Consider the following 59,740-nt stretch of genomic DNA (forward strand, 5'->3'; position numbering starts at 1 on the left):
TGTTATTGAATTTGGTATTCCCAAGAAACTAGTTCGATTAATTAAAATGTGTCTCAGTGAAACGTACAGCAGAGTCCGTATAGGCCAGTTTCTGTCAGATGCGTTTCCAATTCACTGTGGGCTAAAGCAAGGAGATGCACTATCACCTTTACTTTTTAACTTTGCTCTAGACTATGCCATTAGGAAAGTCCAGGATAACAGAGAGGGTTTGGAATTAAACGGGTTACATCAGCTGCTTGTCTATGCTTGTATAGGAGAAAATCCACAAACGGTTAGGGAAAATTTGGGAATTTTACTGGAAGCAAGTAAAGAGATAGGTTTGGAAGTAAATCCCGAAAAGACAAAGTATATGATTATGTCTCGTGACGGGAATATTGTACGAAATGGAAATATAAAAATTGGAAATTTATCTTTTCAAGAGGTGGAGAAGTTCAAATATCTGGGAGCAACAGTAACAAATATAAATGATAATCGAGAGGAAATTAAACACAGAATAAATATGGGAAATGCCTGTTATTATTCGGTTGAGAAACTTTTATCATCCAGTCTGCTGTCGGAAAATCTGAAAGTTAAAATTTATAAAACAGTTATGTTACCGGTTGTTCTGTATGGTTGTGATACTTGGACTCTCACTTTGAGAGAGGAACAGAGATTAAGGGTGTTTGAGAATAAGGTTCTTAGGAAAATATTTGGGGCTAAGAGGGATGAAGTTACAGGAGAATGGAGAAAGTTACACAACACAGAACTGCACGCATTGTATTCTTCACCTGACATAATTAGGAACATTAAATCCAGACGTCTGAGATGGGCAGGGCATGTAGCATGCATGGGCGAATCCAGAAATGCATATAGAGTGTTAGTTGGGAGGCCGCAGGGAAAAAGATCTTTAGGGAGGCCAAGACGTAGATGGGAAGATAAATTAAAATGAATGTGAGGGAGGTGGGATATGATGATAGAGAATGGATTAATCTTGCTTAGAATAGGGATCAATGGCTGGCTTATGTGAGGGCGGCAATGCACCTCCGGGGTCCTTATAAGCCAGTAAGTAAGAAAATTATATTTTGTTTCATTTATATTGAGTGTCAGCATGTTAAAATTTAGTCATTTTTAATTGAATTTAAGCCAATATTAGCCTGTAATGTTCATTAAGTACGAGGTTAAAAAACCAATATGTTATTAATGAAAAATAACAAAAACTAACTACAGTCGACATGTAGGTCTGAATAATTACGATGCACATATTTCAAGGAATGGACACGAGATAAGGAAGGCTCCCTACGTTGTTAAGATAACAGAGTGGCTCACCGTGTATTAAGTCAAGGTTTCTGTATATATAGTCTGCACATTTCTTTCATATATAGTATTTACAAAATGGCATCTTGTATCTTAGCAACTATCCTGCAACTGCTCCTTTTTGGACAATCGGAGGCCAAAAAATTTAAATGCAGTTTCCCGCCTGGTTTCATGTTCGGTGCCGCCACTGCAGCCTACCAAGTAGAAGGCGCGTGGGACGTGGACGGTGAGTAAAGATCAAACCACAGTTTAGTATATACAGTTGCGAAGCTTGGGATGATTTTTTGCATTTCTCGTGATAGTTGCTAGCCGCTTGAAGCGCTGTGAGTACTATGAACAATAGACTGTCACTACCATCGTGATCTAATACAGGCCGTAAGGCATCCCATGTGACTCGCATAACCTGATCACGAAGGACGGCGTTTCAACCATATAAATTAGTTGGAATGCATAAAGAGTAACATATATTTCTCTAAAATGTAGTGTAATTGCATTAATAAAATTTAAAACAATGATTATGAGACACTTCAGATATAATTCCTTGCGAGTTAAGATGTAATATTATTTTTGGAGTGAAAATTACGTTGTTCGTATGTGTAATACTTGCCTTTATTTCGATTAAATATTGCAAAATTCTTGTACATTCATTTATGCACGATTCAATAATTTTCAGTTGCACCGCACGGATATTTAGATATGTTGAAATTATAGGTTATGTTTACTGTACCAGTTGCCCCTTTCTGCCTAATTTTAGTGGTCTCCAATTCCCTGTCATTCATATGGAAATATTATAGGTTATGTTTACTATATCTTATATTCCTAAATTCGCAATTATACATTATAATTAAGCATAATGTCATGTGTGATACTCCGCAAATTCAATTTGTCTGTATTTTAATACTACAATTGAGTATTGAATTATTGTATTTATCTACTACCTAAGAGACGAAGTAACAATCGTACGTGCACTAATTTCATAGGAGTGATGTGATAAATTTTCTGTCTTTATTAAGGAAGGTAGATGTGCTATATTAAATCACAATATAAATTCTTTTTTATTAAACCTCAATATAGCTTCCATTCTAAACTTAAAATGTTGATGCGAACAGATTATGTTAACATGTAAAATTCTCTTCACATTAAAATAACACAATTTTGTAATTATTTCTGCAACACAGGCTATTATGCAACAAGAAATAAAAGGAACTTATGGACACATTACACTAAGTAAAACTTAGCTATGATACGCAATAAAGTTATAATATAATATTTCACTGAGCTCCAAACATTGAAATAGAAAACCCGAACATATATTACGGCCTGGTCTAGATCGAAAAGGCATTGACCGTGCCGTATTTCGCATTTTTGTGAAAAGTTGTGTAAACTGTGAAATGTTCGTTATCGGTTGTAATAACTGTAAATGGCTAAAACACAATAATCTGAATAATAATATGGGACAAGGAGACGTTTGTAGCACTATAAATTCTAAGAAAAAGAGGTCAGAGTTATCCTGAGTTTATAGAATATAATATATATACTTTATGAAAATAATATATAAACCTTATGTACTTCGTATTTCAATGGTGGAAGGAAGGTGTTCATTTTTCAAAAGAACACGATATCAAAAGTACAATACATTTTATCGTCTGCTAGGGAAAGAGTCTGTGATGAGGCGATAGTAGCGATGCTGGTGGCTAGCAACTATCTATTGATGCATATTTCAACTGTCTATGGTCTATGTTTGCATATTTAGTAAGTATTGAGCTTCGCAACTACTAAACTGTGATCAAACCGTAACACATCAAGAGAGCAAAATATATTTGTTAATCGCCTAATAAGACATCCGGGATTCTGTAGTCAACTTGCAAAATACTGTAGAAAAGATTGTTAACTTCATTACGTACGGTACTATTTAAGCTTATTGACCTGTGTCGTTTCCATAGCAATTTCAAGTAAGTTGGTCTTCCCAGCGGTTTCTAGAACGTCCGATTCAATATCTTCCTCAAAGCAGCTAATATTGAATTTGAGTCGAATCCATGTTAAATCTGTGGCAATGCCATCTATAGCTATGTTCTATGAAGGTTTTCGTGATATTTTTGGCATGCTTAAATCTTGTCGAATATCTTCCTTTCGCTTGTCGCCTATTAAACTATATCCTACTATTCTTAAAAACCTAATTTCACCTGCTTCCATTCTACTTTTTTTTTAAATTATCATGTTCCATTCAGAACTATAGGTTAGTGCTGGAAATGCCTTTGCCTTCTAGAATTTTAAGGGGATACAAACAATTTCCATCACCAAAAATTTGTTTTACAAATTTTATTCCTCCATATCATTAAGCTCTTTTTTTTATTAAATTTTATAGACTAAATGTCTGAAATTTGCATTTCAATTTAAAGGAAAAAAAATTTGCCTACATAAAAAGTTTTTGCAATTATGTCCAAGAATTTAGTGGTATTTTCTAAATTTTAAGAAATTTTTCATTGACAAGTCTGAATTTTGCTAAGACATAGAAGATGCTCTTCCAGGTGTTTTAGGTTGATAAAATGAGACAACTCATCCAGGAGCAGTAGTATTAGTAGTAGTAGTAGTGGTAGTGGTGGTAGCAGTAGTAGTACTAGTAGTAACAGTAGTAGTTGTAGTAGTAGCAGTAGTAGTAGTGGTAGTGATGGTATCAGTAGTAGTACTAGTTGTAAATAGTAGTTGTAGTAATAGCAGTAGTAGTGGTAGTGGTGGTATCAGTAGTAGTAGTAGTAGTAACAATAGTAGTTGTAGTAGTAGCAGTAGTAGTAGTGGTAGTGGTGGTAGCAGTAGTAGTACTAGTAGTAACAGTAGTAGTTGTAGTAGTAGCAGTAGTAGCAGTAGTAGTAGTGGTAGTGGTGGTATCAGTAGTAGTACTAGTAGTAAGAGTAGTAGTTGTAGTAGTAGCAGTAGTAGTAGTGGTAATGGTGGTATCACTAGTAGTACTAGTAGTAACAGTAGTAGTTGTAGTATTAGCAGTAGTAGTAGTGGTAGCGATGGTATCAGTAGTAGTACTAGTAGTAACAGTAGTAGTTGTAGTAGTAGCAGTAGTAGTAGTGGTAGTGGTAGTAGCAGTAGTAGTACTAGTAGTAACATTAGTAGTTGTAGTAGTGGTAGTGGTGGTAGCAGTAGTAGTACTAGTAGTAACAGTAGTAGTAGCAGTAGTAGTAGTGGTAGTGATGGTATCAGTAGTAGTACTGGTAGTAACAGTAGTAGTTGTAGTAGTAGCAGTAGTAGTAGCAGTAGTAGTAGTGGTAGTGGTGGTAGCAGTAGTAGTACTAGTAGTAACAGTAGTAGTTGTAGTAGTAGCAGTAGTAGTACTGGTAGTGATGGTATCAGTAGTAGTACTAGTAGTAACAGTAGTAGTTGTAGTAGTAGCAGTAGTAATAGTGGTAGTGGTGGTATCAGTAGTAGTACTAGTAGTAACAGTAGTAGCAGTAGTAGTAGCAGTAGTAGTACTGGTAGTGGTGCTATCATAAGTAGTACTAGTAGTAACAGTAGTAGTTGTAGTAGCAGTAGTAGTAGTGGTAGTGATGGTATCAGTAGTAGTACTAGTAGTAACAGTAGTAGCAGTAGTAGTAGCAGTAGTTGTAGTGGTAGTGGTGGTATCAGTAGTAGTAGTAACAGTAGTAGTTGTAGTATTAGCAGTAGTAGTAGCAGTAGTAGTAGTGGTAGTGGTGGTAGCAGTAGTAGTACTAGTAGTAACAGTAGTAGCAGTAGTAGTAGTGGTAGTGGTGCTATCAGTAGTAGTACTAGTAGTAACAGTAGTAGTTGTAGTAGTAGCAGTAGTAGTAGTGGTAGTGGTGGTAGCAGTAGTAGTACTAGTAGTAACAGTAGTAGCAGTAGTAGCAGTAGTAGTAGTGGTAGTGGTGCTATCAGTAGTAGTACTAGTAGTAACAGTAGTAGTTGTAGTAATAGCAGTAGTAGTAGTAGTGGTAGTGGTGGTAGCAGTAGTGGTACTAGTAGTAACAATAGTAGTAGTAGCAGTGGCAGTAGTAGCAGTGTTCAGACCTCAGAAAGTATGTGTTGTAGGACCCATGTTTATTAGACTGTTTTTCTTGTTTTGATAAATAAATAATAATAAATACATTTAGCTTCCCTTATGAAAAGGTTGTCAGATTTGACAAAGCGTATTACATATAATTTGGTAACACACCTAAAAGGTAAAATGATATACATTTGAAACGGTTAGGAATCGAATATACAAAATGTCAGATAAATTTACACCTAATTAGGGTTTGTGCTCATTTACAGTTAAGAATAGGGGGAAAAAATATCATCAGATAGGTTAGAATGATTTGAATGCCATATACCGCGAGAAAAATAATAGTACGGATTTAGCTATTGGCATTGATATCTAAACCAATCAACAGCCATCACTAATCACCTTCTAAAATATCGGATACGGTACTTTTTAACACCCTGTATATTCATCCTCATACTGCAGTTCTGTACCATCGACTTCAATTAGTCCTGGTGGTTTATTTGGTATTAGCATTTGTTGGAATGCGGAGGGAGATTTGGCAAATAACCCTACATTATCTGAGAATCTTGAGTTGGTTACTGACAATCTGTAATGTCTATGACAATAGCAATGACGATGACCTGAACATACCCAGAAACAAAATGTGGGCAACCTGAATTGAAGTAAGTGGAAAAGGGGTAACATTCCAAAAAATGCGAAAATAAACTGACATAGCAAAGTTGTTCATATATTATAGTCCTATCTATTAAGCAGAAAAGGAGTAATATTCACATCATCCTAATGCAAATAGCATGGACCCGTGTTTTGCAGTTGAGTAGAAGAACGGTAACATTCCAGGAAAGTTACTTTTGTGCGAGATCGTGCGTATTTGCTTGGTTTGCCGCACAGAACCAATACGCGGTAAGTGTGAAATACCACATTCAGTATTCCCAACGTAACACACATAACAATTTCCCTCTTCTTACCGCTTAAGCGCGACATTCATTTTACTCCTTTAGGCTTTTAACATATTATTTTTAGAGACATTTAACATAGTAATAATTATAAATTGGAAACTTACCACTGCAATTTCACCTAAATTGCAATGTTAATTATTGTTTTTAAATATTTGCAAAAATTAAGTAAAGTCTACTACTTCACGAAACTTATTGCATTCCTGATACAAGTAACATTAAGGAAGCCGTGAAAAAATCAACAAGATTCCAGATGCCGATGTTATTACTGCAATATGTTATATAAATAATATTGTTAAAATATTAAAATGAAAAATAAATCATTACATAACCTTACCGTTTGTTTTAAGTTCGCATTTATAGACTGGGGGAAAAAAAAGACAGACATATATCACGGCCTGCTGGAGTATAGTAAACACAGAAAACATTTTATAGCAACAATGTTGAAGAAAGATATTTTGGTGATTCGAAGTTGGCGTCATTAAACAGAAACCAAGATGGAGATTTCATTGCAACTAATTAGAAATTCGTCTTTCAGGTATGTAATAAACGATCCTCGCACAAAATAATGTACGATACACGAGCGGTATGTTTGTTTTCATGTTATCGGAAATTAAAAAAGCTCAACTATGTTTCGCTTTTTTAATCTTTTCCTCGAACATGAAAACGTCAACATACCGCTCTTGTAACGTATATTACTATTATTCCAATCTATAGTGGAGCACTATTGTGTTAGTTTTCATACGGTATGCTTGGAGAGCTGACAAGCACTATAAGAATCGTTTAGTTTCTTAACTGTTTTAGTGCTTTGTTATCACAGGTGTTGCAGGTTATGTTTGATCATTCTTTTTTTTAGTAGATTATTTTAGGACGCTTTATCAACATCTAGGTTATTTAGCGTCTGAATGAGATGAAGGTGATAATGCCGGTGAAATGAGTCTGGGATCCAACACCGAAAGTTACCCAGCATTTGCTCATATTGGGTTGAGGGAAAACCCCGGAAGAACCTCAACCAGGTAACTCGTCCCAACCGGGAATCGTACCCGGGGCACCTGGTTTTGCGGCCAGACGCGCTAGCCATTACTCCACAGGTGTGGACTGTTTGATCATCGGTGTTCTGTCTGCAAGATTTGGAAAATACTTTTTGAAGTTAGTGTCTTCGAGTAAAAAACAACAATGTCAGAAGAGGAAGATAATGGGCCAAGAAGAAAGAAAGGCAAGGTGAACAAGAATGCACATACAAAAGAAATGGAGAAAATATCTAGGAGTAGGGGAGAAGAGTTTGTATCCTACAAAGGTGTGTTAGTCGAGACCAAAAAAACAACACTGTAACAACGTTTTTATGATAGTTTCTTTTCCCACATTGGAAAAAAGTATTTGTACACTTTTTTCGACAGTTACGCCAGCGAATACGGATTATAAAGAATGGACACTGAGCGAATTTTCCTGTGTTTTGTTTCTCTGTGCGCCAGCGGATAGTTCCACTTTCAAGCGCTAGAGGTAGTGTAATCGAGCATACGCTAAGATAATAATTGAGAATAGAGTAGAGACACAGGATCCAAACATCGCCTACCTTATTCCATAATCCAGTAACGCTTTGCTTCAAATAAATTCAAGTTAACAGCCTTTCCTTATTTCTCAGTGACAAACTAGTTGTAATAATAATATTTTATATTTCAGATATCATAAATTATATTATAAAAGCCACCGGCGTGGCTCAGTCGGTTAAGGCGCTTGCCTGCCGGTCTGAAGTTACGTTCGGGCGCGGGTTCGATCCCCGCTTGGGCTGATTACCTGGTTGGGTTTTTTCCGAGGTTTTCCCCAACCGTAATGTGAATTCAAGGTAATCTATGGCGAATCCTCGGCCTCATGTCGCCAAATATCATCTCGCTATCACCAATCTCATCGACGCTAAATAACCTAGTAGTTGATACAGCGTCGTTAAATAACCAATTAAAATAAAAAATATATTATAAAATAATACAACACATTATAAAATTAAGTATCAAATTCGTTTAATATTTGTATATAATATAATACAGGTATATGGTTTTACTTCTCGTAAGAGTTTTGTTTTTTCATTTTCAGCGCTATCAAATCATTACATATTTTAATTGTTGTTGGGGTCAACGTCTGAACTCTCATTATAAAGGAACTCTAGAGTCTAGACATTACAGTTAATGAAGGATTTATTATTTTATGGATCCAATTTATTTTATTTGAGTACATAATGTACCTAGATGTATTAATTATGTGTTATATTTCCGCTGTGTCGACTGCTAGCTGGTGTGATGTCAGCGCCAACTCTAGGGAGAAAGCAGAATTTCACGCTCTAGCTGGCTTGAAGGCCATTGAAATCGGTCCGGCTACATCAAAGGTACCGACGCGAAGTGTCCATTCTTTATAATCCCTATTCGCTGGTTACGCTATAAAGAAAACTTACTAATTGTTCAAAATATTTCTGTTCATTTTAACCAATATTTCATTTGACTGGAAAAAGAGTAATATTCCCAAACTTTATACCAGCGATGGGGAAAAGGGGTGGAATGAACATACAGTAATCAGCAACTCACTCACTCCACATCTAGAACAGCAAGGTCAGGCTGTTTCGTCGTTTCCGGGTTTGATTGTTTAAAAGGCGAGTCCAAAGCTGTGCAGTGGCGTAACCCGGCAGAAACGCCATGTAATAGTTGTGTTGTTATACTCCTGACCTAAACTAATAGGGTGCTGATAAATGTTAATACAACGAAACAGGCGTTCACATTTTAGTAATTAAAATGTATTTAAATTACATAAATAGAACGAAAATAATAATTGTGTTTTTTCATTCGGTAAACAGATCGAATGAGTAATAAACAAAGGAAATAGAATGCAAGTAGTTTTCTTGCAACAGTTGAAGTGATAGCACGAATAAATAACAAATATATAAACAATATTACAAAAGAAAGAGCAATATAATACTTACTTACAAATGGCTTTTAAGGAACCCGAAGGTTCATTGCCGCCCTCACATAAGCCCGCCAGCGGTCCCTATCCTGTGCAAGATTAATCCAGTCTCTATCATCATACCCCACCTCCCTCAGATCCATTTTAATATTATCCTCCCATCTACGTCTCGGCCTCCCTAAAGGTCTTTTTCCCTCCGGTCTCCCAACTAACACTCTATATGCATTTCTGGATTCGCCCATACGTGCTACATGCCCTGCCCATCTCAAACGTCTGGATTTAATGTTCCTAATTATGTCAGGTGAAGAATACAATGCGTGCAGTTCTGTGTTGTGTAACTTTCTCCATTCTCCTGTAACTTCATCCCTCTTAGCCCCAAATATTTTCCTTAGCACCTTATTCTCAAACACCCTGAACCTATGTTCCTCTCTCAGAGTGATAGTCCAAGTTTCACAACCATACAGAAGAACCGGTAATATAACTGTTTTATAAATTCTAACTTTCAGATTTTTCGACAGCAGACTGGATGATAAGAGCTTCTCAACCGAATAATAACACGCATTTCCCATATTTATTCTGCGTTTAATTTCCTCCCGAGTGTCATTTATATTTGTTACTGTTGCTCCAAGATATTTGAATTTTTCCACCTCTTCGAAGGATAAATCTCCAATTTTTATATTTCCATTTCGTACAATATTCTGGTCACGAGACATAATCATATACTTTGTCTTTTCGGGATTTACTTCCAAACCGATCGCTCTACTTGCTTCAAGTAAAATTTCCGTGTTTTCCCTAATCGTTTGTGTGAGCAATATAATAATAATAATAATAATAATAATAATAATAATAATAATAATAATAATCTATACTAATAATAAATCTGTAGCCGAAATTTTTCTGGTAATTTTCGATTTTCCAAAAATAATTGGTCCTAACATATATAATTAACCACCCTGAAACCGAAAATCGCTTTTTTCAAATTTTTGATTGTATGTCTGTCTGTATGTTTGTTACCTTTTCACGCGATAATGGCTGAAAGGATTTCGATGAAAATTGGAATATAAATTAAGTTCGTTGTAACTTAGATTTTAGGCTATATGGCATTCAAAATACATTATTTAAAAGTGGGGTTATAAGGGGTCCTGAATTAAATACTATAAATGGAAATATCTCACTTATTATTGATTTTTGTGAAAAAGTTACATAACAAAAGTTTCTTTAAAAATGATTTCCGATAAGTTTTATTCTTTACAAAATTTTGATAGGACTGATATTTAATGAGATAAATAAGTTTTAAAGTTAAAATAACGCCATCTAAGGCGGTTCAATGAAATAAGAACAAATGACTTAGTCTATAAGGGGCCTTGGACAACAACAATCGAAAGCTATTAAACATAGCCTACAAAACAATGATTAAAATTAAGATATTACCATAATTCAATGGAAACATATAGCAAGTAATATAAAGTTTACACATTAAAACTAAATGATATGTCAATCTTCATTAAACTATGGTTGCATGTAATAACAAATAAGAAACATGTTAAGAGGAATTGTCATTGTACCAAATGATTGCTCTCTGGACCAAAATGATCGCATTTTAATTATTTAAATACAATTTAAATTAAGTAACATATTAAACGATTTATCCTTCTATCAAACACGAATGTTCCCTGGATCATATGTCCTATTTTAATTACGTAATTACTTTATATTTATTTCTAACAGGTGCAGCGGAGCGCACGGGTACGGCTAGTAAGATAATAAAAATACTTCATTGCCAAAACAAAGATACATGTTGATATTTTTAATATAAAACACTGTAGCATCCCCAGAAAGAGTAAGTTATGTACTCGTGCTCAGGGAGCATTCCACATAATGTTAAGACATTTTATTAAATAACGGAATAAAAAGTAAAGAAGAAGAAGGAGAAAAGAAGAAGAAGAAAAAAAAGAAGAAGGAGGAGAAGAAGATAAACAGATATCACAATAATTGAACTTTGAATCTTCTCTGTTAACAGTAATTTTAATAACTTTTTTAGTAAGGAGCATTAAATTGAAAGTTTAAGAACTTAGTTATTATGTTACGAAACTTTGAGAAGAAGTTGTTACTCCCTTCCGCGAACACCTAAATTTCTCTGCTATATTTTTTTAGAAAAAGATAACTAACACGAAGTATATTTCTTGCTAAACAAGCTGAAGCTGGCTCGTCTTTGGTTTTTAATGACTGTTTTAATTCTTCCAATTTCTTATTGCGGAATGGCCCTATTTAAAAAGAAGGGCATAAATTAGCGTTTAATCTGTAAAATGACAACACAAAACCGTCACGATACTGTAATATCAGGATTTCTGTTTAACAATGTCACCACGATATAAATACAAATTCAAATATTTATCTGACAAATTCTTCTCACTATAATTCTGTTCATGGGGGATTTAAAATGCCGGAACACACTGAACAAGGAGCAGAATACCTCCTTGTTGCAGAACAAACACAATACTTTGTTATTTCGAGGCACATTCGTCTTTGTAAATGTATCCTTTTACTTTTTTGTGGGACATGATTCCACCACTGATACTCGCAGACTTCTCGAGAGTCGCGATTTGGATGCAAACAGATACCGGAATGAGTAGTCTGCTAGCTAACATTGGGAGGGGTTAAACAATGATTGAGGGGAAGGGAACACGCTGTGCTACATTTCCCCATCGCTGCTTTAAACTATAAAAAAATATATATATATATTAACAAACAAATATAAAGGCTGAGATACTTGCAACTAGTAGTAAATGTGACCCACTATAAGTTTTTTGATTAAATTAAAAATAAAGTCACAAAACAGTTTTCTTTTATTATCTCGAAAGCATGGTTTTGAAATGTTACCACTTTTCCACTCACCGATTCAATATTGTTTGTGGGACTGTACAATCACTTAATGTCCTCCATTTCAGGCAGAGGCCTAAGCATCTGGGATACCTACACACACAACAGTCCTCAGGAGATCAAAGACCACTCCAGCGGGGACGTGGCAGCCCTGTCGTACTTCAAGTATAAAGAAGACAACCGCCTCATCAGACAAATGGGGGTAATGCGTTGCATCTAGGAGTGTTGTATTGTTTTATATTGTGTTTTGGAAGCAATCACTATAAACCAACTTTTTGACCTAGAAATGTATTGCGCTTACCCTCGAGTTAGAATTAAGGCTGGTTCACAATAAACCGGGAATGAGAACCAGAATGAAAACGAGAAGCAGAGGACGTGAATATGAAAAATTTGATTCACAATAAACCGAGAACGTAAACGACTATACATATCGATATATATATATGTCAATAACAATATATAAGTCGATATTACGCATTCTGATGTTATTTATGTATAATTGACCAATGGCGTTCTCTCATGAGTACAAGGCAGCCAACATAAATACAGGTTAACCAACGTCGAAATTTCAACTGAAACATTTCATTAGGTACGGTACTATAAATATGCCCATGCATCTTTATTATCACAACCTATTTTAAGTCTACCATAACGTAAAATAATTAGAGAAAAAAACATTTTCAATAGAATAAAAATGAACACAACAGTAGTTATTGAATTGAAGCATGAATATGTAGGGTGTAATACAACCAATACAGTAATAAAACATGATTCACTTACGATCGGTGTTCAAAGATGCAGCTATTGAAAGCCACGTATTCTCCTTCATTTTCCCATCTTTATACGAGGCGTGCCGCTTATCGTAAACGTGAGGATTTTCCTCAACACTCAATATTAGAATCTGATCAAATAAAACTTGCTCCATGATGCACAGCACAGAACAAAATAATGCATAGGTTATGTCACGGTCTTCTTGCTACAAAATATACGACGACAAAATAGCTTTTAGATGGCAAAAGAATGAATCTAGTGGGCTGTGATCGGAAACGTGAACGCCAAAGTTGAAACTTGGCCAACTCTCCGTTCCCGATCCCGGGCTCCGGCAAGCTTTTCGTTAATTGTGAATGCTCACATTTAAATGTACACATTTTAACAATTTTACCGTTTTCGTTTTCGTTCCGATTCTCGTTTCCAGCTTTTATTGTGAACCAGCTTTTACTCAAAACCCACACGAGCTGACAAACTTCCTCAACCCTAGGCCAGCCCCCTCCGTGCGTCGCCAGCCGGCGTTTGGGAAATGTTATGGAATGATGAAGGAATTGTGCCTAATATGGGGACATCGGAAAACTCCGAGAAAAATCCCAACTGTGGCCTTGTCCTCCACAAGTGTGACTACGAATTTTGTAAATAAAACATCCCAGACCTGAACGGAACTCTGGAATTCGGATTAAAGGGGTATTCATAGAAATATTATTTGCTAAAAAAGGAACATTCCCAAATTAATATTTCGAAATACCCCTTCAGGAGTAGTGGGTGGAGAGGCATTTATTTATTAGGAACTCTTAGACATAAAATTGTCAAAGTGAATTGTAATAGACGAAAAAAAAGTTCCAAAAATAACAAGACTCCACTTGAGCAACTTCACTGTGCGGCTATTGAACCACACGTGCCTGACAAGATGTTCGTTATTCGACACTTTCCTAGTTTGTAGGGTCGTTTTTCAACTTTATATATAATCTATACTAATAATAAATCTGTAGCCGAAAATTTTCTGGTAATTTTCGATTTTCCAAAAATAATTGATCCTAACATAGGCCTATATAATTAACCACCCTGAAACCGAAAATCGCTTTTTTGAAATTTTTGTTTCTATGTCTGTCTGTCTGTCTGTTTGTTTGTTACCTTTTCACGCGATAATGGCTGAACCGATTTCGATGAAAATTGGAATATAAATTAAGTTCGTTGTAACTTAGATTATAGGCTATAAGGCATTCAAAATACGTTATTTAAAAGGGGGGTTATAAGGTGGCCTGAATTAAATAAATCGAAATATCTCGCTTATTATTGATTTTTGTGAAATATGTTACATAACAAAAGTTTCTTTAAAAATTATTTCTGATAAGTTGTAATGTCTGAAAAATTTTTATAGGACTGATATTTAATGAGATAAATGAGTTTTAAAATTTAAATAACTGCCATCTAAGGCGGTGTATTGAAATAAAAAACAAATGACTTCGTCTATAAGGGGCCTTGGACACAATCGAAAGCTATGAAAGATAGCCTACAGACAATGTTTCTGTGTTTGTATGGTAATATCGGAAGCTAAATTAACCGATTTGTATAATTAATTATTATTTCATCATTGGAAAGTGTAGTTTCTCTGTATGGACATAATGCTATAATGTTATTACAGTAACTTGTGAGTGAATTGAAGATAGGTTAGATTAAAATAGCTTCTTATGCACAGAAAACTTGATAGGTTATTCTGTATATTCATTTCATGTATTTCTTATAATAATGTTTATTACATATTCATTTTTATCTCAGAGAATTAACGAACAACGAGAGTGTATTGATTTAGTATGCAGTAATAGTACGTTAGCTTAGCAATCCATTATTTTATAATTCAAATTTTAACTATGCTCAATTGAATCGTGTTAAAATACATAAAATACATATGCAATAAATGCAATGTAAAAAAATTGGGTAATGAGCCAAGCAGATTATGTTGCGCTGTTGTAAAAGTTGTTCCTTCTGAGATTCAAGAGCTCCCACAACAAATTTAAAACTTTCTAATTCGAGTACATCCGTTATCAACATACTTTTCTATAATATAATATAATATAATATAATATAATATAAACATAATAATAAATCTGTAGCCAAAATTTTTCTGTTAATTTTCGCTTTTCCAAAAATAATTGGTAATAACAATTAAGAAACCTGTTAAAGGAATTGTCATTGCACCAAATGAGTGGTCTCTGGATCAAAATGATCGCATTTTAATATTTTAAATACAACTTAAATTAAGTAACATATTAAACGATTTATCCTTCTATCAAACACGAATGTTCCCTGGATCAAACGTCCTATTTTAATTATGTAATTACTTTATATTTATTTCTAACGGGTGCAGCGGAGCGCACGGGTACGGCTAGTATTAAATATTACTGACAGAGAAAGTGGAAAATTCTTCGCAAGGATTCAAACGATAGTAAAACACGCCGTTAAAAATATAAACTGTTTTATTTTAACTTACAAGTTACATTTCCGCAGACGGAAATTGGAGTAACGTCTTTCGTCAGTGAAAAATCATCACACTAACAAGTAAAGGACAACTGACAGAGGCCTACTTGTCGAAGAGAAGATTTCACATGATACTTAAAATCTAATTCTGATGACTTACACCTTTGGCACCTAAACTTTTGTAGGTAATTTTTCTACTAGTGTGTTCATTTCTTTCAAACATTTAAAGGAGGATTTCTAACTTAAGTTTTTAAGGCCCCATTTAATATATTACAAGGGACTCAAAACGTATTTCCGTATTACAGCATGTAGATATATTTCAACAGCTCTGCCTGTGCACTCAGTGACTTCAAGGGGAAGGCAGTTCCCACAATACTATCCACACACTTGTAGCAAGAATATATGACTTGCAAGAACTTCAAATTAAAATTAGTTCAGACGGAAGGAATAGCCACAAAAAAAAAAAAAACATTGAACGCGCAAGAACTTTACCTACAAATATAGAAACTCGAAGAAATTATCAACAGTAATCTCACTAGAGGTTTTGATTTATATAGAGAAAATCAAAACTCGAGTAGAATTTAATTGACTATTACACGATTAGAAGAAAGTATATGAAGATTAGAAGTAACGAAGTACTCCAATTCAATAAAATATTAATTGACTTACGAAAATACAACTGTCTTCAAATGTATTATTGTACGCTAGATGCCAGTAGCTGTTTTCTTATCAGTTGTGCCAACTATGAAATCTTCATTGAACTCTGTAGACGGTTACTAGCCAAGAAGGCTTTGTTGATTCAGTTTCATTTTTATTAAAACATTTGCATTCCACTTCAATCATCCCGATCCCATTAATCAACGTCACTTGACAGATGATTTTCAATAAATCTTAGTATTAAACAATCTCTGATACGTGACTATCCATAATATCATATAGCAGAAGCTATAACATAACCTAAATAATATAAACAAGTGTTAGAAGAGTTTTAATTAGGGATGATGAAATAAACAAGAAAAGTTTTAATTAACGATTATGACATAAAAAATAAACATGAATAATTTTAAAAGAAACGATTATTGAAAGCACAATTTTCAAATTTGAATGTTTTAGTGGTTCGTGGGTCAGTTGATATATTGGCGTGTCCTTAAAAGAAGTGAACTCATTGATGTACATGGTGTATCCCTCAACTTATTCAGAATTTCCGAATGGTGCTCTTCATATATGACCAGTGATCTTTATTAATTCTTGTTCTTGAATGCCAATGCGAGTCATATTTGAAAGTGCTGTGCATCGACTGGAGTGGTTTGTAATATTCTGTTTTTTGACGTCCAGACCAGTGCAGTTTGAAATGTTGGCAAACAAAGAAACAAATGCTAGGGTAGTGATAAAAATAAACAAATGCTAGGGACGCGATAGAATTAAACAAATGGTAGGGACGCGATAGAAGTAAACAAATGCTAGGGACGCGATAAAAATAAAAAAATGCTAGGGACGCGATAAAATTAAACAAATGCTAGGGACGCGATAAAATTAAACAAATGCTAGGGACGCGATAGAATTAAACAAATGGTAGGGACGCGATAGAAGTAAACAAATGGTAGGGACGCGATAGAAGTAAACAAATGGTAGGGACGCGATAAAAATAAACAAATGCTAGGGACGCGATAAAATTAAACAAATGCTAGGGACGCGATAAAATTAAACAAATGCTAGGGACGCGATAAAAATAAACAAATGGTAGGGACGCGATAGAATTAAACAAATGCTAGGGACGCGATAGAATTAAACAAATGGTAGGGACGCGCTAAAATTGTGCGATAAACAGCCATGATTGGTTGAAAGAAGTCCTTTCGTACCGTTTTATTGGTCAAAAGTAGTGTGACGTAGTAAAAGTGTAATAGTCATCATAATACACTGTTCTCTTAAATTGACTGAGCGTATTGAAATTAAATAAATGACTTTCCCAAAACACGCTGTGAAATGTTTCATATGAAACAAATGTTTTCTCGAAAAGTAAGCGAAAACAAGGAAAATTGTTTCAAACTGTTTTTGAAACAGCTCAAAGACTAACTCCCTGAAATTAAAGACACAACTTTCGGTTCAGCCTGTATAACATACGAGTAGTATAGCATCTCACAGTTTTATCACTCGCAATATGAATGTTAACTGTATTACGTTTTCCATATTACAGATGCAGTTTTACAGAGTTTCCATCTCATGGTCCCGCATAATGCCCACCGGGTTGCCTAATAATATCAGCAGAAAGGGTGTGGAGCACTACCACAAGGTGTTCGACGATATGGCGAATTTGGGGATTATACCAGTGGTAACGTTAATGCACATTACCAATTTTCAATAATTTACTCTCTGTTCTATTTTTTACACAGAGAAAAGTAAATTCAATAACCACTCATCAATACCACAGTCTACTATATACAGTCAATAAGCTTGCGATGATTTTTTGCAAATCTCACGATAGTTGTTAGCCACTTGGAGCGCTGTGAGTACTAGGAACAATAGACTGTGCCACTGCCATCGTGATCTAATACAGGCCGTAAGGCCAGACCATGTAACTCGCTTAACCCGATCACGAAGGGCGGCGTTTCAACTATATAAATTAGTTGGAATGCATAAACAGTAACATGTGTTTCTCTAAAATATAGTGTAATTCCATTAATAAAATTTGGAAGAATAATTGACTGACTGTGCCGTATTTCGCATTTTTGTGAAAAGCTATGTAAACTGTGAAATGTTCGTTATCGGTTGTAATAAATATAAATGGCTAAAATACAATAATTTTTAAAATAATATGGGACAAGGAGACGTTTGTAGTACTATAAATTGTAAGAAAAATAGGTTAGAGTTATCCTTCTTCCGAAAGATCCAGGAAGGTGAGTTTATAGAATATAATATATATTTTATGAAAATAATATATAAACTTTATGTATTTCACATTTCAATAGTGGAAAGAAGGTGTTAATTTTTTTCAAAAGAACACGATATCGAAAGTACAATATATTTTATGGTCTGTTAGGGAAAGAGTCTGTGATGAGGCGATAGTAGCGATCCTGGTGATGAGCAACTATCTATGGATGCATATTTCAACTGTCTATGTTTGCATATTTAGTAAGTATTAAGCTTCGTGACTGTATATACTAGACTGTGTTAATACTATAGATATTTATATTATCTCACGATATCTGTAGCTATCATTGTTATACAGGTTTGTATGCAATAGCAACAATTCCTGTGCTCCAACCTTTCCAATCTTACCATTCCTGTTCTTGTAACCTTTTCCAAATATTACTGCTTTGACATCATTCAGCAGCGTATTTTGAGCGTACATTTTAAGTGAATGTAATTTGAACATTTTCACTATAAATGGGCACTGAACAAAACAATTATTTTGTTCATATGTGTAGACAACAAGCAGCTGATGACAGCACTGAAACCCGCAACTCAAAATATCACATAATTTTTTATAGGGTTATTTTACGACGCTGTATCAACACCTAGGTTATTTAGCGTCTGAATGATATGAAGGTAATAATGCCGGTGAAATGAGTCCGAGGTCCAGCACCGAAAGTTACCCAGCAATATCACATAATGGTTCTCCATATACGAGCGAAGAGATTTTGTCCACCACTGTTGCTGACGTCACACTGTCTCGCCCTTGGCTTGCATTGTAATAAGCTTAACTTTTTTTTTTATGGAAAGAAGAACGATATTTTGGCGATATGTAAATGAATTATAGTGATTAACTAAAGCAAGAATAGACTCGTTGCGGTGGGATGCGGCAGTGTGACGTCACACACATCGGTATCTAGTTTAGAGTTAAGTTATGTTATTTAGAAACTATTAATCGTAGAAAGGTCTAGTTTTCGCCATTGTGTGTATAACTAAGAGCATCTTATTTAGAAAATATTATCCCAGTTTTCCTCTAGGTCAATAATTTAAAACTGCCTTTAGAATTTTAAATTATCGACCGAGAGGAAAAAGATCCATTGGCAGACCTCAAAAGAGATGGACAGAAAACCAGGCACAACAGACCACTCGGCTTAATACTTGTCAGCATGGCGATGAAAGTCATCCCAGAATGAGATTTTTAGTTTACTACCCCTTTAAATAAATATTTATAAGTAAATATAACACATTCAAATTCTTAGTCCATCCTAACCTAACCTAGTTCCTTGGTCCAGTAGCACTTCCTAACAATAAATAAACTGCCAAACAACAAATAATGTTAACGTAACTTGATGGTCCAATGAAATGCAGAGTTGACTATTTTCAGTAAGGAAATTACACAGCACTCATGCTAAGCAATCAAAGTTTCAAACATAATGTTTAGTTTAAGTCTTCTAGAAACATTTAACTGTAATTAAAGAAATATATAATATTCAGTGTTAAATCATATGGAAGAGTGAAGACGTAGGAGAAGTGAATCAACTCTATAACTATACCAATTCTTGTGTAGTTAACCAGAATTACACTTTCGTCAAGTACCTATTTCTTTTACATTATCTATGTACTTCACAATGTAGTATTCCTTGTCGCAGGTCACAATGTATCATTGGGACCTCCCACAGTACATGCAAGACTTGGGTGGATGGGCAAATCCAAGTATAATTAAATATTTCAAAGAATACGCCAGGTTTTTATTTCAAGAATATGGGGCGAAAGTAAGTATAATTCACTTTACGTAATAACAATTTAACGGTACTCAGATATATTTAATGTTTTATGGAATAATACCGTTAACTATGGTTGCATTTTTGTAATATATATGCTAAATCCTGCTCAAAACCAACCTTGCAAATTTAAAGTTGTTTGTTTGTTTGTTTGTTTCTTTGTTTGTTTATTTATTTATTTGTTTAATTATTTAATATTTTATTTATTTATTTAATCATTTATTTATTTATTTATTTATTTATTTATTTATCTATTTAATTATTTATTTATTTATTTACTTATTTAATTATTTATTTATTTAATTATTTATTTACTTATTTATTTAATCATTTATTTATTTATTTAATTATTTACTGATTTATTTATTTAATTATTTATTTATTTAATTATTTATTTAATTATTTATTTAATCATTTATTTATTCATTTATTTATTTAATTATTTATTTATTTAATTATTTATTTAATTATTTACTTACTTATTTATTTATTTATTTATTTATTTATTTATTTATATTTATTTATTCTGACAGAGTTAAGGCCATGAGGCCTTCTCTTCCACACTACCAGAAGTGTGATACATAATGAAACAATGACAAAAATAGTAAAGTCATACTTAAATATAAAAATCATTTCCGTGCACATTTACAAGCTTACATGGGCTATAATTAAATATTAACTGAACATGATACATGTGTTCCTAATAGAAACAGTAACGAAATAACTTGACTTACAAATTGACAAATTGAGAAGATTTCTAAATTATTATTTAAATTGGAAAAATCATGTTAAAGAAATTACCCCCAAACTAAATTCAACATGTTTCGCTATTAGATCTATGCAAGAGTTGATAAATATCAATACCTTAAAAACAATATACTTTGCATACTTCCACTCGGTAATGAGTTTTGGAATAATATTCTGGGGAAATTCCACAGATAGTAACAATATATTTCTACTACAAAAAAGAGTAATTAGAATAATAGTGGATACCAAATCTAGGGAATCGTGCAGGATTATTTTCAAAAAACTACAAATAATGCCCATGGCTTGTCAGTATATATTTTTTCTATAATTAACTTCCTGGTATGTAATCGTGACAACTGTGTAACTAATTCAACAGTTCATAGCATACATACTAAGAATTGTATTGTATTTATTTAATTTGCTTCTTTTTTTACAGCCTCTTATCTACATCTTTGAGTTATTCATTAATATTGGACCTGCTACTAAAACATATACTGTCGGTTAACATTGGACGATAAATTAATTAAATAATTAGTTTTTTTTTATTTTAGTAAGTTATTTTACGACGCTTTATCAACATCTTAGGTTATTTAGCGTCTGAATGAGATGAAGGTGATAATGTCGGTGAAATGAGTCCGGAGTCCAGCACCGAAAGTTACCCAGCATTTGCTCATATCGGGTTGAGGGAAAAAACCTCAACCAGGTAACTTGTCTCGACTGGGAATCGAACCCGGGCCACCTGGTTTCGCGGCCAGACACGCTAACCGTTACTCCACAGATTTGGACTTAAATAATTAGTAATAAAATAATAAAATAACCCCAAAATTTATTTCAATTTCTTTGACTAATCATACACACTCATAGTATAGTATAACCCCCGATACCGGCACAAAGTTTTGATTCACGGTAATAGACTAGCGGTAATAATTTGACTTATTAATAAGAAAATAATTATATGTAATGGATAATATTGCAGAACTCGATTCATAGAATGGTTTGTTAGAATTGATAATATTTTTAACCACAGGTAAAATACTGGTTGACCATCAATGAACCCGATCTGGTGGCCTTAGGGTACGAAGGCCCTTACGCCAGTGCACCCCGGGCACCGAGCGTGGACGCTCCCGGGGTGGGCTACTACTTGGCAGGCCACAACCTAGTTCTCTCCCATGCAGCAGTCTATCACCTGTACGACGATGAATTCCGAGACAAGCAGAAAGGTGAAGTGGCCTATATGTTACTGTTCAGCTATTTCTTCTGCATTATTGGACGTAATTTGTTCCTATTCAGCAGCACAGGAAAAATTATTGTGGAAATAATACCCGTGAGAAATGGTAATGAGAATGTAGGTTGAAAAATGTGACTTTCTCAGACAGGATTATCTGCGTAGGGTGGGTTGGGGTAATTTGGATGTAAAAACAACCTTTTTTAAGTTTAGAGTCCTATAGCCTATTACTAAGACTATTACACTCTTACTAAGTCATACTACTTTTGACCAATAAAACGGTACGAAAGGACGTATTTCAACCAATCATGGCTGCTTATCGCACAATTTTATCGCGTCCCTAGCATTTGTTTCTTTGTTTGCCAACATTTGAAACTGCGCTGGTCTGGAAGTCAAAATATATATATATATATATATATATATATATATATATATAATTACAAACCACTCCAGTCGATGCACAGCAGTTTCAAATATGACTCGCATTGGCATTCAAGAACAAGAATTAATAAAAATCACTGATCATACCTATGCATCTTCTGAAATCCGATTTACAAATAAACGAAGAGCACCATTCGGAAATCCTGAATAAATTGAATACACCATGTAGGCCTAAATCAACGAGTTCCACTTCCATTACGCACACGTCCAATATAACATCAATTGAACCACCAACCACATTCAAATTTGAAAATTGTACATTCAATAATTATTCCTTTTAAAATTATTCATTCGGAAATTCTGAGTAACTTGAATACAAAATGTAGGCCTAAATCAACGAGTTCCACTTCTATTACGCACACGTCCAATATAACATCAATTGAACCACCAACCACATTCAAATTTGAAAATTGTACATTCAATAATTATTCCTTTTAAAATTATTCATGTTTATTTTTTATGTCATCGTCGTTAATTAAAACTTTTCTAACACTTGTGTCAGAGACTGTCGGACAATATCAAAATTCAAATTTAAATTAAAAAATCACATTCTAGCTCGTGGAATTGTTTGTTGAACACATGTCAGGTTGCGCAACTTCACCTTAACCCATGACATATAGTAAATATTGTAACTATGCTGTTGTAAAATTGAAAATTAATATGTAATGTATTTATTATTATTATTATTATTATTATTATTATTATTGCTATTATTATTATTATTATTATTATTATTATTATTATTATTATTATTATTGTCAGTTATCAATATCCTCATTGCTATCTCTGTTTTCTTTCTTTTCGTTGTATCAGCTCGATGAGAGCACTATAATGTACTTTTGACTCTGTTGACCCTCTATAGGGCTTTAACTTAATTTGTATCATTTTCATCAGTGTTTGTATTTCTTTTTTGTATTTATATGTGCTATCTGGTAGGATGGAAGAGAAGGCCTTATGGCCTTAATCCTGTCAGATTAAATAAATTATTATTATTATTATTATTATTATTATTATTATTATTATATTAGTTAGGTTATGTTATAGCTTCTGCTATATGATATTATGGATAGTCACGTATCAGAGATTGTTTAATATTACGATTTATTGAAAATCATCTGTCAAGTGACGTTGATTACTGGGATTCGGATAATTGAAGTGGAATGTTGCATTTTAATAAAAATAAAACTGAATCAACAAAGCCTTCTTGACTAGTAACATTGCCATCGTGTACAATAGATCGAGAACTTCTCGACGAGAAGGCATTGCTCACTACTGCCATCTAGCATGCATCTAGCGTAATATTTGTAATGTTGAGATGGTACAATAATACATTTGAAGACAGTTGTATTTTCGTAAGTCAATTAATATTTTATTGTATTGGAGTACTTCGTTACTTCTAATCTTTATATACTTTCTTCTAATCGTGTAATAGTCAATTAAATCCCACTCGAGTTTTGATTTTCTCTAAATAAATCTGCTGGTGTTCCACTCGCAGATTTATCGATAAAATCAAAACGTCTAGTGAGATTACTGTTGATAAAATTTTTCTCTCAGTTTTTTATATGTTAGTACTGTGACCTTCTAGAATGAGTCTATTGAATTTTAAAGTATAATGATGATAATAATAATAATAATAATAATAATAATAATAATAACCATAAGTTTAACAAATTGAAATAGATTGAAACACAAAATAATATACGAAGTAACGTCAAGGAAATGTAAATTAAAGTCATGGTCCATGTAGGCTATATAAGCCTGAAAATAGCTATTGATCCTTTGCGTGATTGTTTTTAAAATAATGTGTTTAATCTTTAACTACAGTCAGTGTATTGTTATTAGTATCTCTTTGCTGTTACCTATTGCTTTAAAAAGAATGTGTTTAACTTGTAATTTTAATTCAATTTTTCTACTATTCCTTTACTGTTTACATTTGTTTTTAAATCTTTTGTATTGCCCCTACTATCATATATTGCCCTTCAAGAATTTCGTTATTCGTTAGTTGTAAGTCATTACTTGTCTTATTATTTTCATTATTGTACTTGTTCCTGAATCACGTATGTAACTTGTAACCGTAAATCATTGCTTGTAATATCCCTTTATTACTCTTAACTGTTCCATTGTTATGAATTAAGCATTAATTTGAAAGTGAAAGTCAAACTTTGTTATATGTACTATTGATTATCTTTTTAAAGTTATGTATTTACTCTGAAACGGTTAGACATTCGTGTATATCTTTTGCATTGATTATTCCTCAAACATCTCATTAATCTTTAACAGGATCCATTTTTTCATTATGGTGCATTCTTCTGCATAATTCATGTGAATTGTAACTGTGACCACTGTTTTATATTATAGCTTTACTATTGTTTATTGGTTATAAAATATGTATTTTGATGCCAACTATAACCCTAATATACCTCAGGGTGAAATAGGGTTTATTAAATTGGATAATAAAAAAACTCTAAGTTTAACTATACTCAATTTGGGTGTAATGTGTATTACTGAAGTACAACATCTTTTAAAGTGTTTATAAAATCAAATTATCACAACCATAGTTTTGTGTATGTAACCTGGAACAGAATATAGAGGTTACTAGGCATTTAAAATTTTTAATTTCATCTAACTAGATAAAAAATTCAGTCAATACTGAAGTCCTTGACAAGGCTTATTTTGTAAATTTTAAATATCTTCAATTAAGTCAGGGACAGAAAACACTTCGGATATTCATTTGTCTTTCACCGATCTATAATTATTTATGTACGTAGCACGATCCGGAACGAAAACTAGGTTAGTTATTTACCAAATAATCTAGAATTATATCCAAATTACCCCACGCTTGTACATTGTAATTTACTAGTAAACTGTGAATGAAATTTAATTTAGTAGTCTGACTCAAAATTTTGAGTTTGCCCTGCGATACAGAATAGCTCACAGGTTTCAGACAAAAGTGAATAAGACATAAGAAAAAAAATAGAACCAAGTGTAATTTAAATTGAATGTACACCATAAAGATTTACTACATTTATTTTAAAATGTTCTAAAATGTGTAATGTACACATACATGAATTTGGTTACTGTATCACAGATGGTCTCACAACAAAATAGCTTTGAATGTGATATCATTTCATAGATTGGTAACTAAAAACAACTTCTTTTTTTTATCAGCCAGTGTCACTGTGATAAACACTTCTGAAATAGACAATACATATTAAATTGGCATGTGTTGAAGGTTAGGTAAAGTATTATTTTAAAAAACTGTAACTTATATACGCAAATTACCTCACTATATGGAAATTACCCCGACCCACTCTAATTATTAATCTAGTCGAATTAATTTTCAAATAATAATTCTGAAGCTTAAGTGGAGAGGATGGTATATTTTGCTGAAAAATGAGTAAATTTAAAAAAAATAATAATTCTTTAAAATATTCTGTGATATGTGTGGAATGCATTGCATAACATTTTGTGGGTATTTGTGCCCTTATCGGATGTTGAGTCGCCATTTTTAAACTTCCTGCGTTATGGATTTTTAAATCACTCGCCCACTTTTGTTATTGTTTCCGGTAAATTAAATTAAAAAAAAAAAAATCTTTTTAAAAACCCTTTGATATGTGTGGAATGCATTGCATAATATTTTCTGGGTATTTGTGCCCTTATCGGATGTTGAGACGTCATTTTTTTAAATCCTGCGCTATGGATTTTTAAATCACACGCCCGCTTTTATCGGTTTCCAGTAACTTCAATTTTTTTGCTACATTGCCAGACAAAAATGGATATAATTTCTGAACTATTAAAGATACATGCATGAAATTTAGAACACACATTCTTTAGACTATTAGGAAACTTTTCTCTGCAATAGAATTGTGTTAATTGATTTCATTTTAAGAATACGTCCGTTTGTTTGCAAGAAAGGAAATCAGAAAATTGTTATTAAATTTTAATTGTTTATTTTACAAACGTAGGGACTAATATCAAAATTCTATTACAGACAGTTTGTAGAACATGCTTTTGAAAATACGTTGCAAAAAACTGTTTGAATCTATCTTTAAAAACGGTTTAGATATAACGGTTTTAGTACAATCCTGTATTGGGTACATTTTTTTTTAATTTGGGCCCCCAAATAATTTTTTTTCTAAATATTTTTATTTGGTTGAGTTGCCACAGCTATGAGCTCTCTACATACAAAAAATTAATATTTTACACCAAATAGGAAAGAAGTTTTAAAAAATATCATCCTCTCCCCTTAAAGAGATCTGCATTAATTTGAAATTGAATGTAGAATATACAGTTTATTTAAAAATATAGGCTACTGAAAAAAAATAATTTTAAATTTATTATAAAAGTTGTATTTTTATTTAGTCGGACATCGACTTTGTTTGTAGAGAAAATTACATCGGTAATGAAGTTGAGTGTTGTTTGGTGCTGGTATGAAAATAGCCTATGTTTTATTTCATTCAACGGGTCTCTTCCAGGCAACATATCCATACCACTACAAGCATTCTGGTATGAGCCTCTGAACCCAAAGTCTGCTGAAGACAAAGCCGCAGCAGAAAGGATGAACGCGCAAACGGTGAGTGGGACTAAAATCATTCTAACAGTTCACTGCTACTTTTAAGAAATCAGAAAATATGTCAGCAATAACATATTGGAAGAAAGTTTGTTTTACTGGACGTAAGTACCAGTCGCAAAAATTACAACGTGTTCATAAATCTGTGTTCGCTTCGTCTGCGATGTCCGTCGCGCTGACCACATTACCCCATCCTTCCAAACTCTAAACTGGCTACGGCTTAACGAACGTAGAAATTTTCATTCTCTTGTTCTCCTTTTCCAAGTCCTTCACACCTCTACACCTACCTACCTTGCCTCCCGTTTCAGTTACCTGTCATCACATCATAATCTCTTCACACGCACGCAAAATAGCCGCATACTAGCCATACCAACACATAAGACATCATCGTATTCATCATCATACACAATCTCGCTCTCGCGCTTGTGGAATACCCTACCCAGTGACATCAGAGACTGTCGGAATTTAGTAGCGTACAAAAGCAAACTTATTAAGCATTTTCTTACTGCGTAGAGTAGGTTTAATTTGTACTTAATCAACAAAAGAAATGCTTCTCTCTTCTTAACTTTTACAATAATCCGTCTGGCTTTTATTAATCAGTTAATTTTTTAGTACTTTGATTTTTATTGTATCTGTAAATTTAATATTAATTGTAATTATAATTGTAATTGTATTCTTAATATTGTAGTTGTAATCCCCTGGTAGAGAAGGCCTCTACTAGGTTAAATGAATAAATAAAAAATAAAGAAATAAATGAATGAATGAATGAATAAATAAATAAATAAATAAATAAATAAATAAATAAATAAATAAATAAATAAATAAATAAATAAATAAATAAGTTAATAGGTACAGACCCAGAAACAACATTTCCAAGTTCCAGTTATAATATACTACGCATGCTCATTGTTTACTGATCATGCGCAGTATGTTATAACCGAAACTTTGGACACTTCAGTTGGCACAAATTTTGTTTGTGTCTGTACATTCGTGCGTGTCAACACCTGATGTCCTAAGCTGTCTCGACTTGAAGAGGAACAATTCAGTCTTTTGTTCGTATTCTCTATTTCCCATGAGGTCAAAACATACAAGCGAACCCCTAATCGGAATTAAAATCAAGGGTGATCAATATTTTCTTCGGAGATACTCTGTTTTATTACAATGCGCTAGAATGTGTTCCCATGACTCCTTTTCGACACATAATGGACAGATGCGGTCTCCTTCTTCTTCAGTGACGATTTTATGACCTTTCCATTCTCAACTCACTCAATCTTAGCCACGCCAAACTCGCTGTATTATCTTTGCTACAAGAATAGTGACACCTCCCCCAATTAAGCATCAGATTTGCTTATAAATGCAGTGAGGACTTCCGAACATTGGAGCTCAATCTCTTGCCTCTCGATATTAATTAAACGCATCTTCACATTAGACTATACATTTCTTCTATTATTTGCTCCTTTTTTCCATACCCAACCCATTCCTATATAATGCAGCCCTCTCTACAGTTTATAAGGCCCGTAACACACTTGCAGAGTTTTCGCCAGCGAGAAATGTGTTGAGAAAAAATTTAAAAAATTGATAACATGGATTCAAATGGACGTCCACACACTGGAAGAGATTCTCGCTTGAGGCAAAAACCTCTCGCGAGTTTCTCGCTGGAATCGGTAGCTCAGCGAATTTTCTTGACACATTTATCAAAGATGTTTGATATTTATACTCTTTATGACGATTGAATGTAGAAAAAGATATCACAGGTGGCAATGAATTGTATTGTTTTTATTTGAAAATGAGAAAAGATGGCTGATAATTGCAGTCAAAAACTTATCGAACTTGTACGATGTCACCCGTAGGCCTATTTATATGATACACGGGATGAAAACTATAAAAACACGAAACTTAAAGAAGAAATCTGGAGACAAATATCAGATTATCTGAAAATAAATAGGGCTATATTTTATTTTGATGAGATTTAATAGTATTGATTAAACATTTGAAATAATGTATCTATATGTCTTAACAGTTTACGTAATTTTAATCAGAATATAGCAAAGAATTCTCTATCATATCATGAATGGCAAAAAAAAAAACTTGGTCCATTGAACCTGAAATAACGCCTAAACGTATCATCATTCAAATCGAAACCAGTGTCCAAAACTCGCCCTTATTTTCGTAAGATACAATGTGATACAAAATATGTTCATGTAACTCCATTTCCTCATCATCTGAATACTCAGATTCAACATAGCGTTCGTACGTAATTTGTAAAGTACGACAATATACTTACAGGTTATATATTTAAGTACGACAATATACGTAAATACATAACCTATAATATTTCCCCCAACGAGTCATTACTATAATCAGAAAAATGCTTTCTGCATGAAGGCAGTGCATAGATGATCACAGCGAGGTGTGATCTGTGATAACGAGAACTCGCCAAGTGTGTGGAGGAAGGCTCTTCGCCTCTTTCTCGCAACACATTTCTCGCTAGCGAAAACTCTTCAAGTGTGTTACGGGCCTAAACCTAACCTTTTTCCCATCTCTGTCTTTGCTTAACTCTGTAACAAATCGCCCGTAAAAGAGATTGGTTTCCAACTATAATTCTTAGCCAGTACTTTACCACCCTGACTTTCATGTTAATTACTTCGTTTTGAAGTCCAAGCTCTTTTAACACCCCGCAATTAGCTGTGCTTCTTCCAATGTAAAGTATTAACAATGCCATTATTTGAAGTCTTACATTCTCTTTACGTTATAGCTGGGATGGTTCTCACAGCCGATATTTGGGAAGAATGGCGATTATCCTCAAATTATGAAAGACACTATAGCTCAACGCAGCAAAGAGGAAGGATTCCCATGGTCTAGACTGCCGGAATTTACTCCGCAAGAAATAGAGTACATCAAGGGTAAGCGTAACTTATACTGTATATTGAGACTCTGAATGTACAGGGAAATCATTTCATTATTAGTAACATTTCTAATATTAACCTGGCAATACCTTTGGATTAATGGTTGAGAACCGGAAACACCGTTTGCTACCCCCTTCCACGACTGGAGTTCGATGATACTGGCGTAAAACACAAACAATTCACTTTACTAGGTATAGGAGGGAAGAAAAGTAATTCCTCCATTTACGTAAACTAGGAAATATCGCGATTTTGAATTTGATAATTTTCATTAGGTTTTTGTTCAGTCAAAATACAGTACAGTATAAACAATAAGTGTTTTCACTCACGAACTGAGTTATCCATTCGGATTTATTCATTATGCAGTGTGTTTATACTGCGTACAATATAGAGAATGGAGTTAAATTGCAAAATAATCATAATATGGATATTTAAACACATTTTATGCTCGACCATGCCGAAATGTAGTAATTATACACCTGGTAGCACACCTTTAATGCATGTCATTAAAGTACACCTACTCATTAAAGGTCAGATCTTTCAGCCAATGACGACTCAGGTTACAACTGTTCAGCCAATGATAGGTCAGCTTTCTATCGTTATAAAACCGCAAGTATCGATTATTCTCGGATATCAATCGAAAGAGAATTAGCGAAAAGTCACGGAGGCTGGAAATCCAATACTGTCGCAGAAGGTTATGTTCTGTTACTATAATAATTAGCGTTAATTGTAAATAATATTCAAATAAATTCAATTTGTCATCTCGTTTTTCAATGTCTAATTTAATTTGAATGTTATCTCTGTAGGTTCTTATGGCCTAGCAAGGTCAATGTGGACATCTGTTCCTCGGAAAAAATCAATACTTTCGCGTCTGCGCACATCTCACAACTTACGGGTCATTGGCCAAGATCAGATACAAAGAGAATTAATAATATCAAGTTAGAAATATGGTCGAGCATAAAAAGTCGTATGAAACTCGCCTATAATGGTAATTAAGAAGCTAGTATGAAAATTATGAAACTCGCTTGCGCTCGTTTCATAAATATCCATACTCGCTTCTTAATTACCTTCATTATAGACTCGTTGCATAATGTACTATTTTAAAATGGTGGCCGTTCATTTCTTTACAGGCTTCAGTTCTTTAGTGCATGTTATCGCACTATAGACTATTGTACCTACTAATTCCAATTACCAGTTTTGTCCTTCGTACTAGTAACTCATGTTGAAATAATTCTGTACCTGCTCTATAAAAGAGTACCTTACGTACTGTAAATTCAATCTTCACTTCTGTCGATCCGTCCGTCCAAGTGGTTTTGTCGCAGGGTCGTAGACAGTTAATTACTTAACGAGGTCCTTTTATTTAAGTTATTTTAAATAGTTGTATAATATTAAGTAGATGTCGAATTCCTAACAGAAATTAATGTTTTCAAAAAAGAGCTAAGACAGTCCAGCCGTTAGCCTTTACAGAGGGACGAGGAGAAGCGGGTGGGGGAAACCGGGCAACAGTGAGCAACATAAAATGAAGCTGTTTCGTATTACATTGCTAATGTTTCATTGACAAAATTAGCTCTGGTTTTCGGCGAGTCTTTCTGTTATCGACAACTTATCGCTCGCTTGCCGCAAAGTACGACCATAGCAGAGAAAATTCTAAACTGGACGCTCTTTATTATGCAATAGTTTTGAGTTAAAATAGTATTAGGTAATGGATAGCCGAACGACTAGCTGATAGACCGTCCAGAGCAATCGGCACATTATACTTTGTTTAAATTTATGGTAGAAAAATATTAAAGAGGCGGGATAAAACTTGGACAAACAGCAAACAGAATCTTGACAATGATTTGTATCAAGACGCTCGCGGAAAAACGAAATACGGTACCGTAGAAGAGGGTAAAGTCAATCAGTGGGTGTATAACCGATCATTTGCAATTTTTATTGAAAATTATATATTTTCTCAGTTACTTGTTAAAATTTTGTTATGTTGACTTCATTGCCTGACATTGCAAATGTAAGCGAGAGGGACAACAAAAAGCCTGCGAATGCCAACAATGGGAACACTGTGTAATTACCCTTGAAGTGAAAATTGTTATTCTCAACTTTTTCTCTTAAATGAAAACAAAGTCTTACAAACTCTAAATTATCGTCAGCAGTGAAAGGAGACAGGAAGTATACGTAAGTACTTTTCGTTGAGATTGTATCCTGAAATAATAGTTTTGCAGTTCGTAAATGTTAATATTGAAACTTATTATTTTAAAAAAACTTGTACCTTTGTAGGGTTAAGTCGATCATGCCATCGACCTACTCGAAACAGATAGGACCAGCAGGAAGAATAAATTGTTCACCGAAATATTTCCAACTAACACTTATAAACAGAAAAATGTCATAGTTTAGCTTATATTGATGGGATAGTTGGGAAAGAGAAAGGCGAAATTATGGTGAATTTCTTGCGTAAGAGAAGCACTGTCAAAGGAACGTATTTTGTACACCCCTCTGTACTTGACAATGGGAACAACGTAGTTTCTAAAGGACATGAGGAGAGGAAGATTTCGAATAACATTTGATATAAACCTAAGTAATGTTGAATAGCATTTTAGATTATAACTGAAGTGTGGTATTTCAATGTACATTTTGAATTCTTAAATCTTTGTTTGTTGGTATGTGAAGTATTATTATTATTTTTTTTTATGTTTTATAAGTTGGAAATCATAGTCACGTTTGTACAGTGGAGACCTATAAGCCTAATTGTATCGAATTGTATGATCACAGTAACAAAAGATACACTATATAATCCTATAGGCATATATTGTAGATTATTATTGTTTTCTACACCCCTTATAACAAATAAAATATATGTAATACACTTAATTTCTTTTTTTAAAAACATAAACAGTGATCGACTTTACTCCGCAATATTTTAAAATCGATCTTAAACTAAGAATTCAACGGTGATCGACTTTGCCCTGTTTATTTATTTATTTATTTATTTGTTTATTTATTTGTTTATTTATGTATTCATTTATTTTTCATTTCTTTTTTCATTTATTTATTTATTTTTTATTTATTTTTTTATTATTTATTTATTTATTTTATTGGGTTATCTTACGACGCTGTATCAACATCTAGGTTGCCCTATTTAAGCAGGTAACTTCGATCACAAGTCAAATATTTTTTTTTTTTTATAGATTGTAATTCACTTCTTGTAATGTGCCTTCATAAGTGAAGGATATGACGACAAAATTCTATTTTCTGAGGAAATTCGCTCCATTGTATAACCTAAATATAAAAAAAAAAATTGTAAAATTTTGATCGACTTTACCCTCTTCTACGGTACATCCAGCTACATTTTGTGCAGATAATTTGAAACGGTATATTGAGGAGGGCTGCAGCTTGAACATGTAACTTCCATTTTTATAAAACAAACAGGCACTGCACTGGATGATCTTCACTTCCAGGCACTGCGGACTACTACTCCCTGAACCACTACTCAACCTACCTCGTAACACCGAAGAAAGATGGTTGGAGGAAGCCTTCCCTACTAAATGACTTGGGAGTGAATCAAACGTCTCCATCTTGGCTGCCGGTTTCACCTGTACTGCCATGGCTAACGGTAATGAACAAAACCGGTCATTTCCACCAAAAACAAAAAATGAGTTTTTTTACAGTTTCGGTATGTTTAGAAAGAATATGATAACTTGTATCCCTTAGGGCCGATTGTATAAACCATTTAATCTTAGATCAGAGGTTAAATTGATCCTCATTCTAGCTGAACTTGGAATTTTGTGTTGTATAAAGTCTAATCAGAGATTAATTTCTCTCAAACTAAAGTCAACTTTGACTGAAGAAATTTCTCCGATTAAGTTAGATGATCCAAGTTCAGTTATTTCTTATCTCTTTGAAATATACGAGTGGCAGATTGTGCAAATAAAATATCCACTAATATAATAATAATAATAATAATAATAATAATAATAATAATAATAATAATAATAATAATAATAATAATAATAATAATAATAATAATTATTATTATTATTATTATTATTATTATTATTAATAGATGTGTTAGGTACATTTATATATATTTTTTTTCAATTTCTTGCCCTAATACACAAACAATCTTATATTTTATAAGGCTCTATCGTGTTCAGCAGTATCAAATAACATAACCTATAATTATATTATGTTTATAACAACCATTAATTATTAATGTATATGATAGGTACATTCATAAATTTTCAGTTAACTGTATTACTAAACGAAAATTGTCGTTTTATAAAGCTTTATTATGTTTAGCAGTATCAAACACCATAACATGATAACAATTTGGAGAACAGTCAACCTTCTTCTTAATATCCGCCATTATTTACATTGCACAAAACAAACCAGTGTCTCCTACAGAGTGTACGGAAAGTCGCCAAAAAGTAGTTGTAAAGTCGCTAAATTTCTCATTATCAACAAAGAAAGATTAAATTTTGTCACTATGGGGTGTTAAAAGGTCGCTAAATCCCTATTTAAGCCATATAAAAGTTAAAAGAAATTGTTGTTGAAAAAGAGTTAAAGTCGCTAGATTGGCAACACTGAACAAACTTATACAACATGGTCCGATCATTACATACTTTACCTGTTTATGCGATGTTGCCAAATCCTTTTCACGTGAACTTAGATTGCATTTGAACCAAGGTAATTTGATCGCAGAAAAGTTTTATACAATAGAAGAAGTGTCTGAACTCGGTTCACTTTCCGATCTTCGATCAAAGTTGATCTTTAGTCAGGGAGTTCTATACAATTGGGCCTTAATAATTTAGTTATAAGAAAATTGTTATTGTATTTTTAAGCGATACATTTAGTTCTCAGGTACAGAAACATTGTGCTTTCACAATTATTTATTGTTACGTAAATTAAATTTCCAGTTTGTATTTAAAATACCTCAAACTGTTACGAGTATGTTTACTCTTCCCATGTATTACTTTCATGTTCCACTTAACTTCGCTATTTCATTTGGAGCGAGTGGAAATTCTCTACAGAATTCTCTAGAGACAGCCCTACTTCAGGGATTAGCTGGCAACCCATGTGGGCTCAAAGTCCCTTTGATCCGGTTGCTAACACCTGCCAAGGGACCTATCCATATAGTTTCGTGGTAGTCAAGGATACTTTATAGTTGTGGAGAAAGCAACCCGTCCAGAAGAAGAAAAAAATATGAACTGCCACAAAGAGTCATGGCAACGATATAAATGAAGTGTTACAGTAAGACTAGGAGTTTAAACAAAATAATAAGAGAGAGGAGCTGTGTGGCAAGAACGAAGATGGAAACGAACAATTAAAGACAAAATTATGGAATAAAATTAAGTAAAAAACGAAGACAGAGAATAAGATCAATACGAAATAAAACTTTAAGAAAAATTAGAATTCCACTTATTCACATTTTTTTATGTTCTAGCGATATTTAACTTATTTTATATTTTTGTTTTCATATTTTCCGATAATGGTATATCTATAATGTGATAAGTTGAGCTATATATAATCATAATTTTCCTTACTGTGTGTACTTAAAAATATTTTATTCATTGTATGCTTTGTACTGCACTATTTTATTACTATTATTATTATTATTATTATTATTATTATTATTATTATTATTACTATTCTTATTTTTTATCATTATTATTAGTATCAATAATTGTTTTATTTTTTTATACTTTGTATGTCTCATTTATTTTGACCTGCTGTTCACATTTTATTATGCTTTTTTCTTTCTTTCTGTATGTTATATATTATGTCTGATTTCTACTTACTATACTTGTTTACATTTTATTATTATTATCTTATTCAGTTTTGTGTGTAAAATTGTAGTGTACTTTGTAAATTTGTAGTGTTTTTTGTAACGCAGTTTTACTCCTGGTTGAGTGTTAGAGAAGGCCGTATGGCCTTAACTCTGCCAGGTTAAATAAATTATTATTATTATTATTATTATTATTATTATTATTATTATTATTATTATTATTACGGAAAACAGGAGATGTAAAACAATGTTGAACGGAATAAAAGGTTCGAAACATGGTATACCTAGAAGAAGAATACGATAAAGAAAGACGAAAAGATAAGTTAAATAGAAGAAAAGAAAATTACGAAATTAAAGAGACAGGGGAGAGAAGAATGGATTGAAAGATAAACTACAATAGTTGTAGGAAAAATTAAAGGAAGCTGGAAGATAAGGAGGAGAACAAGAAGAAGAAGAAGGAAAAGAAAACAAAACGGAGAAGAGAAAAAGAGTAGGTGTATACTACGAAAAAAAAAAACAAGAATAACAATTAAGGAATCTGGATAACAAAGAGAAAACAATAAAAATAAAGTAGATAAGATTAGGAGAAGAAAAGGATGAAAAGAAAAAAATATATATACGATTGTGAAATTTCAATATTCATGTACATATTTATAGCGATCTATGACATTCGGAGTATTGAAAGGATATTTGATTCTACAGCAATTCAAGAACTGCGATCAATCTTCGTTAACGCATAGGCCTACAGCTACCGAGTAGCGAAAGTCATCATTTATACAGACACAAAAATCGTTATTAAAGTCAAAGTAACTCAAAATATATGTCACTTGAAAAAGCAATTACATCGTTTGTCAGCATGACTGGCTATTTGTGCCCTTACGCTCAGGTTTCTATAAAAGGAATTTAAAATAAATAACATTTAGGTAAAAACGCAAATTAAAATACCAGTAAGAAATAATTTACAAAGTCAGAGTTCAGAGAGAATCCTAATGGAAAAAAAAATAATAAAACAAGTCAAAAATAGATTCGAAACATTCTTTAGCTGGCAACTATGAAAATCAGGATGTAAACGATATAAACTGCCAAAAAATACAGGTGGTAGAGCATCAATACTTACTTACATACTTACTTACTTACTTGCTTTTAAGGAAACCGGAGGTTCATTGCCGGCCTCACATAAACCCGCCATTCGTCCCTATCCTTAGCAAGATCATCATATCCCACCACCCTCAAATCCATTTTAATATTATCTTCCCATCTACGTCTCGACCTCCCCAAAGCTCTTTTTCCCTCCGGTCTCCCAACTAACACTCTATATGCATTTCAGGATTCGCCCATACGTGCTACATGCCCTGCCCATCTCAAACGTCTGGATTTAATGTTCCTAATTATGTCAGGTGAAGAATACAATGCGTGCAGTTCTGTGTTGTGTAACTTTCTCCATTCTCCTGTAACTTCATCCCTCTTAGCCCCAAATATTTTCCTAAGCAACTTATTCTCAAACACCCTTAACCTATGTTCCTCTCTCAAAGTGAGAGTCCAAGTTTCATAACCATAAAGAACAGCCGGTAATATAACTGTTTTATAAATTCTAACTTTCAAATTTTTTGACAGCAGACTGGATGATAAAAGCTTCTCAACCGAATAATAACAGGCATTTCCCATATTTATTCTCTGTTTAATTTCCTACCTAGTATCATTTTTTGTTATATATCAATAACAAGAAAAAAGTCAAATGTTGTTTTTCTGTAACACTCATGGTTTTCCCAGAAAAAAAAAATGTTTTGTGAGTAACGTTTTTGGAAAAGAGAATAGACAGTCATTATTTAGGCTACTTTGCCCGGTATGTAAGCTGATGCAGTCCTTTGTTACTCTGTTGTGTATTGGTGTGTGTTGGGTGCAAGGTCATTGGCAATAACATTAACGTTCCGTCGAAATGTAAACAAATAATAATGAAACTACTATCAATCTTAAAAACATGCTATTTTATAAATAAAAAATAAAATTACAAGAAATAATTAAATTTCACTAGACATTTTGTTCAGTAGACTGACGTGTACAGCCTATATAATTTTGACAGTTTATATTGCTTACACCCTGTATAAAAGAAACGAATTTTCACTGGGGATCGAAAATCCCCAAGAAGAAGTCACTGGATGACTACCACGTATTGTCCCGTTTGCCACTAGGTTTTCTGGAAAGGACACCGTTCAAAGTCGTTCAATAATTATTATAAATAATTATATTGTGTGATGGTGATGCTAGTTTTGATCCTTCTAGTAAGCAATAAGGAGAGTGTTCAAAGAAAATATAATTTATTTCCTACTGTGTCTCATTTCACTACTTTGTGGTCTTATAAAATGGCCGACAAACAGAGAATTTGTTGCAGATTGCTCCACAAGGGTTGAGGAGGCAGCTGAACTACATAAAGCAGAAGTACGGCAACTGGGACATCCTCATAACTGAGAACGGATACGGAGATGCGGGAGACCTGGACGATGAAAACAGAATTATCTACCACGGAGTAAGTGACACTTACTTTATTCTGTTTAGTCTCGACACTTACTTGGGGTCTTTTCTGACCCCACATCATATACTCTGAAACGTTCCAGTAACTTAGATATGTTATCCTTGGTTATTTTAGTTTCCATTACATTTTTTTTTATTTATTTCATTTTATTGCTGGTAAGTTTGAAATGAATACAAGTTAATAAATACAATGTAAGACAAACTAGCCCACTCCTGAATGAGTAAGACTCGTGCTCAGGAGAGGATTCGAATACAGACAAAAATAAAATTAAAATTGAGAGTGAATACAGATTAAATAGTGTTTAATATGTTTAAACCTAAACTATAAATCCAACACAATTTTTTAATTTTTTTTATTAATTTGGAGAGGATTCGTAGTTAAAATAACATTAGAATAAAATTTATTTAATAATCTGTGACCTTGACTCATGCTATGATAAAGAGCTGTACTGGTTATAATTAATTTAATTTATATATATTATTTAATGTACCGAAGTACATATTGTGAGTTTTATTTAGTAATAACAATGTAATTTATTCGTCACAACAATAATTCCTTTCTACAATTCACCTTAAACGCTCTCGTCAACAATTGGATCTTCACTCACACAGTATTCGTTATAGCACTCCACCGACGACAATGACAATTGACTTGGACTATTACGCACAACAATGAACTGTTAATCTTAACTAATATTTACAAAGCACTATTTACAAATCACAACTACCAGTTCTCAGTTCACAGTTCTTCTATCTCAGTCACTCGAGTTCACAGTATCTCGAACCACAGACCTTCAGAGACAGTTCACTGTACTCGAACTCGGGTCCCTCCAACTGCGGTCCACTGCACTCGAACTCAGGTCCCTCCAACTGCGGTCCACTGCACTCGAACTCAGGCCTTCGGATGCTGACGCAGATGCGGACGCACACTCGAGTCGAACTCCGGTACACAAGACTGGCTTGCTTGCTCTGGCTTTCTCACTGACTGGCTGACTGAAAACTCAGAAACTGAAACTGCTGTCGTTCCTTCGCGACCGTAATTTATAACTACAGCGACGTAGCCTGGAAAGTTCGACCCGTCTCTAGAGATGGCATTCCAGAGAAATCCAGGGCCCTCTCCTCTCTACCAGCACCAGATGCGCGCGCAAACTCGTCGCGTGACGTAATACACCCTCTCCCCTTTCTCCACCGCGCGACGTCACTCAATGTTCCGTGCAGCCTGTGCGATCTGCTTTCTTGCGGGACGCTGGTCGTGAGTTCGATTCTCACGTCGCTGTCACATTGCCCCCTCCTTAGGGCTGCTCGTCCCGGGCAGTCCCTTGGTAGGCTGCTAGTCGGTCCAACGTTTGGGGTCCTCCGGCTGCTCCCTCCTTATGGTGGCGCCACCCCATCCTTGGCTTGGCTGGGCAGCGATACTCGTACTGCGTGGGCGCCATCTTGCTCTTCCCCTTGGCCCTCCAAGGAGAGCTCGCTGGCCACGGGTTGGTCCTCGGCGTCCATCAGGAACACTTCATCCCGACCAAGACGGAGTATACGGCGCCGGACGTCCACCGTCGCATCGAGTAACCGCATGGCGTCGAGTCCCAGGACGACGTCCTCGGTGATGTTGGCGACGAACACCCACATCTCCAGTTTCCTCTTCCCCAAGGTCAGGTCTAGGAAGACCTCTCTCTGGATGGGCAAGCTCTCGCCTGAAGCAGTCCGTAGCTCGTATTGGCGCAGCGGCGTCCTCCCAGGTAGGCCACGCACGACGTCTGGTCTGGCGATAGTGAGCATCGCCCCGGTGTCCACCAGTACTCTGCATGGACGGCCTCTTATCCGTCCTTCAGCAATCAGCCCATCGTCGCACCTTCTGTCGACCGGTTTCAGGACGAGCCGAGGGGACGGTGATGATGGCGCCGACGTGCTCCTCCTAGCATCGGCCCCCTCTCTCTCCTGACTGTTGCCAGGTCGGTCGCAACTCCTCCGCAGGTGCCCAGGTTCACCGCAGGACCAGCAGGTGGGCACCCGTCGTCTCCGTTGCTCAGGCGACTGTTGGTTTCTCTCGGTGTCAGCCACCTCTCTCTCCTGCCGGTGGCTGGAGCGGTTGCAGTCCCTCCTTAGGTGTCCCGGTCTCCCGCAGGACCAGCAGTTGGGCGTCCGTCGTCTCCGCCGCTCTGTCGACTGTTGGCGCTCCTCGACGTCGGCCACCTCTCTCTCCTGCCTGTGACCGGATCGGTCACAGTCCCTTCTCAGGTGTCCCGGTCTGCCGCAGGACCAGCAGGTGGGCGCCCGTCGTCTCCGCCGCTCCGTTGACTGCTGGCGCTCCTCGACGTCGGCCACCTCTCTCTCCTGCCTGTGGCCGGATTGGTCACAGTCCCTTCTCAAGTGTCCCGGTTTGCCACAGGACCAGCAGGTGGCCGCCCGTCGTTTCCGCCGCTCCGTTGACTGCCGCTCGGGTGGCTTCGGTTGGCGCCCCCCAGCATCCGTCGCCGTGACGCTCCTGATCCAGTGCGGTGTTGAGACTCCCGCCGCCGACTTGGCCGCCTCCATCCTGAGGGCCGCCGCCAGAGCTGCGTTGATGGTACGATGCTCTGCCAGGAGTAGCTGTTGTCTGATTTCGGGGTCTCGAACTCCGCTGCCGAAGGTGTAGGCCGCCTCTCCAGCGATGAAGTCATTAGGTAGGCCCCTGAGCGCCTTATGGGCCAGTTGTTCCACCGCCATCGCGAATTCTTGCAGGGACTCGCCTGACTGTTGGACCCTCGTTTTTAGTTGGGTCCTGAATGCTGCCGCAAGTTGATGGTCACCATAACGTCCCTCCAAGGCCGCCATTATCTCAGCGGCTGTCCCATCTTCTGGAACGCTGTGAAGAATCTCCGACGCCTGTCCCTGAAGCGCGGCCAGCAGCTGAGTAGTTTTCTCTGCTGGCGTCCACCCATTGTGCTCTGCGATGGCCTCGAACTGGCGACGGAATATCGCCCAAGACGTCGTACCGTCGAACTTCGGCGTCTTGACGTTGTGATGTCTGGCTGCAGCCGATGGTTCCGCAGGGGCACTATATGGAGTCCTCAACTCTGTGGCCGCTTCTTGCATGGCACGTCGAACCTCCTCGGCAACTATCTGTTTCTGTTCTCTAGCCTGGCGATCCACCAACGCGAGAATGTGCTTGTTTTCCTCAGCGTGTTTATCCATCATCTCACTCGTCTTGTCCAGCAACTCGGTCGTCTGCCTCGTTTATAGTTGTAAAATTCTGGTTTAGTTTATCCAAATCGGCCTTAAGTTCGTCTTTCACGATGGCGACAATTCCATCTACGTGGGCCGAAACGTTTTCAATTTGCGTAGTGACGTCGTCTTTCACTCCGCTTATGTCACTTTTCATCTCCGTTTTCACTTCACTTATGTCATTTTTCATCTCCGTTTTCACATCACTTATGTCATTCTTAACCTCACTGATGTGCTTGTTCATGTCGTTCATGTCGTCTTTCATTTCTGCTTTCACTGCACTTAAGTCGTTTTTCAGTTCTGCGATGGCTTGCAGGATCAGCTGAAGGTTCTCCATTGTCGATAATGTCCCGATTCTGACACCAATGTGAGTTTTATTTAGTAATAACAATGTAATTTATTCGTCACAACAATAATTCCTTTCTACAATTCACCTTAAACGCTCTCGTCAACAATTGGATCTTCACTCACACAGTATTCGTTATAGCACTCCACCGACGACAATGACAATTGACTTGGACTATTACGCACAACAATGAACTGTTAATCTTAACTAATATTTACAAAGCACTATTTACAAATCACAACTACCAGTTCTCAGTTCACAGTTCTTCTATCTCAGTCACTCGAGTTCACAGTATCTCGAACCACAGACCTTCAGAGACAGTTCACTGTACTCGAACTCGGGTCCCTCCAACTGCGGTCCACTGCACTCGAACTCAGGTCCCTCCAACTGCGGTCCACTGCACTCGAACTCAGGCCTTCGGATGCTGACGCAGATGCGGACGCACACTCGAGTCGAACTCCGGTACACAAGACTGGCTTGCTTGCTCTGGCTTTCTCACTGACTGGCTGACTGAAAACTCAGAAACTGAAACTGCTGTCGTTCCTTCGCGACCGTAATTTATAACTACAGCGACGTAGCCTGGAAAGTTCGACCCGTCTCTAGAGATGGCATTCCAGAGAAATCCAGGGCCCTCTCCTCTCTACCAGCACCAGATGCGCGCGCAAACTCGTCGCGTGACGTAATACACCCTCTCCCCTTTCTCCACCGCGCGACGTCACTCAATGTTCCGTGCAGCCTGTGCGATCTGCTTTCTTGCGGGACGCTGGTCGTGAGTTCGATTCTCACGTCGCTGTCACAATATGATATTTCCATGCAGATATCCGGTAGCTTAGTGGATAAAGCATCAGCACGTAGAGCTGAAAACCAGGGTTCAAATCCCGGCGCAGGAGAGAATTTTTCTCCGTTCCATTACTCTTTCATCTTATGATGACGCAGAATATCTGCATGGAAATATCATATGTACTTCGGTACATTAAATAATATATATGATATGCGTAAATCACTTCGTGATTTAAGAAGGCGTTTATTCCGTCGGATCCCGGCCAACTAGTCATTCATAACGAGTGCACCTCAGCACATGTGTGGACTTCGGTTCTACGTTCATAGAAATCTATGACGTAGTGCAGAGGGCGGCCACTAGAGGGAACCCAAGAGTTGGAACTTAATCTGAGACGATTCTGTCCGGCGCCGGGGTGGATATCTGGTGTGGCTTAGTGGATAAAGCATCAGCACGTAGAGCTGAAAACCCGGGTTCAAATCCCGGCGCCGGAGAGAATTTTTCTCCGTTCCATTACTCTTTCATCGTATAATTTAATTTAATTAAAATTATTATTTCATAATAATTATATATTGATTACTATTTTCACCTTCATTGCTTGGGTTCGTGGATGGCCCCAACTATGAAACACGTCTTTAATTTTTAGTTAGAATTATTTTGCAGTCATAGTGTTTTATTGTAAGCAAAGTGAACAAATGAAACAAATACAGCATAAACTGCCATATAGGCTATGGGTAAGATGTTGTAGGTTCAAGAGTAATTATTTGTATTTGTGAAATTAGCTTCTTGTTCTTTCTACTGCAGCAGGTGACGAGACTAAATTAATTAATTAATTGTATGAACATAGTAATTGACATTTGATACAATAACAGTTTCCATTTCGTGTTTTATTTCAAGGAAAGTGAATGTGTTCTCTGATAATTGAAAAAACAAAAACACAGTTACAGAATAAATAGTCTGCCATTAAACTAATTTAATTAATTCTATGTTATTGTTATTCTACGATATTGTAATTATGGTTAGTACTGTTGATGAGTTCTTTATAATTACTCGTTTTATTGTATGATTGATGTATTACTCTAATGTATTCGTTGTAACCGTTGTAAAATTAAGTTTATATTGATCTTATTCACAACATCAACAGAAGAAAGATGTAAATGCCTATATTGTCATTATATTATCCCTACTTAGTTAAAAACTTTAACGCTAATATATTTATGTGAAATAGGATTTGTATGTGCAAAAGAAAACAAACAAATAAAAATAATTCATTGTTTAAAAATAATGAGTAAATCTAAGTGAACTTAAAACATTTACTTTGCTTGTACTGTATAAAAGAATGCAGTAAACTATAAAATATCCTAATTATTAACAACAAATATGATTGGGGTCAAAAAGATCCCAGATAAGTAGCATGAAATTGTATAGCAGCTTAGTTGCGTTACCGAGATTCTAACGACGTCTTACAGTTTCTGACGATTCCCTGCATGGAACTTTCTTTGTTTGCAGACCTACTTGACGGAGCTCCTGAAAGCCATGTGTCTCGATAACGTCCCAGTAGTGGGTTATGCAGTGTGGAGCCTTATCGACAACTTCCAGTGGAGAGTTGGTTACACGTAAGTTGAGATCAGTGACGATATTACGCGGAGTTATTCTCAGATACAGGAAAAGTTTCCTTTCGTCAACGAACAATAAATATAACAAATGTCTACCGGTATTAAAAAAAATTACGGTTTTTATTCACAATATGGAGGCACTTGAATGATATTAAAGTAATAGTTATTTTATTGTAACAATGTTATTAAAAGGATTAGAGTATGCATCAGTAGTATAGTCACCGAAGCTTAAGTCTTATGATAACCAATTGGAAAAGATTAGAAATGTTTGACCAATATCTGTATTACAAAAACCACAATACTTCGACATATAAACGAACATTCGATACAGTAAACTTCCAAATGAATTCAATAATATTGCTGGTCAAATATTCTTGTACAGGGACATCATTTTATTTTTACTAACATTTTTAATATTAACTTGCCTATACCTATGACTCAACGCCGTTTGCTACCCCCTTCCACGACTGGAGTTCGATGCCATTGACGTAATATACAAACAAATCACTTTACTAGGTATAGGAGGGAAGAAAAGTAGTTCATCCATTTACGTAAACTAGGAAATATTGCGCTTTTGAGTTTGATAATTTTCATTAGGTTCTTGTTTAATCAAAATACAGTACAGTATTAACAATGAGTGTTTTTACTCACGAACTGAGCTGTCCATGTGGACGTATTCATTATGCAGTGTATATTATAGTGTCTACAGCACATTAGCGTACAATATAGAGAATGAAGATCAATTTAAAAATAATCATAATATGGATATTTAAACACATTTTTTAAAATGGTGGCCGTTCATTTCGATACAGGCTTCAGTTCTAATGTGCATATTATCGCACTATAGACTATTTTACCTAATCCCAATTACCAGTTTCGTTCTTCGTACTAGTAACTCATGTTGAAATAATTCTGTACCTACTCCATAAGAGAGTACCTTACGTACTGTAAATTCAATCTTCACTTCTGCCCGATCCGAAAAGATAAAATTACTCAGACATACTATCTACTGTCCGTCCAAGTGATTATGTCGTAGGGTCGTAGAAATGGAGGTAATTACGTGACAGTTAATTACTTAACGAGGCCCTTTTATTTAAGTTATTTTAAACAGTTGTATGATATTACGTAGACGTCCAATTCCTAGCAGAAATTAATCTTTTCAGAAGAGAGCTAAGACAGCCCAGCCACTAGCTGGCGAATAAAACTGATGGGGGAAACCGGTATACGACGTAGGCAAATGGACGACAGTACCTATGGAAAATGATTCAATATTGAAAGCTCTTTCGTCACTGGAAAACGCGAACATATTTTTGGAACGTACTGTTTGCTATGACCGTAAGGCTACTATATGCGGTCTTGGATCTGTGTGGAGAACGGTTGAACTTCATTAGTAGAAGGGGCGGCAGTGAAGTACATTAAAAAACTCAGGTACAATAAAAATCGAAGTAAAAATAAAATGATGTCCCTGTATAAACTCATTGATGGCATTAAACAGCGAAGAGTTGCTTGAACAAAATATATTTAAATGCTAGGTAAATTCGCGGATGCTCGTGTAAAGGGGGTTAAGTATGATTTCGCTAAACTGGAATAAGTACAGATTTCAACTCTCCACAATTACTTTTTTCTTGTGCTAAAGGGGTTAAATCATTCTTCCATCCATGATGTAGTTACAGTGCTCCATATTTTGTGACGAAAGGGTTTTGTTCAGTACCAAAGGAGAGAAGTTTACATACCTTGCAATTTGACTTAACCCCTTTACACGAGCACCCGCGAATTATTCTAAGAAAACTTCAATTATACCAATTCAGGACACCTGAAAAATAATCGCATATAACTTTTTTCTTTCTGGGAAAGTGTTTTCAAGTAAATTTGTAATGCACTGAAATTTCACCTACAATCAAGTTCAAAAGCAGTTAAACATACATATGAAAACATACATATGTTTAACTACCCACCCCGAATAGGCCTACCACACCACACTGTTTGAAAGTAGCTATCGGAGAAGAGATGGAATTAATCAAAATATCTTTTATACATTTCTAGAGTTATTCACATTTACATTCTGATTGGTAATTTAGAACACTTTTCAATCTATCCCCCAATGAAGTATAAAATATAAGCGAAGGAATTGAGCATTTTTCTTCTACTTCCAACCTTTAAAAATATATTTCTTCTATATCTCAACATTATTTCTTTTATTCTCCAAATATGTAGTGAAACGTTCCCTACTCACTTCTTTGAGTCTTCCGTTATACTGCAATACATTAAAAAACGTTATGCGCTATAATTGGCATCGATTTACGTGATAACTCATGTATATTGCAGAAATAAAACTAGAATACTAAAAAGTGGTAAATTAAAAGGAAACAATGAACTTTTTTGTTCGTTCTCTATTAACAAACATGTGAAAGTTAGCATTTAAAAAGTATCACCTATATAATAATGATAAATATCGCTAATCATACTAGGTATATTGAAACGATGACGGCAAGAAAGGTACATATCTATGTGTAGCATTGCAGTAAATAAAATAGTATGAATGTATTGTAAATAAATATTCCAAATTTAATTAAATACGACCTTCCAAATGACACAAGAAATTTCCTTACTATAATTCTTCACGGGCTTTGTAATGTCAGATACAAGATCTTCAAATATTCTTCTCTGGAATTTCATCTATATGTACAGTTACCCTTAAAAAGAATGAGACGATTCTTGGTTGTCGGAAGTTAAAGTTCTACAGCGCGGTTCACTCGATATCGACGTAACGATAAGTACCATGACAAATAGAACAAGAATTGTTACAAGGACCACAACAAGGACAGGGATCAGAATAAGGATCACGAAGAAGACAGCCATTTAAGGCCACGATTTCACAACATAGCTCGGGTAACAAAATATCATTGCTTCTCTGTACCGAATGGCAAATGCCTGCTATCGGATCTACATTCTGGACTGCTGCTGTCACTGTCTTGTCTCGGTAGCTCATATAGTAGCGTGTCGGTTCCACCGTATAAACGAAACGTTTCGTGTTCGATCCCAGGTAAAACTCTTTTTTTTATTGAGGTGTAATTAATTTGTTCAGAGTTCCTCGACTGTATAATTTGTCGAAAAATATGGAATAATTTATGCCCAATTTTTTGGTCTACAAGTGGGCTGAACCTCGTCGAAAAATAAATAAATCTTACTTGGAAGTTAAAAGTATTCTTCCTGAAAAAAAATCATAAAAAACAAAAAGAGACCCGTTAACTTAAAATCTTGTCCGCATACCATCATACATTTCTCCAATCGAAATCCACTCGATTGGTAGCGAAGGCAAGATGGTTGACAGCTTGTGCTTCCCCCAATATTTCCATTTGCGCAGCCCTCCGGCTCCTAATACCGCGGTTCCTCAACCTGCTGATCACAGTCTGTGAAGAACCGGGAAAGTTAGATGCTGCTCTTATTTCGTTAGCAGTCCGAAAGGGTCCAGTCGAAATGTCTCGAATAAGAGAGCATCCTCTTCCAATGAAGAAATCCGCAGACGCCCATGGAATAGGGCGATTTTCGACCTCCCCTGAATTTTGTAACGATGAACCCCCTCGCTGCTGTACTTCCAGGAACACCGACCAAACGGCCAGCAGATCTAGCCCCATACCCAGCCTCAACTAGAGCTATAACTCGCTGTCTCATGTCACGTCGGTTCGCCATTACGATGAGAAATGAGGGATGACGATAATACTTTAGTGTAGACAATGACTATTTAGCGTGATATATAATTATTGAAATAATGGGCATCTTGCACATTAAGAGTTAATAAGTCAACCCTAAACTACATATTTAAATAACAGGATATAACAGGAAGTCCAATTATTGTTGCGAAACTAATCAAATTAAATCTAATTACGTTAAGTAAACAAATCCCAAGTTATGACACCACATTGCTACAGCTAAATTCTAGGTTATTAACATAATTCATTTTAATTGTTAGTTTTTAATATATATGCATTTATATTGTATGTGTGTATGTATAAATGCATTCATTAGATTAACGTTTACAATATTATAACTTGTAATTTTGTATTGTCTGTGATCATTAACACAATCTGAGGAATTTGTAAAACTCTATTTCAACGTTATTTAGCTATTTCAAAGTTATTTAGACAAAAAAAATCGTTGTATAGACTAGGAATCGAACTCGCACTCTTCTACACAAGACGCAGAAGTCTTACCGTCTGAGCTATTGAAACGACACGAAAGCTTTCCTTTCTGTGCGGAGTGTCGATCTAGTCATGAAGGTCCATTGTCGATTTAACTACACGATTTATGTATATATTTATCTTTTATTTACGTAATATTATCATATTTTTTGCAGTTTTTGAAGTGAATTTCGGAACGATGCTAGTAACAAACCAAATAGCCTGAATTTAAGTAACTCAATATTCGTTATCTTGTGTATCAGTGCTCTGGTCTCTGATCATGCGCAGTGTCTTACATCTGAGACTTAGGAATTTTCAATCGTCTCATCCTTTTCTAGGGAAACTGTACATACAACATACACTCTTGTATGGTTTCATAGAGAAAATTTTTCTCAGCAATATGCAATGCTTTTATTTAATCATTAGATGTTAAGTAGCTGATAGTTACAATTATAGGCGGAAAATGTGTTAAATTATTATAATATTTGAATTATCGCGATTAAGAATAAAACTTATAAGTACGTCGACAGTTTTCTATTACTTAGTACCTATAGACACAAAATGTATTTCAATAACCACGATAAGGATGTAACTAATAGGCCTAAATACGTGGAGAACTTTCGGATCATTAAAACATTAGATTGCTATTAAAATGTTAAGATAATAAATAATATTTATATTGAATGCGAAAAAATTGATTACTTTTATTTCAATAATCACGATAAAAATAAAACTAATAAATACGTGGAGAATTTTCGGAGACTTATAAAATTAGACTCTTTTAATAATGTTAAATTAATAAATGAGATTTACACTCACTCGAAAAAATGTGTCTATATATATTTCAACAATCAGGACAAGAAAGTAACTAATGGATATGTCGAGGCTTTTCGGAGCATTATAAAATTAGATTGCAATACTGATATTAAGCTAATACGACGTAATACTTGATGTTAGGCGACAAATGTGTCTAATTGTATTTCAATAATCACGATTAAGATTGAAATTAATAAATACTTGGAAAATTTTATGAAAATTATAAAATTATATTACTATTAAGCTCTTAAGTTAATAACCAACACTCAAAATTGAAGGTGAAAAATGTGTTTAATTAATTCAATAATCATGTTTTAAAATAAAAGTAATAAAATTGTGGAACATATTTGTATGTATGTATTTATTTACACTGCAAGTGGGCAAGCACCCGGTGGCAGTGGTATATACAATATTAACAATACACAGTTAAAATGATAAGCTATACACAATAAAATTTACAATACATAATACAATTTACAACACATATACAATATTATACACAATACAATAAGAATACACAATACAATTTAACACAATAATAATAAAACATAAAATAAAACACCTAATTTTACAACACAACCTACATAATTATCTATAGGTCCTACATAAGTTTCAATAGTCTTTCACTTTACTCTCATCTCATTCCCTGTAGTGGCACTATGACGCATTTCACTGACACTTTAGCACACATTTCACTGACACTCTGTAACACATTTCACTGACAAACACATTTCACTGACTAACACATTTCACTGACTATTCGGAGCATTATAAAATTAGATTGTTATTGTGATGGTAAACTAGTGAAGAACATTTGCATTGAGGGCGGAAAAATGTATTTAATTATATTTCACTAATCAGGATAAGAATAAAATTAAAAATATGGATAGAATTTTCGGAGTATTACAAAATTAGATTGCTATTAGGATGTTAAGTCAATAAATATAATTTACATTGAAGGCAAGAAAATGTGTTTGATTATTTGTCAGTAATCACGGTTAAAAATAAATATAATAAATACGTTGAAAATTTTATGAGCATGATAAAATTATATTGCTACTACGGGGTTAAGTTAATAAGTAGTACTTAAAATTGAAGGTGGAAAATTGTGTTTGGCCGAAAAAAAAATAAATGCGTTCGAAATGTTCCGTGCATTATAAAATTACATTGCCGTTATTACATTATGTTGCAAAATGTAACTTAAAATCAAAGGTGGAAAAAATTGTTTTACTAATTTCAGTAATCGCGGTTAAGAATAATATTTATCAATACATAGAAAATATTCCGAGCATTATAAAATTATATTTATGTTATGCTGTTGATTCGATAAATGTCACTTAAAGCTGAAGCCCGAAAATGCGATTAATTATAGTTCCATAAACACGATTAAGAGTAAAAAGAAATACATGAAAAATATTATAAGCAATATAAAACAGCGTTTTGCTGTTGTAGCGTTAAGTTATTAAACGAGACTAAATAATTTAAAAGCAAAATATATTACCGATATGTATTTTATTATAATGTATCTGTAACCACCCCGATTAAATAAAAGTCCGCAACATTTGCCTAACCACCATATTTCTATAATTTCCACCACAAATAAAATTAATGCGTTCATAATTCATTCTACACAATATATTAAATTATAATACTATGCGAAACATATACCTTGGAATGATGATGTCGTTAGCACATACTCCTGTGGAAGAAGACGACACACAAATTTCTACTAGATACAGGCAACTACACAGCTACTGCTAAGATAAAACAGTGAGTTTTGTACTCACTCAACCGCAATTCCGTGTCGATTCGCTGGCCTTGCTCCTGCGGGGACTTTATGTTGACAGAGAAGTGCATTCTGGAGGAAGCCATTTCGTATCCAAGTGCTTGAGGTAAAAAAGTGATGATTCAAACCCTGTAATTAAATATATTTACAATTCGTAAATATTAAGCAATGTTTGATGTTTCCAGTATCGTCTTCCTTCGCCACCACCATTTATGTCTGTACTCCAGGTTTCAGGCCTACTGAACTAGATAGACCAGTAATCCTTTATACAACTTGTGTGTAAAGTGCAACTTTAGTGCAAGAAAGATTCTCATCACGAGCAGTGACCATTCCCAAATTACTCGAGTGCAAAATGTCCACTTCACATACCACTCGCATACATAATTCTGTGTATTACATTAACAAAGATACACATCTTCTAGAAACATTGGTTCTACTCTACATTTGAAATGTGGATATGGAGAAGGATGGAGCGTGTGAAATGGACAGACAGAATAAGAAATGAAGCTGTGTTGGAAAGAGTGGATGAAGAAAGAATAATGCTGAAACTGATTAGAAAGAGCAAAAGGAATTGACTTGGTCACTGGTTGAGAAGAAACTGCCTACTTACTGAAGGATGCACTGGAAGGAATGGTGAACGGGAGAAGAGTTCGGGGCAGAAGAAGATACCAGATGATAGACGACATTAAGATATATGGATCATATGAAGAGACTAAGAGGAAGGCAGAAAATAGGGAAGATTGAAAAATGCTGTGTTTGCAGTGAAAGACTTGGGTGGAACATTATGAATGAATGAATGAATGAATGAATGAATGAATAATAGAAAGACTTCCTATGATGTTCGAGGAGAAGAAAATATCTAGTGGGTTGTAGTAGTCATGGGTCGATTTTTAATACTAACAGTAAAAGCAGTGTTTGTATGGTGACAGGATGCACTGAAGTAATGTCATTAATATCACTTCGGAATATGTATGGTAAGACTTTCCCGTGTTAAATTTCATTGTACCTCGTTTACATGTTTCGACCTATTTATGGGTCATCTTCAGAACTGGTCCTTGTTGGTCTTGGCGCCACTTGTTCTGTTTCCTTTGAGGGTGTGTTCGTGTGGTACAGTGTAGAGTCAAAAACACAGGGACCACAGGAACATATCCTCACAGGAAACAGAACAAGTGGCGCCAAGAACAACAACGACCAGTTCTGAAGATGACCCATAAATAGATCGAAACATGTAAACGAGGTACGTTGAAAGTTAACACAGGAAAGTCTTACCATACATATTCCGAAGTGATACAGTGTTAAAAGTTGTGTAATCAAGATGTAACATTAATATCAGTTGGTTATACTGTGAGATATTTCAAAGAAACAAAAATTAATCCTACAATTTTGCTCGTTTTTGCTTAATTTTCGAGATAAAAATTGTTTTATACGAAACATTTCATAATGTGTTAGGCAAAGCCATTGATTTCATTCCTAATATGCTTAGCCTATTTAAGAAAACAGTATATGGTTATAATAATACATTATTGAAATTTTTAGTTTCGTTCATTAAATGTGATGCAAGCAAATGTTACTTTTCGTTCTGCAAAGAAATTTTACAATGTTGAATTCGTTCACATCAAATTTCTAAACAGTTCAGTTCTTTCAATATCTTACAAAGGAGATATGTAACTGCTTGGGGTTCCAATTTAAAACAATGGAGCTTTTGTTTGCAGGGCAAAGTTCGGTCTGAATTATGTGAACTTCACGGATCCGGCCAGACAGAGGATCAGCAAGAAATCTGCCGCTTTCATAAAAGACATCATTACCACTCGCCACGTACCTCACAAGTACGTCAAGAAGGACGAAGAACTAGAGTTGGACAGAATTCCCAGATAAAGCGTGTTATGTTCACCCAAATAAGTGTGATAATTCTGTACAAAATATACTACATAAACCAGTGTAAGAGTAATGTGCTAATCTAACCTTTGGTTTTCGAAATTAAAATCTTTAATTTATTGAATTCATTATTTACTTAAATACTTTGGCTTTTAAGGAACCCGAAGGTTCATTGCCGCCCTTACATAAGCCCGCCATCGGTCCCTATCCTGAGCAAGATTCATCCAGTCTCTACAATCATATCCCACCTCTCTCAAAGCCAATATTATCCTCCCATCTACGTCTCGGCATTTCCAAAGGTCTTTTTCCTTCCAGCTTCCCAACTAACACTCTATATTCATTTCTGAATTCCCCCATTCGTGCTATATGGCCTGTCCACCTCAAACGTCTGGATTTAATGTTCCTAATTATGTCAGATGAAGAATACAATGCATGCAGTTCTGAGTTGTGTAACTTTCTCCATTCTCCTGTAACTTCATCCCTCTTAACCCCAAATATTTTTCTAAGAACCGTTTTCTCAAACAACCTTAACCTCTGTTCCTCTGTCAAAGTGAGAGTCCAAATTTCACAACCATACACAACAACCGGTAATATAACTGTTTTATAAATTCTAACTTTCAGATTTTTTTACAGTAGACTAGATGACAAAAGCTTTTCAACAGAATAGTAACAGGCATTTCCCATATTTATTCTGCGTTTAATTTCCTCCCGAGTATCATTTATATTTGTTACTGTTGTTCCAAGTTATTTGAATTTTTCCACCTCTTCGAAGGATAAATTTCCAACTTTTGTATTTCCATTTCGTACAATATTCTCGTCACGAGACATAATCATACACTTTGTCTTTTTAGGACTTGCTTCCAAACCTTTACTTGCTTCAAGTAAAATTCCCGTGTTTTCCCTAATCGTTTGTAGATTTTCTCCTAACATATTCACGTCATCCACATAGACAAGCAGTTGATGTAACCCGTTCAATTCCAAACCCTCTGTGTTATCCTGAACTTTCCTAATGGCATATTCTAGAGCGAAGTTAAAAAGTAAAGGTGATAGTGCATCTCCTTGCTTTAGTCCGCAGTGAATTGGAAACGCATCTGACAGAAACTGACCTATACGGACTCTGCTGTACGTTCCACTCAGACACATTTTAATTAATCGAACTAGTTTTTTCGTGATACCAATTTCTATAAGAATATTATATAAAACTTCTCTGTTGTTTCAAAAAGGCGTATGACTCTATTAAGAGGGATTTTTATATAATATTCTTATAGAAGTTGGTATTCCGAAAAAACTAGTTCGATTAATTAAAATTCGTCTCAGTGAAACGTACAGCAGAGTCCGTCTAGGTCAGTTTCTGTCAGATTCTTTTCCAATTCACTGTGGGCTAAAGCAAGGAGACGCACTATCACCTTTACTTTTAACTCCGCTCTAGACTATATTAAATAAAATAATAAATATGTATATTTTAAGAGTGTAGGAACGTTCTTTCAACCTGAGATCCACAATTTAAAAGCTCTGATATTGAGTAATTCGTCTCAGTTGTAAATCGTAACGTAGAATTATGGGTGGAATTGTAACAGTTGTGTAAGTTTCATGTTTGTGTGTATTTTATCATCGTAAAACTAATAAACTCCAATAAATATAAACATGTTCTATTTGTGTACTATGTACTACATACTTTCGTATTAGAGAAGTTTACATGTAGACCAGCAACAGTTCGAAACTTACTCAAACAAAGAGAACAACAGAACAAAAGGCTAGTCTATAACAGAATAGTGGAAACTAGAATAGAATGCAATACAGTAATTAAAATAAATAGAAGAGAATGAAATGCTATGCAGTAGAGGTCACTGAAGTAAAATCTGTACAAAATAAAAGAACAGAATACAGTAGGAGAGAGAAAAACAGAACCCGGTATGATGAAACAAAATATACAAAACTGAAAGCAATTAAGTACAATGAAGATTTGTAGAATGTAGCATATAAAAAACCATGCAAGATACGGCAGAATACAATAGGGTGCAGTGTAACAGACTGGAGAGACAAATGAGTAAACTTTAAATTTGTTAATAAAATGCTAACTTGTGACTAAAGATGGCAACTATATCAATGAACCGCTCTATCGCAAAAAATGAAACAGCGAGGTAGATATTATCGGATAATAAATTTAAAAATTCTGCAGTACATGAAGTTGGAATATTATTGAAATTCACTTTTCGAAGTCATCCAGTCTTTATGCGAGGAAGTGGGTATGCATTCATGTATTGGTGCGGACAGATGTTTGTATCGCATATCAGTTTCATAATCATAATACTGTGTCATCAGAAACATCTCTCTAAGGTTGTTTTCTGTAAATACAAGTCGCATATGATAAACTTCTTGGTGTGTGTGCGTGCGTGCGTGTGTGTGTGTGTATGTAAAAAAAAATAAAATTGTGGTTTATTTAACGACGCTCGCAACTGAAGAGGTTATATCAGTGTCGCCGTTGTGCCGTAATTTTGTCCCGCAGAAGTTCTTTTACTTGCCAGTAAATCTACTGACATAAGCCTGTCGCATTTAAATACACTTAAATGCCATCGACCTTGCCTGGGATCGAACCCGCAATCTCGAGCACAGAAATCCACTGCTATACCAACTACGCTACCGAGGTCAACTGTATGTATGTATGTATGTATGTATGTATGTATGTATGTATGTATGTATGTATGTATGTATGTATGTATGTATGTATGTATGTGTGTATGTATGTATGTATGTATCCTTTGGTCTCAATGAATGGTTCCTTCCGAGGTTTTCCCCAGCCGTGGGACTGAAGCCGGATGGTCTATGGCGAGTCCTCGGCATCACTTCATTTCATCCTTTTAATTTGATTACCTGGTTGGGTTTTTCCGAGGTTTTCCCCAACCAAAAGGCAAATGCCGGGTAATCTTTTGGCGAAACCTCGGACCTCACCTCATCATTGTAGAAAATTATTAAATTGTAAAACTGCAAATATTGTAAAATATTGTAAAATTTTGTAAAAATTGTAATTGTAATATTGTAAAATTTTGACTTGCTCCACATCTTAAAGCTTCATTGCTCATGTAAGATCTATGGAATAAAATAAATGAATGAATCAATGTATTCTGAAAATCATTTTGCCAAATAAGTACAATTTCGCTATCACTAATTCTACCGACGCTAAATAAAGCCATACTTTTACAATGTCGTAAAATAAAAAAAAACATTGCAAAATATCATATGAATTTTTCAGAGTTACATATTTCAATTATCCATTCATTATTACATTACGTTATTGTAGGAACAGTAAATTACGCCTATTAATTTTTTTTTTTTAACCAATGGCAGGTACTTGTCTTTTCGTTATTCAGCCATATGAAGTCAGTTATGTAGACCACTTTACCGACAGAGTAGTTACCCAGGGTGCGCCATAGTAGGCTTGTCTACGCTACAACCGCGATGAGATATGAGATAAATTGTGAGATATGAGGTGAGGTGAGATGAGGTGAGGTGAGATGAGGTGAGGTGAGGTGAGGTGAAGTGAGGTGAGGTGAGGAGAGGTAGCGTGAGGTGAGGAGAGATGAGGTGAGGTGAGGTGAGGTGAGGTGAGGTCAGGTGAGGTGAGGTGAGGAGAGATAGCGTGAGGTGAGGAGAGATGAGGTGAGGTGAGGTGAGGTAAGGTGGGGTGAGGTGAGGTCAGGTGAGGTGAGGTGAGGAGAGGTAGCGTGAGGTGAGGAGAGATGAGGTGAGGTGAGGTGAGGTGAGGTGAGGTGAGGTAAGGTGGGGTGAGGTGAGGTGGGGTGAGGTGAGGTAAGGTGAGGTGAGGTGAGGAGAGATGAAGTGAGGTAAGGTGAGGTGAGGTAAGGTGAGGTGAGGTAAGGTGAGGTGAGGTGAGGTGAGGTAAGGTAAGGTGAGGTGAGGTGAGGTGAGGTGAAGTGAGGTGAGGTGAGGAGAGATGAAGTGAGGTGAGGTGAGGTGAGGTGAGGTGAGGTGAGGTAAGGTGAGGTGAGGTGAGGTGAGGTGAGGTAAGTCGACTATCTATGCGGGAAACAAATTACGATCGCAAAGCATGTTTTATAGTACCGTAAAGAATTTGCAGTTTGAAATGTTGGCAAACAAAGAAACAAATGCTAGGGTAGTGATAAAAACAAACAAATGCTAGAGATATATTACGATGTACCGAAGTACATATGATATTTCCATGTAGAAATTCTGCTTCACCATATGATGAAAGATGGGTGCAACGGAGAAAAATTCTGTCTGGCATCGGGACTTGAACCGGGTTCTCAGCAACACGTAGATCTGAAAACCCGGGTTCAAATTCCGGTGCTGGAGAGAATTTTTCTCCGTTCCACCCATCCTTCATCAAATGCTAGAGAAGCGATAAAGATATGAGATATAAGCAGCCATGATTGGTTGAAAGACGTCCTTTCGTATCGTTTTATTGGTCTAAAGTAGTATGACCTAGTAAAAGTGTAATATTCATCGTAAATTGTAAAAAGTTTAGGAATTTTTTTCTACTTAAAAGACCATTACTATGTGTAAGTTAATTTCATCCTGCCAAAGGATTTAACTTAGTTTAAGAAACGTTTTTATAATGTTTGCGTGATTAATAGAGTGAAAATAATACTTATAAATTTCACTGACTTTAGCTATTGTCAAGTTTGCTACTGAAATATATTATGACATGAGTTTTATTGAAATATCTTGATAACAGCTGACATCATCTCATTGTCAAATAAATACATTTTTGTGGTGTAGAAAAGCCCTCTAATCAGAAGAGAAAAAAGGATGTTTAGAAAGAGAAAACACTACAAATTTGAAAGCCACTTGAGACTGAATTTATCGATCCTTTATCCCTCGTCTCGCCTTTTTTTCTACTTTATATCACTTTATCTGAGGACTAACGTAAGATCAAAACGTCTCTTGGTTTTTTTCTGGGGTTTTCCCTCAACCCAATACGAGCAAATGCTGGGTAACTTTCGGTGCTGGACCCCGGACTCATTTCACCGGCATTATCACATTCATTTCATTCAGACGCTAAATAACCTAGATGTTGATAAAGCGTCGTAAAATAACCCAATAAAATAAAATAAAATAAATAAAACGTCTTTTAGTCGTTCATAGATAAAGTAGGAGATGTAACAGGTAATACATTGCAATGCTTGAAAAGGTTCAGTGCGTTAATGTAATATGCCTGCAACTCTGTTTACAGGCAAAGGCCAGAACATCTGGGACCTTGTGACGCATGAACATCCAGAACTCGTCAACGATAAATCTAACGCCGACGAAGCAGCGTGGTCATACTACAAGTTCAGAGAAGATATCAAAGCTTTAAAGGCCATGGGAGTGAGTCTGTTATTTGTTATGTCCATATCTTGAGGCACAAGTCAATGTATAATATAATTAAATCTGTTTGGTAAGGTAGGAAATTCGTACGTTTAAAAAATACGTCTCATTTATTCGTGGAAGTATATAACACGTATAAAAGAAATTTTTCATAATGTCGATGAAGCTTCTAATAAATTCGTTTTCCTGCAGTTTCAAAAGCAGCAGACACAGTTACTAAAGACTTATTTAAAATGAAAATTAAACATAACGTAAGCGTTAACTTAAAAATGTAAACGTTACAATAAAATCAAGAACATTCACAATGGGAACATGAACATAACCGCTAAGATACTTGGTAACCATGGAAACATAACAACGACGCCATTTCCTCATATTCTGTCGTATACTTCAGCGCTGCACGATTCTGTTCTGTTTGCAAATTACGTATGCGAGTTTGTGAATGATCCCATTTGATAACCTAGCCGCAAACTTCTGTGTTTACGTTACGGTTATGTTTAATTTTCATTGTGAATGAGCCTTAAGTATGTGAACAGACATAATCCTCATTCCTGCAAGATCTTTAGCACAGGAGATACAAGTTTTCTGACCTTACGATGAGAACATGTCTGTCAATTCGACAAGATGAAGCGAGTTGTTTTTCATATTAACAAAGAAAGAAAAGAAGGAATATATATTATTATTTTAAATTTTTTTTAGGCATTATAAAATTGGCACCGTTACTTCTAATAATCCTTGAAACGTGTTAATATAATTACAGCAATATGAATCTATCGCTTCAGAAACAAAACAGATTTTTTAAACAAAATTCGAGACCGGTATCTAAGAGTACGATAAATCACTCAGTAATTCCTACGCATAAGTTTTCAATGATGAGTGGTGTTGTGGAAGAGAAGGCCTGATGGCCTTAACTATACCAGAATAGATGGACGGACGGACAGACGGACAGACGGACAGACGGACGGACGGACGGACGGACGGACGGACACAGACAGACAGATAGATAGATAGATAGATAGATAGATAGATAGATAGATAGATAGATAGATAGATAGATAGATAGATAGATAGATAGATAGATAGATAGATAGATAGATAGATAGATAGATAGATAGATAGATAGATAGATAGATAGATAGATAGATAGATAGATATTGATAGACAGACAGATAGATAGATAGATAGATAGATAGATAGATAGATAGATAGATAGATAGATAGATAGATAGATAGATAGATAGATAGATAGATAGATAGATAGATAGATAGATAGATAGATAGATAGATAGATAGATAGATAGATAGATAGATAGACAGACAGACAGATATATAGATAGATAGATAGATAGATAGATAGATAGATAGATAGATAGATAGATAGATAGATAGATAGATAGATAGATAGATAGATAGATAGATAGATAGATAGATAGATAGATAGATAGATAGATAGATAGATAGATAGATAGATAGATAGATAGATAGATAGATAGATAGATAGATAGATAGATAGATAGATAGATAGATAGATAGATAGATAGATAGATAGATAGATAGATAGATAGATAGATAGATATTGATATACAGACAGA

The 59,740-nt window shown here is 35.0% G+C and overlaps 1 protein-coding gene across 1 annotated transcript; it reads left to right on the forward strand.

Moving 5' to 3' along the window:
- The first annotated feature begins 1,348 nt into the window (after window positions 1-1,348).
- Window positions 1,349-52,926, forward strand: LOC138699431 (myrosinase 1-like). The gene is made up of 11 exons (XM_069825292.1): window positions 1,349-1,519; window positions 12,147-12,280; window positions 17,519-17,653; window positions 19,884-20,006; window positions 21,790-21,982; window positions 26,904-27,001; window positions 29,754-29,901; window positions 33,351-33,505; window positions 38,067-38,201; window positions 44,041-44,147; window positions 52,640-52,926. The coding sequence occupies exons 1-11, from the start codon at window positions 1,372-1,374 to the stop codon at window positions 52,800-52,802; spliced, it is 1,539 nt and encodes a 512-aa protein (XP_069681393.1). The 5' UTR covers window positions 1,349-1,371; the 3' UTR covers window positions 52,803-52,926.
- Window positions 52,927-59,740: the final 6,814 nt, after the last annotated feature.

Source organism: Periplaneta americana, chromosome 5, assembly GCF_040183065.1.
Source record: "Periplaneta americana isolate PAMFEO1 chromosome 5, P.americana_PAMFEO1_priV1, whole genome shotgun sequence".
Lineage (NCBI taxonomy): Eukaryota > Metazoa > Arthropoda > Insecta > Blattodea > Blattidae > Periplaneta > Periplaneta americana.

Coding starts and splice junctions, on each gene's coding strand:
- LOC138699431 (XM_069825292.1), top strand. CDS start 1,372: ATGGCATCTTGTATCTTAGCAACTATCCTGCAACTGCTCCTTTTTGGA. Junction 1,520..12,146: donor AGGCGCGTGGGACGTGGACG/GTGAGTAAAGAT, acceptor CCTCCATTTCAG/GCAGAGGCCTAAGCATCTGG. Junction 33,506..38,066: donor CTGTACTGCCATGGCTAACG/GTAATGAACAAA, acceptor AATTTGTTGCAG/ATTGCTCCACAAGGGTTGAG.